The 57,714-nt window shown below is 58.9% G+C and overlaps 3 protein-coding genes across 11 annotated transcripts; 1 reads left to right on the forward strand and 2 right to left on the reverse strand.

The window, feature by feature from the left end:
• Nucleotides 1-320: 320 nt before the first annotated feature.
• Nucleotides 321-10,301, reverse strand: GRK1 (G protein-coupled receptor kinase 1). Its single transcript, XM_017665040.3, has 7 exons — nucleotides 9,424-10,301; nucleotides 7,983-8,110; nucleotides 6,985-7,142; nucleotides 6,251-6,334; nucleotides 3,797-3,921; nucleotides 2,972-3,173; nucleotides 321-2,675 (listed from the first exon to the last, which is right to left on the reverse strand). Exons 1-7 carry the CDS (start codon nucleotides 10,120-10,122, stop codon nucleotides 2,380-2,382), a joined length of 1,692 nt encoding a protein of 563 aa, XP_017520529.2. The 5' UTR covers nucleotides 10,123-10,301; the 3' UTR covers nucleotides 321-2,379.
• Nucleotides 10,302-17,160: 6,859 nt separating this feature from the next.
• On the forward strand, nucleotides 17,161-22,535 carry ATP4B (ATPase H+/K+ transporting subunit beta). Of its 4 annotated transcripts, none has more exons than XM_037024770.2 (7): nucleotides 17,161-17,367; nucleotides 17,751-17,879; nucleotides 19,534-19,647; nucleotides 19,763-19,962; nucleotides 20,691-20,814; nucleotides 21,611-21,709; nucleotides 22,063-22,535. In XM_037024770.2, exons 1-7 carry the CDS (start codon nucleotides 17,256-17,258, stop codon nucleotides 22,263-22,265), a joined length of 981 nt encoding a protein of 326 aa, XP_036880665.2. In that variant the 5' UTR covers nucleotides 17,161-17,255; the 3' UTR covers nucleotides 22,266-22,535. The 4 variants fall into 4 exon arrangements, with proteins under 4 accessions (XP_036880665.2, XP_036880666.2, XP_036880667.2 ...); XM_037024771.2 differs by having other exon boundaries at nucleotides 17,187-17,367; nucleotides 20,691-20,747; XM_037024772.2 differs by having other exon boundaries at nucleotides 17,189-17,367; nucleotides 22,141-22,535.
• A 2,769-nt stretch (nucleotides 22,536-25,304) lies between these two features.
• TFDP1 (transcription factor Dp-1) lies at nucleotides 25,305-56,478 on the reverse strand. Of its 6 annotated transcripts, none has more exons than XM_037024920.2 (12): nucleotides 56,427-56,478; nucleotides 55,818-55,892; nucleotides 43,048-43,114; nucleotides 37,139-37,245; nucleotides 34,272-34,393; nucleotides 33,093-33,258; nucleotides 32,608-32,751; nucleotides 32,085-32,153; nucleotides 30,367-30,518; nucleotides 29,981-30,147; nucleotides 29,155-29,233; nucleotides 25,305-26,516 (listed from the first exon to the last, which is right to left on the reverse strand). In XM_037024920.2, exons 2-12 carry the CDS (start codon nucleotides 55,827-55,829, stop codon nucleotides 26,369-26,371), a joined length of 1,233 nt encoding a protein of 410 aa, XP_036880815.1. In that variant the 5' UTR covers nucleotides 55,830-55,892; nucleotides 56,427-56,478; the 3' UTR covers nucleotides 25,305-26,368. The 6 variants fall into 6 exon arrangements, with proteins under 6 accessions (XP_036880815.1, XP_036880816.1, XP_073068397.1 ...); XM_037024921.2 differs by having other exon boundaries at nucleotides 56,327-56,460; XM_073212296.1 differs by lacking the exon at nucleotides 56,427-56,478 and adding an exon at nucleotides 56,188-56,235.
• Nucleotides 56,479-57,714: the final 1,236 nt, after the last annotated feature.

Below are 57,714 nucleotides of genomic sequence, written 5' to 3' on the forward strand. Positions count from 1 at the left end.
AGCCACAGCCCTCTTGAAAGACGACAACTACGCCCCTTGCAGCCGGGCGCCCACGCGGACACCAAACACTCATGTGCTGGAAGGCAGGGCCTTGGCACCCCCCAGGACCCCAGGAACAGGCGTGAGCACCCCGCCCTCAGCAAGCTCACAGACGCATCGGCGCCTGGGGACACACGCCCGCAGCCCATTCTCCTTGGAAGTGGGAAGTCTGAACGTGGAAAAACATTTTCCTGGCGTAACTGGGGAACTGAGGTCTGCTCTTTACAAAGTCTAATTAAGCCTTGTTACCTTCATTTTACACCAGGCAGTACTGACGGCGTGTCTCACATTTATTTTTAATTTCATGTTTTCCCACTGAAGCTTTCCTTTTGAACTGTGCTCTATTAGCTGTCACAAGGCCTGTTCTCTGTGCCATGTCCAGTTGAGGCCCAACTGCGAGGCTGCACGCTCACGGGATGGGGTAGCCCCAACATGGGGTACAGGTGGGGAGCCCAGCTTCCCGAGACTGACCCAGGCCGGGCTGCTGCTGGGTCCTTAATCACACACTCAGCGACCTGTGCAGACTGCAGACAAGGACCTGCCAGCTGCTGCGGGAGCCAGAAAGGGACCCCGTGAAGGAGCGAGGGAGCGCCTCACGCATGCACCCCATGTCCCAGGGTCAGATGGACCCCAGCTCTCCGTGGGCTTTCCCCAGGCCTCCCAGGGCCACCCGAGGAGGGGACAGTGCAGATCTAGGGGAGACTGCATGTGACTGCCGCAGGGCCTCTGCCATGCATGGGGTAGTTTTGGGTCACAGAGCAAAACACACTGGATGCTTCTCCAGGTCCCTCCAGAACATTCCGTGGCTCAGGATCCCACGCACTGGAGGGAAGGCCCCCGCTGGCTCCCTTCACCACCCAGGCACTGGGGGCAAAGCCTTCAAAGAACTCCTAAGGGTACCCAGAAACCAGCCAGATCTGTACCCAAGCTTCCACCCCACACAACAGGGGCCACGACACACCCACTAGGCTCTCCTGCAGCAGGGTCACTCGGGGCCGAGGTCCACACATGTCCTGAGGGTGGAGGGGCAGCAGGTGGCAGGGGACCTCTGAGGGAGGGGCTCCCTCACACGGGGCCTTACAGTCTGAGGGAGGAGGCATGTGGTGCTCACACTCCAAGAGCATGGGCACCCCCACTTGGTAAATAGTGTGAGGGTGCGGAGGTCCACACCCTCAGTGCTGACTCCCACGGGCACATCTCTGCCACGGCTGGGGAGCAGGCAGAGACCTCTCCCCTGAAAGTGAGTCCTGGGTCCTGAGCTACAATTCCTTGGGTGCTGGCCTCACGGGAGCCCCGCACGGTGGCCTGATGCCCAGTCGGCACCATGAACCCCAGCTTAAGAGAGTGCACGTTTGTGGAGCAGCTGCTATGGAAACAGTCCTTCCAGTTAAAATGCCTAAAGCACTTAGAGGAGAAAGCGTCAGTCGGAAACACCAGACATGCGAAGGAGGTGCCCTGGGGCTGGGAGGGACAGAGCGATGGGCTGCAAGCCCCTAGGACGATAGCTGCTGGGGACATGGAGAGGGGACCTGCTGGGCCTGGCCATCAGTCAGCAAGCCCCACGTAGCAAGACCAGCCTGGCCAAAGCTACCACAAGAGGCAAGAGCCAGAAAGGGCCAGAGGGGACCCAGCTGGCTTTGTGGGGTGGCGGGCAGGACTCAGACTGGAGAGAGAATGCCCAGTCCCTTGTCTGTCTGTGGGGCTGGGCAGCTCCTGGCCGCCATCAGCTGGAGATGGTCTCAGGAGCAAGAGCTGCCAAAGGGCAGGCTGCTGTTGTCTCACCCAGACCCCACGCATTCCGTCACCCCGGACACCTGGGCCCCAGCCTAGGCCAAGGGGCCCTGCCGAGGCTGCACTGCTCAGCACCTGGCAGATGCCAGCACCCCCAAATGCGGCGGTGAGGAGCTCAGGCCCTGGCGCTGGCAGGCACGCCAGGAGCTGGGCACAAAGGGGAACTGCGCCAGGGCCACAGTCAGTCCTCTCTGGCAGCCCGTGAGCTGCGGACGCGGTTCCCCAGCCCCTGAGCCCCCACCATGGCCCCCTACCAAGGATGCTCCAGGAATCGCAGTTAAGGTGCCAGGAGACCCACACAGAGCACCTCCAGAACCACAGCCATTTGCCCGGCCCCCACATCGCCTCCAGCTCGCACGTCCACACGGGGGCTGGACAGTCACCAGTGGATCCCATCCGGGAGTCACTGTGCTGTCTTTCTTGAGTGAGATGGGGTGAAAGCAGTGACCTGTTTGCAGGAGGGGGCCTTGCTCCTGACCAAGCTGGGGTGGCCTGGCTGACACAAAGGCCTCCTGGCCTGTGGGCTGCGGGGGGCCCTTTCCGCGTCACCTAGGAAACCACACACATTCCTGACTTCGACATGGACGCTGCCTCCACGCTGACCCCCTTCATGTCATCGGGCATTTGCCCATCAGAGCGCCACACATTCAGCTCCCCAAAGACGCCTGACTCGATCATTTCCTCCTGCCAGGGAATGGGGCAGCTGCCAGTGGCAAATTCCTGGAAGAATTCGGTGTCTGCCTTGTCAAAGACCACGCCTCTCACCGTGGAAAAGGCTCCTACATCCTGAATGTTCTTGGCGTAGACGGTCCTGGGGTCTGGGATGAACGGGGGCATCAGCATTCCTGCCAGAAAGCCTGGGGTGAGAGGGCGCAAGGGCAGAGGGCAGCCCTCCTGGGGGCCCCATTAGCTGGAGGCTCTGTGCTCCTGGGCTTGGAGCCGGTGGGATGGGAGGCTAGGAAATGCATCTGCTCTAGGTTGTGAAAGAGGCCAGCCTCCCACCTGTGCTTCCTGCCCTGCAGGAGCCCGCTGTGGGGTCTCTGCCCCTCACCCACCCCGCACCTCCCTGCCCCACAGGAGCCCACCATGGGGTCACAGGCTCTGCCCCGCACTCCCCCGGCCTGCAGGCCCCTGGCACTACCAGCCTCCAGCTGTCTCCAGTTGATGTCCCTGAAGAGGGGGCTGGCGCGGAGCCCATCACAGGTCCCGCCTCGGAATCCCAGGCGCTTCTCGGGGTCCTTCTCCAACAGCGCCTCGCAGAAGGCCTTGCTGGCCGGGCTGAACTTGTCCGGGTACTTGACCGCCTCTGAGAGGACCCGCTGCTTGAGCTCCTTGTTCTCCACCTGCAAGCAGGTGGCTCCTGTTATGCCCAACCGGCCCCCAGTTCCAGAGGTGCCCCTAGGGAGCCCGCCGGTCCACCCGTGCCCCCGCTCAATGCTCGGTGCATCCTCCCCTGCAGATGGGCATCACAGGAGGAAACCCTAGCGGCGCATTTCAGTGAGGCCTGGCAGGCACCCTGGCACATCTACATGCCCTTTGCTCACCCTTGGAAGACAACAAGAAATAAAGTGACACAGGAGTGGACACCTGGTAACTGGACGGAAGCTAGGCTGTGCCTGAAGCCACTGATGGAGTGTGACTCACACCCACAAACCCCACTGGTAGGGCCTTGGGGGAAGAGCTTGGGGACCCACCACAGTCACCCAAAAGTGCCGTGTCCTTTGCAGCCCCCTCACCACAGGGTGGGCAGCGCTGGCCGGCCCTCACCGAGCGGATGCATCTTCCTAGGGGCTCTGCCTCCAACCTGCCCCTCCTCCCTTCTGGTGGGGCCCCTGCATGCAGGGCGTGTGCAGGGCGCGTCCGAGCCACGCCCTCCCTGTCGCTGCTGCAGGACACCCGCTCCTGTGACCCCAGCTCAGCGGTGGTCGCCAGGTCACTGGGGGATGCCTGCAAGGTGACCTCCTACCTTCTCTCCCCGGGCTCGGAAGGGTCCTCTGGCAGCAATCATTTCATAGAGCGTAACTCCCAGGGCAAAGTAATCCACAGAAAAGCCATACTCCTCACCCCGCAGGAGCTCAGGGGCCATGAAGCCTGCAGGCAAGAGCACAAGGCCTCAGAGCCAGGCCTGGACCCGCGGGATCGTGCCCGGCCCAGGGAGGAGCTGAGGCTCTACCCCAGGAAACCTTGGCAGCGACGGTGGTGGCGGCTGGCCCTGTGCCCTGGCATCGCTGAGGGCCCCTCTGGCGAGCACCACAGAACGACATCCTTGCCTGCCTCTTGGGGGAGCGACCTGTGGGGCCATGGTATGTGCCGCCCGGGCACCACCAGGCGCTTCTTAGAAGGGCACAGAAGGGCAGATTCAAGCCAGGATCCAAAGAGAGCCCCGGCAGCCGCTGTGACGCAGCCCCTTCCGTGCCGGGCCTGCGCTGCACCTGGGGAGGGGGGGCCACGTGTGCGGCTCATCCTGAAAGTCAGTGCCAGCCCTGTGTGTGGAATGGGCAGCCGGGCCTGTCCCTGGGGTGAGCACATGGGCATGGGGGTGGCCTCTGTGCCACATGACTTCAGACATCCGGAGACGAGCTGAGAACTGCCCGTCTGCTCCGGGTCACCCAGCGTGCCATGTCTCCCCAGGGATGGGGACGTGCTCAGGAACATGCCAGGCTGATGTGACCACAGAATGGATGCCCTCCAAAGGGGTTCCAGGAGCCGCCTGGCCGGGTAAGTCTGCCCTCCAGAGAACTACCTCACTGTCCAGACCACTCAGGGTCTGTGGGAAGCACGACTTCTAGGCTGAAATGGAGCCCGAAGGACACAGGGACGCGGCTGATGCTGAGATGCACTGCCAGGGCACCCAGGCGCCCTGCCCAGCGCCATCCCAGCCACCCAAAATGGTGGGCCCTTCATGGCGTGGGTCAAAGTGAGATAAATACTTGTCAGACGAATGAATGAAAGAGGGCACGCCATCTCTGTCCCCCACCAGCCCCCTCACCTGCTGGCTCACGCCCCCACCCCCCAATCCCAGGGCAGGTACAGTGCCAGCCCGGCCCTGCTTATGGGGCTTGCTGGCCGGTCCAGGCTCCGGCCTAGGCCCAGCACTGGAGGGGCCAGGGGGCCAGGAGGCAGGACCTGGGGGCCCTGCAGCTTCGCCAGGGTCCCCGCTTCCCACTTTCCCTGGAACTCCCCTGCACCTGACCCCCAGGGCACAAGAGAGCCCCGGCTCCTGGAAAGCTTGGAGGCAGCGGACACAGCCAGGCCCGTGGGCCCTCACAGCCTCAGGTGCAAGTGCCTCCAGCCCTGGCTTTGGTGCGAGTTGTCTGGGGCCTCCCCCCAGGGTCTGCATGGCCTGGAAATACACGAGGGGTGTTTCCACGCACGCTCAGGACAGAAGTGGTTGAGCCCAGACCCAGCCAAGATTTTGGTTTAGGATCCGGCAAACTCAAGATGGGACCTTTCCCTAAACAAACCACAGATGAGGACAGACCCACCATCACACGGGCACAAACCCAAAAGGAGCCCAGAGCCCAGGACTAGGAGGACCCAGGACACAAAACAAAGGCGGCACCGTCTCCCAAAGCCAGCCAGCAGGGGAGGAGGGGATTTGTTGAAAAGTCCTGCAGAAGAACGCCTGGGAGCATGGACCACCAAGAACGTGGAGGCGCAGTAGGTGTGACCCGCGTGGGGTGCTGCGGCGGGCATGGGACAGCACCGTGTCACCGAGCCCTGCCCGCCATGCCCAGGCACGTGGGCACATGGACACCTAGGAGCACAGGTGTTTGGGCGCGGCAGGTGCGTGGGCGGGCCACCTGGCTATGAGCCACCCCCTGTTCTCTGTGCCTGCCGCTTCCCGCCTGCCTGGGACTAAGGGCAAATGTGAGGTGGGTGGGGAGGCAGAGAATGTTCTGCACACACATGCACACCCAGACACACGCGTGTGCACGCCCACGCACACACGGGCTCTGGACAAAGGCGGCGCTTCCCCTCCAAAACCCCCGACCTTCCCTGCTTCTCCATCATGAGCCTCCCCAGGCAGCGCTGGCCTCGGTGCCCGTGTGCCTCTGCTGGCCTGCCTGCCCACTCACCCCCTTCCTGTCGATCTGCTCAGCAGACCCTCAGCCCCCGACTGATGCCTCCTGCGAGTGCCCAGGAAGCTAGAGGGTGGGTGCCGCCATCCCAGGGGGCTCCTCATGTCAAAGCCAGTCGTGACTGCCGAGGCTGGGAGGGGTGGCCCCTGCAGGGGCAGCAAGCTGACAGGGCCGAGGCCAAGTGCACTGGCCAGTCACTCTGCTTTCCCTGCTTGCTCCGAGGGATGAGGGGGCTGTGTCCTGACAAGCCCCCCACCCTCACTGTGAGGTCCTCCCCAGGCCACGGGGACCCCGGGGCCCCAGCCCCCCCAGCCCCGCCCCTGCCCTCAGGAACTTGCCTGGGGTCCCTGCATAACCCTTGGTGTTCATCTGCCCATCCTTCAGCTCCACGGCCAGCCCAAGGTCAGAAATTCGGACATTGCCTGAAAAGCAAACACGGGCTGGGGTCACACGTGGCTCACAGAGCAAAGGCACCCGGTGTTCCCAGAGCCCGTGGGGGCCAAGGACCAGCCACACACGCGCGCACCCCCGCCCAGCACCCAGGGGCCTCTGCTCCTGGCCACACTGCAGGGGGACCGAGCTGCCCAGCAGCACCGGCAACTGGGATCGGGGGCGCAGTCCACCCACACTCAGCTTCCCCATCTGCCGTCTCTGCCCAGGCCTGGCCCCAGCTGGAGTGGCCCTGCATTTGTTCAGGCTGGTGACAGGAAGGGGACCCTGAAGGGCATAAAGGAGGCCTGAATCCCTGTGCACTTCCTAGTGAGAACCCCAGTGCACCTTCCCACAGAAGAAAGAGCACTAGAGTGACCAGTGGCCACAAAGTAGCAGCCATTCTCCAGGAGTTCCACACACACAGACACCCGGACTTGCCCCAGAGCCCCAGGCGCCTGACCACCAAAGGTCACCAAAGATCTCCGTTGGGAGATAATGCCGTTCCATCACCCAGCGGCTGAATGGGCCACCTAAGATGTTTTTGGTGCCACTTAACGCTGTGACGAGCCTTCACCCCCCTGCCAATGACAGTCGGGTCACAGAGGCGAGCCGGGCATGGGGCCAGGCGGGGGCCGCTCACCGTCGTCATCCAGGAGCACATTCTCGGGCTTGAGGTCCCGGTAGACGATGCCTCGCTGGTGCAGGTGCTCCAGGCCGCTGACGATCTGGGCCGTGTAGAAGACGGCCCGGGGCTCCTGGAAGCCAGGGCTCTCTTCGTTCACGTTGTAGATGTGGTACCTGGAGGCAGACCACACGGAGGCCTGTGCTTTTCTGCCACGACTATGGGCAGGTGCCATGGTCCTGATGGGGGGCGGGGGGTGGACGGGTTGTAAAACAGTGAGGCCCCCAGGACCCTGTACCGTGTCTGGTCATTGCAGGGCTTCAGAGTTCAGCCGGGAGAGCCTGTGGTGGTGCCTGTGCCCTCAGAGGCCCCTCCCCACAGCCGTTACGGGGAGAAATGGAGCAGTGAGGGTCACCTTCTCCCGCCCCGACCTGCGGAGGCCAGGCAGTGAGCTCCAGAGCCACTTCACCATCGCTATGCAAATAGGGCAGAGGGCATGAGGGACGTGAGCAGCTCACATCGCCGCGAATGTAAGCAGTCAGCACATCGGCCTCTTCACCCAAGCTGGACAGACAAACTCTTCGATGGACCCGCAGCCTCCCACCTCCCCCACAGTGGTTCTTTTTCGTGCCTTCCACTGTCACATTCGAAGAGAAGCAAATGAGTAAAAGGAAACAGATGATTTATACAGAGACCAGGGGGTGGGGAGGTGGACTGGGAATCCTGAAAGAGACGAGAAGGACAGGGAGAGGGAGACAGGCCCTCAGATTGGGCCCAGTACAAGGCAGCTGGGCTGACAGCAGCCGGCCTTTATGTTGTATTGCGCTGAGAACGGTGAGGCGGGGGTGAGGCGGGGGTGTGGCACGTGCAGTGCGCGGCGTGCTGTAGTGTAACGGGGCACAGAGCGCCGCAGTGCGAGTCCGCCACGTGCAGCTCCCGCCTGCATTGCTGTCCAAGCCTGGGGACTGCAGCACCCACCGGCCTGACCCCCACGTTGGAGAGAGGAGCCCCCTTACCTTATGTCGCCTCCATTCATGATGGTCATCACCAGGCAGAGGTCAGTTTTGGTTTCGAACGCGTAGGCCAGAGAGACTATGAATCTGCTGTGGACTTTGGCTAGAATCTTCTTCTCCACCATGGCGCCCTGATCATCAAGGAACAAGAGCCCAGGTTCAGGCAGGAAAGTGCGGCCTTAAGACCAAGCGCCACAGAGGAGAAAACATCACAGCAGGTCAGACCAGAGCTGCAAACAGACTTTAAAAGTGGTTTGCACAGAGCGATCGCTGTGTTTCTCAGAGAACTTCTGGTTTCCTGGGGCCTCCAGCCTGACTTGCCCCGTGAGGCCCCGGTGCCCTCCTGGATGCCTGCTCAGTGCCCATCTCCCCCCAGTCCTTCCCTGCGGCTGGCAGCTCGTCCTGCCACCATCCCGGCCCCTTTCCCCCAGTGAGGCCCCTAGCGGTGCCGGCCAAGCCACCCCACAGCTGTACTCATTTTCCGTCTTTATTTTAAAACCTTGTGGTGTCCATTTAACATGTTCTTAAAAGCTGGGTTTGGGTAAGGAAAACAGAACCCCTTTTGGAGGAGGATACGTAGATATGGGCCCCCCTCTATCCTGCTGTGGTGGAAGGTTTCGGGTTGATTTTACTTGGCATCAGCGAGGACAGTGAACGCGGAGAGCGACGGCAGTGCCCTAGGCCTTGGATTAGAATCACAGATGGAGCCCCCAAGGGGTAGCTCCCTCCCCCACGTCCCACGGGGAGCACTGCCCACGGGGAGCACCACCCAGGACCCCCGGACAGGAGAACTCTCTGGAGGCTGCTGTGACCCCGATGCAGGGACCGGAGGGCAGAGACAGAACCTGCAGCTGGGAGTTGATTTCCTAAGACGTGAGCAGCTTCCTGCCGCTGATCCTGCCTGAAAGGAGCCGACACCAGTTAGGGGCACCTCACCCGCTGCCATCCCTGGGAGCAGCTGCACTCGGGGACGGCTTGCACCCCACCTTGCAGCCTCGCCTCCCAGGAAACGGGCAGCTCTAGCTCGGCTCCCTCCTTCATGGCACATGCAGCCCTTGGCAGCTCCAGAAGTGGCGTGAAGAGCGGAGAGCCTGCAACGCCCTTCCCACAGCACTGGCTCCTGCACTTCGTGGTGTTGGTGAAACCCAGAGGGCACCAGTCGGCCACCCACACCTACAATGCCGAGTGGCTCCCAGGGCCGTGGGCAGCCAGGCAAGAGGCGCCACAGGCCGGAGGCCGCCTCCTCCCGCTGCCATGCTCTGGGCCACACGGGCTGGCTTGGGAAGAGGAGCTGTGGACAGACTAGAACCGGCCAGTGGCTGCACGGCAGAGGGGCTTGGAGTCCACAGGGCAGGGTGGGCCTGTGGAGGGGCACGGAGGCCGGTCAGCCCATCAGTCTGGGGGTGATTCCTCCGTGCCCGCCGTGCACGGCTGCACTGCCCACCTGGTACCCCTTCCTCTTCTTCAGCCTCTTCTTGTTCAGCTTTTTACACGCATACATTTTGCCTGTTGCCCTCATCTGGCAGGCCGACACCTCCCCGAAGCCACCTTTCCCCAGGACCCTGAAGTCCAGGAACCAGTCCTCGCCCGTGGGCTGGGCCTCCAGCCACTTCCACTGCAGAAACCTCTGGAAGTACAGGCTGCCCAGGTACTCCTGGAAGGGCGCCTGGCCCAGGTGTGCCAGGGTGGCCTGCAGGAGTGGCTGGGAGAGCCAGTCCCCACTTGTCATGGGTGCCCCCTGGGCCTGCGCCACAGTCCCAGTGTCTAGGAAGCTGCAGAAGCGTTTAGCCTGGGGGTCGAGGTACTCAGCCAGGATGGCCTGGGCCTTCTGTGGTCGGAGGTCGTCACCAGCCGTGTGGTAGTCCTCCACGTCCTTCCAGAGCTCCAGGGCCGGCACGTGCTTCTCGTGGGCCCCCAGGAACTGCCGGAAGAGCCGCTTTCCGATGGGCTGCTCCACGCACACGCTATGGAACGCCAGGTCCAGGCTCTGCTGCAGGGCCTCGCACTTGGAGAGCGGGGGCAGCCTGAGCTTGGCCAGGTACTTCCTGTCCCGGGCGAGGGGCGCACTGCTGTCATCGAAGCTGCCCCGGGCGGCGATGAAGGCGGAGTTGGCCACCACTGTCTCCAAGGACCCAAAATCCATCCTGTGTCAGCACCCCACTGCGTCAGGCACGACGGGCCATGGGCTAGCGCCCCAAGTCCGGAGCGGGCCTGACCTGCTGCCCTGGCCTGTGCCTGCTCCTGACCTCAGGACGGCAAGCGTCCCCTGTGGTGGAGGGGTGACTGGAGGCTGTGCCGGAGCCCAGGGGGCCCGGTGGCACAGCCCAGGCTAATCCCAGCAGGGTTGTGAAGGACGTACCTGGGTGGCCAGCAGGTGCCAGAAAAGACAATCCCTTAAGCGGCTCCCAGACGGATTAGATGGCCCGCCCTGCCGGCTCCTTCCTCCTGACGGCCGGGAAGGACAAACCCCAGGCCTGCACTATTCTGCACTGCCCACTCGGCTTCTGGCCTATGCAGGCGACCCCTGTGCCTCCTGTGGGGACGGGGGCCCAGCCCAAGGGAGGGGCCCCAGGGAAGCCCTGACTCACGAAGACTGCTGGTGGTTTTCCCTTCGGTATTGCACTTCTGCCTTAAAAAAAAGCAAGTGAGAAGAAAAGCAGCTGATAATAGAAATTTAGGAGAAAAACCCCAAGGTGAACAGCCTGGGAAGTGGTCGGTCTGTGAGGGCCACACTCGTCCTGCCCAGGCACGCAGGGCGGCTGTGCCCCCAGGTCACGCTGAGGGCTCTGATGACCGCAGGTAACCCCGGCACTGCTGAGGGATCAGCCTCGGGGTGTGCAGGCAAAGCAGAAACGTCAAGAGAAGCAGGCAGGTGAGACTGGGCCAGGGAAGCAGAGCCCCAAACTGCACCCAGGGCTGAGGCCCCAGGCGGAGAGGCAGGGCGAGGGATGCGGAACCAAGAGGCCAGGGGCACATCCAAGACACGGGTGGGCACAGCTGGGGCACACGTGACACACAGCTGGACACACCCGAAGCACTCCTGGGGACGCCAGGACCAACAGGCCTTACCTGTTGTCCTAGCACACAGTAGGTGCTCAGTAGTGTATGGGAATGATGGCGAGGTGGCAGGGCTTGGTCATAGTTCAAAGTGCGGAGGACATGAAAGGTTGCAGAAACTAAAGCGGATGAGCCAGGAGAGGCCGGGGACCGACCAGCCCACCCGCCTGCCCCTCATGGAGAAGAGGGGTGTCTGGGAGGCAGGGAGATTCTGCCAGTGGGTGTGGGGAGATAGGCGGTTCGTCTGCAGCAGCTGGGGAGGTGGCAACGAGAACTTGCCAGCTGAGCAGTCATGGCTGCTGCCTCCTAACCAGGGCATGGAGTCCAGCCCGGCCACTTAGTAACAGGCGGCCTTGGGCCTGTCCATGTACCCACTCCTGCCCTCCCCATTGAACTCCCGTGCTGGGCTGTGGGATGGGGCACCGGGGCCATGGGTTCCCAACACTACCAGACAGACGGTCACCTGAGATCTCGTCTCAGGGTGCCCAGGGTGGGCTGAGCCTGGCATTGCTCTGGAGCTTGAGTGAGATCATGTGAGCTCTCCGGGTCTCCCGCTCTGCCCACTGGTCCTGTGTCTGCCCCTCCGCCAACCCCTCTGCCTTGACCACTGAAGCTACGTGATAAGCCTTGATATTCAGTAACCTGAATCCTCCTACTTTATTTTGCTTTTTCAAGAGTATTTTTGAAAAAACATGTTTCTTGGGATTCTTGCTTGGATCTTGAAGAAATTATGTTAAACCTGTATATCAGTCTGGGGAGGCTTGACACCTGGATTGTGTTGAGTCTCCCCACCTATGAACATAATACATCTCCATTTATTTAGATCTTCCATTTCCCTCATCACAAGTGTGCAGTTTTCAGCATACGAGTCCTGCATGGGCTTTGTTAGACGAAAGTCTAAATATTCCTTTAGTTCTGAGCAGTGGTGGATGGTGGTACATGTCTGGTTTGGGCGCCCACACACTCGCTGCTGGAATGCAGAAATGCAGTGGATACTCAGACATTTGTCTTATTTCCTTTGCCCTCTGAACTCACGCTGGGAGATTTGTTTTGTAGAGTCCTTGGTATTTTCTACATATACAGGGACAGGTTTATTTCTTACTCTCTGGTCTGTGTGGCTTTGTTCTCTGGCTCACTCCACTGGCCTGAATGTTCAGAAACCCACACCTTGATCTTGATCCGGGGCAAATGGTCTTCCGCCATTAGATACAGTGTTAGCTGCAGAGTTTTGTCCACGCTTTTAATCAAGTGGAGTAAATATCCCTCTATTCCTAGTTTACTAAGACTTTTAAAAATGGATGTTAATTTTGTCCGTCTTCTTTAGCCCGTTAATGTGGGGTACAGACTGACTTTTGAATATTGAACCAGCCTCACACCTCTAGAGTATATCCCACTTGGCGTATGGTATATGATGCTTTTTATACATTGCTAGAGTAATTTGACAATATTTGGTTAAGGGTTTTTAGATCTCTGTCTGTGAAGGATATTGGTCTGTAGTTTTCTTTTTTTTCACTATCTTTGTCTGGTTTTGTATCAGAATATGCTGGCCTAATACAACCAGTTGGGAAATAATTCCCTTCTCTCCTACTTTCTAGGAGACGGAGTGTAAAATCTGTGTTAATTCTTCCTTAAATTCTCCAGAAACCATCAGGGCCTGGAGGTTTCTTGGTCAGATTTAAATTACGAACTGTTTCCTTAATGGTCAGAGGGCTACTTGGGTGACCTGTTTCCAACCGGGCAGGCTGAGGTGCACTTCAGGTCGGGGGCCAAGTCCGCGTGCGCAGGGGTGCGGGGAGCTCTACCCGCTCCTGCTGCCTGCGGGCTCTGGGCGAACTCTCACTATCTGCGTCTTCTCTCCTGTCGCAGGTTTATCCATTCTACTGAGCTTTTGAAAGAAGCAGCTCTTTGTTTCACTGATTTTCCCTTTTATTTCGTTTTAGACGTCACAGGTTTCTGCTCTTATCTTTTATTCCTTCCTTCTGCTTTTTATTTTCTTCTTCTTTTTCTAGGTTTTTGAAGTGGGAACTTAGATTATTAAAACTTCCTTTCCCTCTAAGAGTTACATTTAGTGCTATAAATTTTCCTGTTAACAATGCTTTGTCTGTATCCCACAAATTTTGATGTTATATTTCTGTCTTCATTCAATGCCATGTATTTTTTTTTCTTGCAATTTCCTCATGAATTATTTAGAAGTATGTTGTTTAGTTTTCATGTGTTTGGAGATTTTCCTTTTATCTTTCTGTTGTTAATTTCTTGTTTGACTCTATTTTGGTTGGAGAACACACGTTAACAGATTTCAATTCTTTTAAATTCATCAAGCTTTATTTTATGGCGCAAGATATGGTCTTTCTCGGATATGTCCCAGGGACAGTAAAGAAGATGTATTCTGCTGTGGTTAGGTGGAGTCTAATGTCAGTGACATCCTGTTGGCTGACGATGGTAAGTTCTGAATCCATGGTGATTTTCTACTCGGTTGTTTATCAGTTGAGACAGGAGGGCTGCAGTCTCCTAAAATTGTGGATTTGTCTATTTCTCCTTTCAGTCTTTCAGTCTGCATCACAAATCCACGGCTCTGCTGTGTGACGCACACACGCTGAGGACTGCTGTTTCTTCCTGGCAGACCGGCCTTCATCATTACATTTGTGTGTCTCTACTCTGAAGTCTACTTTTTAATGGTATTAATAGAGCCACTCCTACTTCATTTGATTAATATTTGTATATCTTTTTCCATCCTTTCCCATTCAACCTGCCTATATCATTATATTTGAGGTGAGTTTCTTATAGACAGTATATAGTTAGGTGATGTTTTTCTCCATTCCGTCAGTCTGTTTTTAATTGGTGCATTTATACCATTTACCTTTACTGTAATTATTGATACATTAGAGTTCATCTGCCATTTTCTGTCTTCCCTGTCTTCTTTTCCCCTTATTCCTGTGGGTTATTTGAACATTTCTTAGAACTCAATTTTGATTATCTATAGTGTTTGAGTGTATCTTTTTATACAGATCTTATTGTTTGCTTTAGGCATCTAATTATATATACATAACTTACCACATTTCATGGCCACTGTTTTATCAGTTCAAGCATGGAAAACCTCCTTTTCTCCTTCCCCATTTATAGCTGCCTTAATTATTTCATCTACATACATGTAGGACAATGTCAGGTGATGTTATTTTTGTCTCAAGCATCAAATATATCTCAGAAAACAAGGAAAGACTGTAGTATTTACTCATATTTTGCTTTACTGTGTTATTTCTTCCTTCCAGATATTCCAACGCTGCTGTTAGCTCACGCTGTCTCCGTTTCCAGAACCTCCTTTTGGGTGAGTCTGCTAAGGACAAATGATCTTTCCCTTCATCTGAGAATGTCTGGACCCCCTTTCATCCCTGAAGGGGGTTCTGCTGGGTTCAAGGCTCAGGGCCGACGGTCGCGCCTCTCAGCACTTTGCATGTTCTGTGCAGCTTCCTTCTGGTTTCTGATGAGACGTCTTCTTTCCTTCAAATAATTTTTCTCTGGCTGTGTTTTAGATTTTGGAGTGTGTATGTCTTTAATTTCCAGAAGTTTAATTATAATGCACCTTAGATGCATTTTAGGAGGGTTGTTCTGTTTAGGATCCACCCAGCTTCTTGGTCTAGGCTTGTCTTTTGCCGCATTTGGGGACCTCATGTCCCTCCTCGCGCCTGGGCTCATCCCGCCTCCCTCTCCCCGCGGCCTCCAACGACACAGGCGTGCGGGCTCCCCTGCAGAACCCCCCGCACCGAGCCCGTGTTCTGTCCAGAGCACCATCTCCGCCGTCCGTGCTGCTGTATCAGTGGCTCCTCCTGCCTGTTCTCCAGCCACTGACCCACTCTTTGAGCTTCTGTTTTGGTTATTGCATTTTGTTAATCTAAAATTTCCGTTCGGTTCTTACTGCATCTTCTGTTTTTCTGTTTCAGGCGTGCTCAGTGAAGCCGCGGTGCCTTTTAAGTCTGTCAGTCCCGACGTCCGTGCCTCGGCGTCGCCACCTACTGACTGTCCTGGTTTGTTTCCTCTTGAAATCTTTCCTGGTTCAGTTGAAACCTGACGTCTTTTGTCATTTAGCCCTGCGGTTTCAGGGCTGAGTCAGTCCAGCAGTGGGAGGGGGTGCCCCACCTTGCTGCTGCAGGGGAGGGAGAAGGCTAGGCCCCCCACCTGCGAAGCTGGGGTATGCTCCCCACCTCGTCCGGGCCTACCCTCATGGGATATCTATCTGCACCCCCTTCTCGGAGCCTGCTGGGCAGGAGGCTGCCCTCAGGCCTCTCCTCCAGTGCGCACGCTTCAGTTTGATAACGTGTACACAGCTCAGCACATACTTTCACACCTCCGGGAATTCAGAGACCACCTGTGCAGGATTCAGCTCAAAGACCTCCAGAAAAAATTCCTGTTTTGCTCATCTCAAGAGCCCCTCTGAAATTCACAGTCAAGGGTGGCATCATTTCACGGACAGCAATTACTGGTCTGCAACTTCAGGCCAGGGCGCTGGAGGCCCAGGCCACACTCTGTCGACAATTCAACCCCAGCCTCATGCCTCACGGCGCTTTCATTACTGAAAGATTCCAAAGTTAAGAGTGGGAAGACTTATTAAAAATGCATAGGATGCATCCACCAAGAAACAGTGAGTCCAAGCTAAATGGTGCTATTCCGTCTCGGTTGTAGAGGGCTCGTTTTGCTGACAAACCCTAAATCATCCCACAGAAAATAAGGTAGAATTAATGGCTAGAGGCTTTTATTCTTCTCCCTGAAGAACCTTCCAGTTTGGCTACATGGGTCCCTCCAAGGGAAAACTACACGTGATAATGAACTTAACTCTAGATCCTTGTGTGTGATACTCTGGGTAAAATTGTAATATTCCAGGATCTATCGCCTGGCTTTAGTGCATGTCCATGTGAATAGGCGTCCCTCAGGGGTGGAGAGAGGTAGTTCCTCTCCATATCAGTGGGTAATTACCAGGGTGACCAACAGAGGGCTTATTGGAACCTGAGGGGCTGGGGGGACACCTGACTTCCTCCCGCGACAGCAGGAGAAACGGTCCCAGGACTGCAGCTGGTAAGCAATAAACGGATTTTAAACTTTATTTCTCCCTTTGATTTCTGTTTTAGAGGTATTTTGCCCCAGGATTTCCTCTCCCCGAAGTTACAGATACCCATTACTTTATTTTGACTATTTGCAAATAGGCCCCTGCGGCATGTGGTATTTGCCTGGCATTGTCCCTCTAGCCTAACTGCAGAGACAGATGCCCTGGTGAACAGCTGGCATGGCTCCAGATGCGTGAACTGCCAAGGCCCCCGGTTCTGGCCACACATCCCGGTGGGTTGGGGGCTTGCAGCAGTCCGGACGCTCAGGCCATGGTCTCTCGAAATGTGAGGGTGGGACCAGAAGTTCTCCAGGCACCCAGGCGGCTTGGTGTGCTGCCAGGCCATCCCTCACCCGGATGTGGCTGCAGCCCTGCGGCCATGAGCACGGCCCACTGGGAGCTCCCGGGCCCACAGGGCGCCGGTCAGAATCTGCAGTTCGGTCCGAGCCCTGGGGACCAGTGTGCACTCAGTTCTGAAAAACACCTCTGGGTTATACGGCTGTGAGCTCCTGCCGCCACATCCCCACAGAGATCTGGGAAGGGTCACCCTCATCACTGGAGCTGCATCAAGAGCGATGGGGGAGGAGGCGGGACCCTCTGAACCCTCTCATCCGGAACAGGGCTTCTGGCCCACTGAGCACGGTCAGATGTGCTCTGCCAGCCCGAGTACAAAGTAGGCATTGCAGCGGCAGGAGCCGGGCAACCGCACCCTCGTGGCCTCACCCACCCCCATCATCTCAGCACGAGGGGCAGGTCCGGGATGTCCCTGCTCTGGCCTGTGCACCTCACATCCCTCTTCCTGCAGGAAGTGAGAGGAGGCAGAGCCTGTTACTGCTGCCCTGAGCTATCAGAGCAGATTAAGGACCGGCCAAGGGCATCCCCAGAGGACGGGGCGTAAGAGTGGCGCCACCTGCCTCGCCCGGAGGTGGAGAGGCAGCTGATAGCAGAGCCGTCTCAGCTGCACGCCGGTATTTGGAAAGCTGAGGGTGACCGCCACGGCAGGGCTCTGCCCGGGGCCCGTCTCTGCGGCTGTGACCTCCGATGGAGGAGACTATAAAACCCCGAGGGCACTTCCTCCCCTCAGCTGTGTGCGGGGAGCAGCAGAAAGGGCTCCAGAAGCAGGGACGATGGCAGCGCTACAGGAGAAAAAGTCATGTAGCCAGCGGATGGAGGAATTCCAGCGTTACTGCTGGAACCCAGACACGGGCCAGATGCTGGGCAGGACGCTGTCCCGCTGGGGTGCGTGCGTGGGGAAGGGGACGGAGGGGCCGCTCCGAGAGAGGCCGAGGACTGCCAGCGGCTGGGCCGGCCCGACTCCCGGCCAGGCCTCACCTCCCTTGCCAGAAGGCCCCAAGGGGGCCCATTTCGGCTTCAATGCCCCCTGATGCCAGGTGCCTAAAAGGTGGGAACATAGACAGATTGGCCCCAAAGGTTCAGCCTTAAATTTGGAAGGTATTTTTAAAGCTATGCTCCTGAAACTTAAAAAGACTTTTAAGGTGAGGGGCACAGGGTTCTTCTGTATGGTCGGGACACGCTGGCTCTAGGTAGAGGGGATGGGTGTGCAACGTGGCTCGAGTGGCTGGACCACGTGTCGGCTGCATCTTCCCTGCCCCTCCCCGCAGTGTGGATCAGCCTCTACTACGTGGGCTTCTACGTGGTGATGACGGGACTCTTCGCCCTCTGCATCTACGTGCTCATGAGCACGCTCGACCCGTACACGCCCGACTACCAGGACCAGCTGAAGTCTCCAGGTAGCGAGGCGACAACCTGGGCATGAGGGGCCACGCCAGGCCCCAGGGCTGTGGCCGGAGCAGAGAGCCTCTGGGAAAAGCCCTGAGGCGCCTGAGGCCCAGGGGGCACGGCAGGGCATGGATGGCCCCCCAGCTTCTCTGGTGAACACCCCAGACTATGAATGTGACATTGGCTTTGGTTCTAATTATTAAAACAGAGGGCAGAGGCAGGCTTCCTGTCACCTCACACACATGGACACACCCGCAGACCGTTCTGGGAGGGCTGGTGGGGAAGAGCTCTGTTTCCCGCGGAGCGTCCCCAGTGCTGAGGCCGCATGTGACTTACAAGACAGCAGGCCGTGCTCGGACAGGAGTTTGCTCCGGGTGCACCTTGTCCTCTGTCCTGCCAGATAACGGAGGCTTGGAGGGGGATCAGTGTCCACCCTGCCCTCCTGAGCCGGACCCGAGGGAGAGAAAGTCACCCTGACGAGACATCAGCACCAGAGCCGGGGCACCTCTGGTTCTGGGGAGCTGGTCCAGGCCACAACTTGCACTCCCAGCAAAAGCGAGAGCAAGCCAGGTGGGGGGGTCGGTGGAGGAAGAAGGGGGGACCTGGGGCGGCCAGCATCCCGGCCCGGGGCAGGACGCTGGCTGCCCACACCCTCAGTGGGCCTGCAGCAGCGTGTCCAGCCAGAAGTGGGGAGGAGGATTGGAGGCGCCCAGGGGAGCCATGGCCTGAGTTTCCTGCGAGAACCATGATGAGCCACCACGGAGCCTGTGGGGAGCCAGTTTCAGAATCAGCCAAGGGATGAAACATGGAGGCCTCGTTGTGATTCTAGAACAGAATACAATGTATACAAACTTGGGAACCTAACTAAATATAATTTGCCCCAGACCCAGGGGACAGAAGCAGGAGGTGTCACCTGGTCATGGGGAGGAGGCGGGGGCTTGAGGCCAGGCAGCACTGGGACTGGTGGCTGTGTGGAGGGACGGAGGCCTTCTGCCCTTCCTTCTCTGAAAGCTTTTGTTTTAAGCCATGTTCAGCTGTTATTGTCACAATATCCACAAAAGCAAAGCCCAGCTCACTCGTGTAAGAAGCCACCATGTCAGTAGGGACAGAAGACACACGTGGGACATTCCCAGGAGGAGATGATGTGGCACGCATGGGCAGAAGAGGCGCGGGTGCCAGGTGGCAGGTGGAGGGCTGAGGCGGCCGACCATGGGCAGCAGCCCGCTGGTGTCAACGTGTGACATACACACCCCCATGTCTGTAGTTAACAGAAACAAGGATGCGCTTGGCTGGTCGTGGACCCAGGGCTGCCACGTCAACACACACAAGTTTTGGCTTTTCTCTTTTTGCAGTTAGCATGTTGGTAGACTGCTTTTTAAAGCAGACCAGTGAGGGCTGCCCAGATGTGCACTCACATGCAACCTCACTTAGAAACCCAGTCCACACTTGGGACAAGGCGTCACTCGGAACAGCACGCGTGGCTGCTGGTGGTGCTGGCAGGGGTGCAGCCAGGGCTGGCAGGCGGGGTTCTCCCCAGCAGCTGCGGCAGAGGAGGCCAGGCGCTGCCCCACCGGCCAGACACTCTGTGTGCGACTCACCAGCTCTGCAGCCAACTACTTGGACGTGATGAACATCTGCGAAAACAAAGTGTCCTGCCCCTTCCAGGTGTGACCTTGCGGCCAGACGTCTATGGGGAGAAAGGCCTGGACATTTCCTACAATATCTCCGACAACAGGACCTGGGTGGGCCTGGCACTTGCCCTCCACAACTTCCTGGCAGGTAAAGTTGCAAATGCTGCTGGTTTCCTTTCCTCTAAGGACATGTCACAGAGGGTGGGCCCTTCCAGCGCGGCTGACACTGGAGCCGGGCACCCACAGGTGCATCTGCCCGGCAGGCTACTCGCCAGCATCCCAGGAGGCCAACGTGAACTGCACCTCCGAGAGGTACTTCTTCCAGGAGGGCTTCTGGGCCCCGAACCACACCAAGTTCTCCTGCAAGTTCACGGCGGACATGCTGCAGAACTGCTCGGGCCTGGCAGATCCCAGCTTTGGCTTTGCGGAAGGAAAGCCGTGTTTTATCATCAAAATGAACCGGGTAAGTTCAGAGGGCTGCAGACAAGATCCGGGGCGAGGCTCCTTGGAGGTCGGCTGGTGTTTGCTCTGACCAGGGTTCCAAGAGCAGGGGGCGGAGTCTTGCTTGGCCGCCTGTCCACCCTGCCTGACCTCCAATCAGCACGTACCTGCTGCTGTTGGCGAGAGAGCTACAGTCACCGAGGAAACCCGCCTGTTGACATGGCACTGCGTGGTGTTCTGCAGCACCTGGACGCTGAGCAGCAGAGCTTGGGGTTCGGGGGCCAGGGCAGCAAGCGTGCACAATAGCTAGAGGCCATGCATGGCACTGGCAGGGCCCCCGGGAACCGCCCAGAGGTTTCCAATCTGATGAGCCAGGGAACCACAGTGGCCCAGGGCCAGGAGCTGAGGAGGGCAAGCAGGGCCAGGTGGGCAGCCGCAGGAGGATGGAGTCCATAGCCCCCTCGGTGCCAGCAGCTAGTGACAGCTTGGCAGAGACCTAAGAACAGCCGGGAGCTCGCTGGGTGAGTGGGCAAGATAACACCGCTCTGTGCCACGGCAGGGGCTCCTGGGGCCAGGGCCCCAGTCTTTGCATGGCCCTGTTCATCTTTCCTAAGAGGCCCAGGGGAAGCTTGCACGGCGTGGGGCTTCTGGCTGTGAAGGCCGAGTAGAAGCCCGCGCCCTCATCAGGGGCCGGGTGCCCCCTGCTGGGGCAGGCCCTCCACTCACCCGCTGGCGCCCCTTCCGTTCCAGATCGTCAACTTCCTCCCGAGCAACAGCACAGCCCCCCGGGCGGACTGCGCCTTCCGGGTGAGTGCCCTGGCCCAGGCCTGTCTGCACCCACTGGCCTTCCTGCGCACAGCTCGGTGTCAGCCCGGTAAGGCAGACGCAGGAACCGCTGCCTGAGATAGCTTTCCAACAGAGGACAAAGCCTAGTAAGAAAAAAAAATGGTTTTCTGCTGTTACTTGGCTTCAAAAAGCACATAGTATCAACAGTATATCAATAACGCCCTTCAAGTGTTTAGTGGCAATTTGTGGAAACGTTTTGTTCTTGAAATTTGCTTATTTACAAAAATGTGCCCGATTACCAACAGCTATAGCTGTTTAATAGTGGGTATGGGGGCTGCTGAGACTTGGCATTAATTTACTCCAGTTATTCTCGAATAAGTTTCTAAGTACATCATGAAAAAAAACTAAGTTTGTCTTCACAGAAGATTTTCTAAAGTCTGTTTTCACCATACGCCCCGCTAAAGGCCCCATGCTACGAGCAGGGGGCCCTCTCCCGAGCACCCTGTGGAGCATGCATGACTCTCCATGGGGCACGGTGCCTTTTTAGTTATCTCGACCTGCAATCTGCAGGGCGACTTGAGATTTAATAGCCCAAAAGCATCCTTTGCCTGTTCTTTGACAAGCTCAGCAACCTGTCGGGCCATGTGCTGCGTCAGAAGGAAGGAAACAAATCCCGCCACACAAGGGCAGAGTCAGCAAGGCCGCCCACGTGCAGGCTCTTGGGCTCGACGGCACAAGTTCATGTGACCGGTCACCAGGGGCCACGCCCCGCGGGACCTCCGCACTGATGCCCAGGCTCAGAGCTAGGTCGGGCCGACGGCACGCCAGCGTCCCTGCGGGTCACTGAGCGCACAGCACACTCAGGCCCCGCCTCCCGACCCCAGGACCAGCTCCCAGACAAGCGGCCCCTGCAAGTGGACTACTACCCACCGATGGGCACCTTCAGTCTGCACTACTTTCCCTACTACGGGAGGAAGGCACAGGTAGGTCCGGGCCACAGGCGGCCCCCGGTACCCCGAGTAGGGCTGAGGCTTTGCCGAGGCTCCCAGGCCCACACGTCCGGGCTGGCTGAGGCGAAGCCCCGCACGGGCCCCCCCACTTCACGCCGGGCCTCCCGGATGCCTCCAGGGCCACTTCATTACTGCCTTTCACCAGACTCGCTGTGCTATTATATTATTTCTCATCAACTACAGCCTCAAGCCAAGCTTGTTGTGGGTGGTCTGTGCCATCCATGCCGATTTTCCTTACTTGTAAGCAAGAGGTGTTTCCACCCCGTGGGTTCAGGTTGAGCACAGTGCCCATGTGAGCTGGCGAGGGTCCCATGTCACCCACACAGCACCCCCACCTCGGCACCTTCCCAGCCACCCCGACCCCACTGCCACCGCCACCGCCTCCTCCTGCGTCTCCCTTCCAGCCCCACTACAGCAACCCCCTGGTGGCCGCGAAGCTCCTCAACGTGCCCAGGGACATGGAGGTCGTCATCATGTGCAAGATTCTGGCGGACTACGTGGCCTTCGACAACCCCCACGACCCCTATGAGGGCAGAGTGGAGTTCAAGCTCCGGATTCAGAAGTGAGGGCGCCCTGGGGAAGCTCCGAGCCTAGAGCACTTGGGCCTCTTCAGGACCCCGCTGCTGCTGTGGGGACGCTCAGGCAGCAGCTGTCCGGCCACCAGGGAAACATCTCGCGACTTACCTGTGCTGCAGGCCTGGGAGCCACAAGCCGTGGTTAGGGGCTGCCAATAAATGTTTTGAGTGTTTGCTTTTTAAAGCGTGCAGGTCCTAAACCAAAAAATAAAACTTCAAAGTCGCCCATGCTCTGTGTCAGTCACTCCCCCAGATAGGGAGGAATTTAAACGAGCCGCCAAGCAGCCCCTTCCTTGGGAATCCGAATCCCCACCGCCATGCTGGGGACTCACAGAGGACGCCAAAGCAGGGCTGTGCCGGAAGGTGCTGTAGGTGAGGCGGGGACATCCCCACCATGGGGAGTCCAACCGGGGGGCCACTGGCAAGCCCCCTTCTACAAGCAGGGGGCCCCCCGCTCACATCCAGGAACACGGAGCCTGCCACCGGCCTCCCAGACTCCACGTGTCTGTCTGGCACAGCAGCCTGCTCAACCCCCGGTACCCCCCCTGCCAGCCACCAGGGCCCAAAGCCACAGTACAGGGCCTAGTGTCCCTCCCATGCGAGCACCGGACTCAAGGTCCTGCCGGAGATGGAGCGCTGTGCGCCCAGGGGAGACCTGATCTGCTGGGGCAGAGCAGTGGGCACCACCCTGGGCTTGCGGAGGCCTCCCGGCCGTGGGACCTTCCCCACCAACACAGGCAGCCACGTTCTCCACTACCCATCCATCAGTAAACGCTTCCTGAGCCACCTCAGAAAGGCCGTGCCGCCAGCTCCGTAGTCCGGTCACCACAGAAAGGATGCCAAGGCCTCGAAGGGGTGGGTGGGCCAGCCAGCTGGGGCCGGGCCCTTCCCCAGTCGCCACTGGCACCCCAGGTGACCTGGGCCGATAGGCCTGAGCGGGGTGGCGGGAAGGAGCCCGCTGGGCAGGGCAGCCCTGACTCCTGGCCCACCGCACACACATCACAAACCCCCAGAGGGAAGTCCTGGGAGGCCCCACGGGAGGGCCGCTCAGGCCCGGGACCCGAAGCCAAGGCTCCGGCTGCAGTCGGCACTTCTTCCCGGCTGACCAGGCCTCTGTGCTTCTCGGCGATGTCGCCAGGGCCCCCTGGGGGCACGCTGGTGCCCACCAACATTGCCCCAATGGGTGTGCCAACACCCACAGAGCCAAAACTTGGTCCACTGGTGTTTTAATCCTTATGACACGATAATCCTGATCCTAATCCTTACGATTAACCCTTGTAAGCACACATTCCCTGAGGTCAAAGAGGTCACCCCGGGGGTCATCGCAGGGAAGCCAGGGTGCAAGGACACAGGCGTGGACACCCTCACAGCAGGGCTCCAAGACCCAGGACAAGACAGCCAGCGTAGCCAAGCACCGAGCAGGGCAGCTGGAGAGACGCTGGTGCCAGGACCTACCCAACACCCATGGCATCCCTAGAGCAGTGTGCACCCGGCAGCCCAGGGCCACACGCCCCCACCCCCACCCGTCCCTGCTAGCCCAGCCTCGTGTCCCCAGAGCCCTTTGCTGACGCTTTGGCTCTTTGGAACCGTATCTTGGAGGGTTCCAGCCAGAGACCTGGGGTGGAAGGGGAGGCCCTTGGGGAGAGAGGCTGGGTGGGGAGGGGTGAGAGGCCCTGGGGCAGAGGGGCCCTTGGGGAAGAGGCCCTGGGGGGGAGAAGCACAGGGTGGGGGGAGGGCAGAGGCCTGGTGGGGAGAGGTCCTGGGGAGGAGAGGTCATGGCGGGGGAGAGGCCCTGGGGAGGAGAGGCCCTGGGGAGGAGAGGCCCTGGGGAGGGAGAGGCCCTGGGGAGGAGAGGCCCTGGTGGGGGAGAGGCCCTGGGGAGGAGAGGCCCTGGGGAGGGAGAGGCCCTGGGGAGGAGAGGCCCTGGCGGGGGAGAGGTCCTGGGGAGGGAGAGGCCCTGGGGAGGAGAGGCCCGGGGGGGGGAGAGGCCCTGGGGAGGAGAGGCCCTGGGGAGGGAGAGGCCCTGGGGAGGAGAGGCCCTGGGGAGGAGAGGTCCTGGGGAGGGAGAGGCCCTGGGGCAGAGAGGCCCTTGGGGAAGAGGCCCTGGGGGGGAGAAGCACAGGGTGGGGGGAGGGCAGAGGCCTGGTGGGGGAGAGGCCCTGTGGGTAGAGGTCCTGGGGAGGGAGAGGCCCTGGGGGTAGAGGCCCTGGGGAGGAGAGGCCCTGGGGAGGAGAGGTCCTGGCGGGGGAGAGGCCCTGGGGGTAGAGGCCCTGGGGAGGAGAGGTCCTGGGGAGGAGAGGCCCTGGGGAGGAGAGGTCCTGGCGGGGGAGAGGCCCTGGGGGTAGAGGCCCTGGGGAGGAGAGGTCCTGGCGGGGGAGAGGCCCTGGGGGTAGAGGCCCTGGGGAGGAGAGGTCCTGGCGGGGGAGAGGCCCTGGGGAGGAGAGGTCCTGGCGGGGGAGAGGCCCTGGGGAGGAGAGGTCCTGGCGGGGGAGAGGCCCTGGGGGTAGAGGTCCTGGGGAGGAGAAGCACAGGGTCGGGGGAGGGCAGAGGCCCTGGGGAGGAGAGGCCCTGGGGAGGAGAGGTCCTGGGGGTTCTGGGCAGGGACTGAGCCCTCTGCCCCCACTGCCCCTTAGCCCTCAGAACAGGGGGAAGCCCCCCGTAGGGCCCTGGCTCACTTCTGGGGTCCGCAGGCTGTACTCCCACCAACGTGTCCACCAACCCTAGCACGCTGCTGCGCCCGCCTTTCTGACCAACAACCTCACTCTTCTCCTGACAGTCTGACCCGCATTCTGCCTCAACATTTAGGATTTTAGCACTGGACACAGGAGAGCAGGCTCGGCTTTGGCCCACGCCTCCCAGGAACGGTCCCGGGCCTCTTGCCTCAGCAGCTGCAGGCCCGCGGGCCCACGTCTGGCCCCCATGCCTGGTACCCGCCCTCCTCCAGGGAAAAGCAAACTCCTGGACGGTAATCCTTAATCAGAGAAACACAGAAGTTGTTTAAAATGCCCATGCGCGTTTTATTAAAAACTACCAGTGCCAAGTTAAACAGGTCAGACAATTAAAGTCTTTATGTTCCATAAAATATTACAGAAAAGTTTATTTGTGTTTCAATAAAAACGCTATTGTTTTAGAATAGGCAGCTAACAGCAACTGCAGTTAATGGTTCTTTGTGAATAAGTTTTAAGAGACCACTGCTTGTCCTGAAATTCCTTTTCCTCTTTATAAAAAAAGAACTATTAAAAATGATTGACAAATTTTGAGTTAAAAAACTGTTAAAACATTCTCTATATTTAATTTCAACTTTATAATAGATTACAGGAAGATGCTTATGAAACAAATACAACATTTGTTTCAGTACATGTCCTTAAATGATAGACTTAAGTATGTAAACAACTAGATAGTAAGTCTCCAAATGCTGCCTGTGAGAAATCAGGCAAATTTTACCATAAGCGATAAACCACTCCAAGCCTTCAAAACAGTCTGACAGCTGTGCCAGCGTGGCGGTAAACTTTTACCAGAACAAAAAGAAAGAACTATGAGATTTGTTTGTTGCAACAGAAGAAAGAGAAATATAAGCTTGATGGACTCACAGTCAATATAATTTAAGGGAGAATAAAGTCATCCTAAGCTTGGGGCGCCCCCTGCTGGAGTGGAACTGCCAGGGCACCGCAGAGCCTCCGTGCAGCCCAGCCCTCCACGCGGCAGATGCTTGCCAGGGGTGCCTGCCGCGGCTGGCGGCCCATCTCCCCGCACACAGACGGAGCACAGGTTCTTCAGCAAGAGCCGTTCAAGGGCAAACTGAACTCCGGACTCAAGAGCAGAAAAAGGAAACACACAATGCTAGCGTAAGGGAAGGCCCCGCACGGCACGCCGGTGTCCGGTCGCCCCACGGCTCGTGGCAGGCAGCCCATGGAAGATGCTCCGCCTGCTTACTGGGGACGCACACCCACCTCGACAGCTTTCCAACATCTTCTCGGGAGGAGGCCAAAGAGAAACAGAAAACCCACGTGAAGCGCTTCTCCCCCCTGCACGTGTCCCAGAGCCGGCCGCGCGGGCCTCAGGCCTCCTCGTCGTCGTCATTGAAGTCGTCGTCCTCCTCGTCGTCCTCGCCGACGTAGGACACGGGGGTCTCCACCCGGGACCCGCTGTACTGGGACCCGCTGGAGCTCGTGGCCAGCGTGCCATCCGCACCGTTGGTCAGGTCACTGCAGAGCAGAGGGCCGGGGTCAGCGCCTGCAGAAGGCTCAGGAGGCCCGCCGGGCGGTGCAGGGGAGCTGCCACGGGGCCGCGGCACCAGGTCCCTCCCTGGGCTCGCTCCCACGCCCTTCCAGCCTGTCCTCTGAGCCCACGGCGGCCGGGACACGGGGCACGCTGGCAGGCCACAGGACTTCCCCATTTGCTGCAGAAACAAAACCCCTACGTGCACAAACTGGAAAACCACTAGATCCTTCCTTCTAGGCCTTTCATTTAAACTTCCCTAATCTCCAAGAAGGAGGTAGAAACACATTGAGGAAAAGGGCCCTCCCCAAAAAAGAGACAAGACCTTTCAAGGTTCCCTGGACAGCAGAGTGGTCAGGCACTCAGCGAGCCATGTGCCTGTGTGCCACATGTTTGTGCATATGTGTGTCATCCCAGGCCCCACGCTCAGCTGAGCTGGGACAGGCAAGTTTCAGCAGATGCTCCATAGCCTGCACTCCAAGCATGGCCCCAGTGACCCCGGCTTCCAGTCTGTGGATGGCACTGGCTGCAAGTCAGCGGGGCCCTGGGCAGCGGCCAGGCCCAGGGGTGAGGGACCGGGCGGGGTGCTGGTGGGAGGCAGGGCAGCTCGGCCCTGTACACTGGGGCCCAGGGAGGTCTGGAACCACACCTGTGTTACGCTCCTCACCCAGGGCATGTGACAATGGCTCGAGGTACTCTGGCATCTGAGGCCAAGGGTCCCCGAACACTCCAGAAGGCACAGGGCAGCACCCCCAGCAAGGAGCTCTCTGGCCCCAAGTGCCAACAGTGCCCCGGATGAGACCCTGGTCTAGAAGGGAGAGATACTGTAAGAGCTGGGGTCCTGGTGAAAGACCCCCAGGTTCAGCCATGATGCGGTATGCCAGCACAGAGCGAAGCAGACACAAAGGGTCTAGGGTGTTGCAGGTGACAGCCTGGGCCAACCGCGGGGGACAGATGGCACGCCTCCAGCGTGAATCGTAACTCACTTCGGTCACTGTCATGGGAATTTCAATTTCTTAGTAATGGCAGAAAAGGTCCTAAGAACCATCTCATACTGAAGGTGCCGACCTAGGATCTGTGCTGTGACGGGCTTCCTCCCAGCTCCAGACCCAGGGCGCCAGCCACACAGGGGCCCGTGGGGCCGAGATCCGATTCGAAGGCCGGCCTTCAGCAAAGCGAAGGAGGTTCCTTCTTAAAAGGCGAATCCGCCTGAGATGACGGCACAGGGCAGGGTCTGAACCTTGTGCTCATGTGGCCATTACACACTTGACGAGGAGGGACTCAGGGGGCGAAATGATCAGGCGGCCAGCGGTGCTCCGGCCCGGCCCGTGCATCAGGCCCTCAGAGGTCTGTGGCTCCACACCCACCTCAGGCCAGAGCTGCAGCTACTCTGCCACCAAGAAGCACTACCCACTTAACAGAACCACGTGCACGTGTTTTGACACCTTCACTGGCATTAAACTGCACAACAAGAGCTATCAAGTGTTACTTTCTTGATTTCACATCTGGGAAACCCAACCCAGCAAAGCAAGTCCGAACGGGTGAAAACAGAGCTCCCAGCAGCCCTTGCTGACGGGCAAACACCCTTGTGCCTAAGCCGGGGGCACTTCAGGAAATCACTGTATCCTCAGAAAATACCAATGCCCCCGTTAACGCTGGCTTTTCTCCTGAGATGGTAATGGCTTTATTTCCCTTGTTACAAAAACTGACAGGAGTCTGAAAACTTAATCTAACCAAAGATTGTCATAAAGATGGAAGTTTAGAAGTACCCAAATTCTACCTCGAGGAACAGCCACGTCAGTGTTTCAGACTGACCCCTGCACACGCAGTGGGAAATTCAGACTTACACACCGAGCTGGCTAATGTGCAAGCCGACAGCGGCCAAGTCCCTCTCCCTGTAGCAGGCCGGCAGCTGGGCCTGGACGCTTACCCAGAGCGACCCCGGCGGCTGCGCCTCCCCGACCTGCAGGGCTCCCTCGGGGCTGCGCTGGGGCCCCATCTGTGTCACACACAAACCCACTGATGCTGTGTCCACCACGATTAGATAGGCCCATGTTTTTGGACCTGTGGACTGCTAATTTATCTTATATCTTAAGAAATCAGATATTTAGTAACATTTAGGATTAATGTAACATAATATGTGCAATGTAAAACATTAAGCCATTGTTTCGCCAATACCTGATGCTGAAATCATAAAGACCGAGATGGACACCAGATGACACTGCCCTGCCCTGCGGGGTTGTCAGGTCAAAGGGTAAACATGCCCTGGTTTAAATAATAAACTCCTTCATATAACATAGAAAAAATACGCACAATAAAAGGTAAAGTGAGAATAAGTGGGACGCAAAAATCACACGTGCCTATGACCTCAGCGTGTTAGAACCGGGAAAGAAAGCTGCCCTGGGGCTGCTGGCGGTGGGCTGGGGGTTTCCGCCCCCCTTCCCTGTGCACTGCTCCTCAAACAGTAAGAACCGGACATCCCTGTGCCCCGGGCATGGTTTCAGGTCAGGGTGGCTGCCTGCTCGCGGCCCCCACCCTGAGCAGCGCAGGCCCGCGGGCTGTGGAAGCAGGGCCCCCAGCTGCAGGGGACGAGGCGCCCTCCCGCCGGCCCAGGCCCGTGGTCACCTGGCAGAAAGCCTCGTGCCGTTGGACGTCGAGACCGACGACGTGACGAACACCCCGCCGACCGACCCCTGAGCCATCTCTGAGGAGGAGAAGAGCACAGGTCAGTCACGCAGGCCGTGCAGAACGGGCGTCACACTGATAAGGGGGCTGCGAACGGAGGTGCTGCTCTGTCTGCACTGTGCCGCCTGCCAGGAGGCCGCCCTGCTCGTCCAGGGCACAGCCAACGGGCCAGGCTTCCCAGGAAGGCAGAGAAGTCCCCAGCTGACGTGTCACCCCTGGGGAGAACACAGCTGTCATGAAGCAGAGAATGAGCAGGGCAGCTGCTGGGGCCGGGCAGGGGCCTGACTTCAAGGCCAGACGTCCCCGGGCCCAGACGCCGCAGCTCCGGAGAACACAGCCACACACACGGCCCCCTCTCTGTGGCCAGGACACTGCCAGCTCAGCAAAGGAGCCCAAGGAGCCGTCTGCCAAGCAAATGCCCCTCCTGTCACTGGGCCTCCTTCCTCTGCTGCAGGGAACACCCACCGCCGAGAGGCACGCCAGCCCCTCACCATCTGTCCTGGGCAGCTGCAGGCCTCCTACCCGGGCCCACCCAGCTTGACACCTGGCCACATAAACCTCAGCAAACCCACAAAATGTAGGCCCCACTCATGTCCTGGCAGGCAACGGCCCTGCCAGACAGCCACGCCCCACAGTCCCCAAGACCCTCAGGCTCCTGTGCCCTGTCTGTGCCGCACACAGAGCAGACCTCAGCAGGGAGGCCAACGTCCATGGCTGGGGGCTCTCACCCAGGACTGGGGCCGTCCCCGCGCTGGCCGCCCCTGACCTGTCACGTAGGGCTCCAGGGCCTTGGGGACCAGGCTCCTCGCGGTCTTCAGGTCCTCGGCAGAGCAGCTCCCGGACTCCAGGCCACAGGCCATGCCCATGCGCTTCAGCACCTCCATGTCGTCATGGATCTCAAACGTGTTGTCGAAGTTGAACAGGTACTCGAACCTGCAGGAGGGAGCCGCTGTCGGAGCGCAGCGGGACAGCGGACAGCGCGGCCCTGAGGCCCCGGCCCCCACCTGGGGGCCACCCGGACGCACGGCCCGGCCCCCCCGCAGCTGCCCTGACCACCGTGGCTTTTCGATCAGAAGAGCAGCCCGGCGAGAGGACAGTGGGCGCGGGCAGCTGAGCCGAGGCCACGACCGACGGTACGGTGCCCGCACGTACTTGTCGTTGGAAATGCTGCAGTCGATGACGGTCCTCTTGCTGGTGTTCACGATGATGAAGGGCAGGCGGATGACGGAGTTCGGGGGCGGGGGCCTGCCGGCCTGCTGCTCCGCCCGCCGGTTCCTGCGCACCAGGTTCTTGAAGGCGATTTGCTAGAAGGTGAGGGATGGATGTGCCATTCCAGCCAGTGCCCTTGCTGACCCTCCCCAAGCCCCCATCAGAGAAGACAGCGGACAGCTGGGGGCTGCAGGCCAGCGAGCCCGGCAGAGAACCTGCACCCCAAAACCCCAGCACCCTGGAGGGGCTATGACCGTAGTGACCAACATCCTCGCCACACAGACAGGAAGCCACAGGAAGGGCGAAGAGAGACATATGGGCCTGGAGGTGGTGCTCCCTGCCCACGGGTCCCAGCACGCCTCACAGCCTTAGGCTCAGACATGGGGTGGGCGCAGACCTGGTGGGGAGCGGTTCTTGCTGGGCCTAGCTGCAGGCCTCAGCCTGGAACAACTCTATCTCCAAGGAAACTTCCTGCTGTCAACTTAAGCCAGAAAAGAGGCCCTCCCTCCCTACCAGTCCCCCACTTGCCCCCCACACTGCCCAGCAGTGGGATCCAGGGCCTTGAGCTGGGGGGTCAGGAGGTGACCTGAATTTGCTTAGTAGCCACAATGTGCTATAGGCACAGGGCAGGCGCGACTCCTACCCAAGGGGCTCGGTGGGAGAACTGGGGGGTGAGGGGCTGGCCTGCACCCCTTTTCTCTTCTGCCTCCTGAGTGCCTCTGCCCCCTCAACCCAGTAACCACCTCCCCACTGGCCAGATCACCCTGTCCCTGGCACTGGTCCCGACACCCCTTCTGGGGGCGATGGAATGACCATGGCTAGGTAATGTGCCCATGCTGAGCCCACCTGGCCTGGCAAGTCCATCCCTCTGCATGGCCATGGGCACCCCAAGCCCACAGTGACCCCTCTGGCCTCTCCCAAGTTGCAGACTCCCACCCTCAGCAGTAGGCCTGTCCTCAGACCCCACATTCCTTCCAAGGGTTCCACTCGCTGCCACAGCCTTGGCACACCTGGCCCTCTGGGTCTTGGGCACGCACCCCCCCCCCCCAGGGTCCCTGGGCTTCCTGGCGCCCTCACCGGCCTCGGGGTCTGTAAGCATCTGGATATACCACTGCGAGCCACCCTTCCCTCCCCTGCCTAGCTCCCACTCCTGCTGACGGCTGGCCCGCGGACCCCAGCACCAGGCTGCTTCAGTCCAGCCGGCCACGCCTCCAGCTGGCCCCTCGCCAACTCAGAGGTGCAGCCCCAGGACCCTGCAGGGGGAGGCCCCAGAACCTCAGCACACACTCCCGGACCAGAAGAGCTACCCCTCCTGCACACGCACACCCGGAATGAGTTCACCACGAACCAGGCACAGGCCGAGATTGACGACGGCCGATGACAAACAGAATGACGCGACAGTGGCCGTGATGGAAGTCACGCGGGTGTGGGCGCCCCTCTCCCAGCCCGACTGGGCTGCAGCCGCCCTGCCCCGGGAGGAGGCAGAGGGCAGGAACGCGGGCGTGTGCGCAGAGTGAGCCTGCAGCGGCCTCCCGGCTGTGCGCACGGGACCGTGAGCTTGCCGACCCAGCTGCAGTCCCGAGGCAGAGGGCAGGGCCAGGGCCAGGGCACGCAGTGAACCCCGAGGGGCTGAGCGGGCAGGCGGGGCTGCGGCACCTCACCTGGAGGATGAGCTCCTGGAGCTGAGACTGCTTCTGCTTGATCCTCTCCAGCCTCCGCTGCCTCTCCACCTGCGGAACCAGCCACGACAGCCAGTCACACGGCGGCCAGCACAGGAATCCTGGGCCCCGTCCGCTCGCCCCTAAGGGATCCCCGCCCTGAGTGTGACGCGGGCCCAGAGCCGGCACGAGCCGCTCACACCGACGAGCCTCCCAACCTCAAGGCCGCACAGCCTCCGGTCTTCTCTCTGTCTGGATGCAGCTCTCACGTAAAGAGCCTCCCCAGCCTCCGAATCTACCCCCACGGGCTCACCATCCCCAACTGGGCCACTGCGCCCCCCACAGGGGTGTCTGTGGAACCAGACTAGGCAGCACGGGCAGCGCCAGCACCCGCCCGATGGAAGAGCTCAGGCCTGGCCAGACCCGGACCCAGGATCGCCAGGTGCACGAGCCCAAGGCCCGGAGCAGGTGCTGGGAGCGCAGGCACGGAGCTGGCCGGCCGTGGGCAGCCGCAGGCCGGGCGCACCTCTAGACTCTGGCACTCCTGCGCTGAGTTGGTGGGCAGCCCGATCCACTTGATCTCCTTCTTCTCCTTGGAGATGATGTTCATGGCCATCAGCACGTTCAGGGCGTCATACACCCTCCGTCTTATGTTCTTCTGGTCATAAGCCTGGGAAGACAGGGTGGAGCTTTGCAAACTGCCCAGCAGCTCACAGATGGTGCTAGAGCTCCAGACCCTGGGCACCAAAGACCCGCGTGGCCACCTCACCCGTGGGCATGAGTTGTCTAGCAGCTGCCAGAGACCAGGGGGCCGGCAGTGTGGGGGATGCAGGCCAGGCCAAGACAGGGCGCCTGCAGGGGCAGCTGCCCAACACACAGAGCCAGAACCTGGGACAAAGGGGCGCTGCGCCCACAGGCAGGGGGAAATCCCTGTGCACCGTCCCGGAAACGCCCGGGTGTCCGCGGTGATGGTGGCACCAGTCGCCCTGGTCCCCAAGCGGCACCACGTACCGACTCGTTTGGCAAGATGTGGTTGTCGGCCGCGCTGAACTCAGCAACCAGCTCGTCGGCCACCTCGTTGTAGGACGTGGTCCCCTTCCGCTGCACCTTCTCGCACACCTTCATGGAGAAGTGCCTCAGACCCTTGCCATTCTTCTCTCCTTTCCGGTTGCGTTTCCTTCAAAATACAAGGAAAAGAGATTCCCTTAGATCCTGAGGCCAGCCTCGGACTGGGGCCCACACCACCCGCAGGGCCAGCACACCGGGCTGAGGCGCTAGAGCTCCCAGGAGCCAGCCTGTGCCACCTCCACGGGACGCCCGCACTTCCCTCCTGCTGCAAGTGGCTGACCTCACATCTACCTTCCTCTCCCAGGAGAAGCAGGGCCGTCCCCAAGGACGGACCTGACCTATACGTGTGTGCACATCACACACCAGACACTGCTTCTTAAAGATGTCAACCGACATCAGCAACTACGAGGCTTTACTGCAAATTCAGGAATTTTCAGGGCAAATTTGAGCAGACTACTAGACAAGGTGGTGCAAAGATCGTGGCGCCCACGTGGCAGCGGGCACCCCACACTGACGTCCCAGTGCTCTTCCGGTCGGGAGGTAAGACCAAAGTCTGAATGTCTCAAGTCACATCAAGGAAAAGGTCAGTTTTTAGCTGGATGAATTTCAGGGTCTCATGACTTTTGCTTTTGAACAAATACAATTTCATGAAACTTTTTTTGTTGGTTTGCTTTAGTGGAGGAAAGGTGAAAGTGACTTTGCGGTGGGACCACCCAGTAGGTCCGCCACGTCACGTGGGAGCCCCCACATCACGTGGGAGCCCCCACACCGCTTCCTGGTGCAGACAGGGGAAGGCGCTGTGTGGAGAAGCCAGCTTCCGCCACCCACCAGTAGCTGGTCACTGCCCATGGTGTAGCCACAACCCCAAATCCACAGGGGGCTGCTCTTCCCCTTCATGGTGTAGCCACTACCCCAAAACTATATGGAACCACTCTCCACCCTTTACAGTGTAGCTACCACCCCAAAACTCCAAGGGGGCCCCTGAAGCACGGCTTCCCAGTACGAGGAAGGGCGTGCCTTCCCTACACATCTACTCAGGGCATGACTGGGCTTTCCAGTCCTCCAGCATGGCAGTCAGCCCCGGCCACAGACAGCGGGTACCCTTCTAGGCGATGTGCTCACCCGGCAGACCAAGGTGAGGGATCTGAAGGCTGGTTCTGTGAGACAAAGTGAGTGTGGGGGGTGTGAGGGCTTCCTACCACGATAGTGTTTGGCGCTGCTGGTCGCTGAGGCGTACCAATTACCTACAGTCAGAAAAGACAATTCAGAACACGTCAGAAATCTCCCACACAGGATGCCTCCATTGTATCATTTCCCATTGTCTACAGCCTCTGCTGAGCTTCCGCCATGGAGGGCAGAGAGGGCAGATGGTACACGTGCCCACCAGCGGTGCCCCGGACTAGGACGTCCTGTCCCAAGCGTGCGTGCAGGACACCCTCCAAGGAAAAGCAGGAACGCCAGCCCACGAGGCTGGAGGGGGGCACACGTGGGCCGTGGCGAGGCCCTGGACGCAGCGTCCGTGTGGACTCGGCACGTCCCTACTATTTCCTCCCCTCAGAGACCAGATGAGATGTGAACATGAGGCCAAGAACCACAGGAGAAGGGAGAAGGCCCCCGGAGGACCCCAACCCCCCAAGAGACCAGCCTGATGGCAGCTTTGTTGGGGGCCCCGCAGCAGCACAGGGCTGGGGAAGCGAGCCGGGCGCAAGGGGTTCCGCTGCCCAGCAGACACCGCAGACCAGCAGCTGCCCCGGAGCCAGAAGGAGGGGAGCTTTGGTCTGCCCTTGGGCGACAAGGACTTTAGAGCTTGGGGCTGCCAACTGACACGCCAGCACCATCATGGGGACACAGACACGGCCTTCTGCTACCAAGCAGAACTCCAGCCTCACAGAGACCTCGCTGAGTGACTCCACCTGAACCCGTGAACCGACGCAGGAAATGATTCGGCTTCATGATTTCCACACGCAAGAGCCTCAGTGACGTGACGGGGCACAGCGGATGTCCCTGTGGCTCCGCGTCCAGGGCAGCACGCGGAGGGCAGGCTGCAGCCTCGGAGTCTCGCTACAGCCACTGGCCCTCTCCGTGGGGCTCCCTCTAGTCCCTGCCTAGTGGGATAATGTGTTCCCTGCCGTGGCCCCGGGCAGCTGGCCCGGCACTTTGTAAGTCACCTGTCAGCGTTAATGACCCACAAACTGCAGAAAGAAATGTGTTCGACTGAATGCACTCTTTCAGGCCACATTCCCAGCGATCAAAGCCTCACCAGGGTTCTCAGACTGCAGCTCACCCTCCCTCAGAAGCCGTGATCTCCAACAGCGAACCTCGGACAAAGGAAACGGTCCAGAGAAGAGGGCGACTCTCCCGGGGTGAGGCCCTAGGAGGCTGACTTCCGAGGTCAGTGGGTGGGTTACGGGGCCCCGGCGTGCAGTGCAAAACACGCCCCAGCCGAGGCCTGTGGGACACGCGCTCACGGCACTTACTCAGACACTTCACCTGCCCTCGGCTGCCGGTTCTCAAGACAGATGTGGGGCAGCAGCTCACTCCACACGGGCAGGTGGAGGCTGGTGTGCCCACCTCACGTGCCACGCTCTCCCGAGGGCTGCCCGACCCCAGGCACTGCGTGGGGGTCTAACCGCGATGCCTTTGGCCCTGCCCTCTCCCCACACGGCGCCTCCCCATTCACCGTTCTGCTTGAGGATGGAAAGAGCAGGTGCTCAGTGACTGTCTGCTCTGCGAGGGGCCTCCGCAGATGACAGGGAAGCCCTCAGAGGGCTCAAAGCGCCTGACACCTGCAGGCTTCTCTTTCCTCCATCCCACCTGCTTTGCAAGAACCTGGCGTGGGGATTACCCAGCCCTAAGCACGGATCACACCGTCCTCACGCCAGGCCTGGGCTCCCAGGTCAGAGTCGTTCCGTTCCTATCCCCTCTGTACGTCAATGTAAGAGACCCCTGCAATGTGTGAGAGGTGGTCACCGCCAGAGCCTGGAAAGCTCCACCCCAACACCGCTGGACTCGAGCCAGCGAGTCGTCTTCCAGACCGATGGGTTTAAGGTGGGCCACAGAAAACGCTCATGCTGAGTTTCCTCACAACTATTTACCCTGGCAATAAACAGAACTGCTCCCGTAACTCACGGCCTAGTCCCAAGCCCATCTGCTGCAAGACACAGTTCCGACGACATGAAAAAGTGTGAGTTATAAAGTAAAAGACAAAACAGAGTAAGTTATATCGAAAAAATACTTTTAGAAAAGCTGTGTTGTGCTAAACATGGTCTACGTCTTCCCACATGCCAAGAGGGGCTGGGTGACGGGGAGCAATTAGACGCTGCCTGGGTGGCCACCTGGGAAGGGCAGAAGGGGTCACGACCAGCTCTGGTGTCGGGAATGGTGTCCCTGCCCACAGCCGCCCAAGAGTAGGGGTGGCTGCAACATAACCGGAGCCCGGAAGGAGGGGTCCTGCTAAATCCCCCAGTGGGGAGCTGATCAGGTGGGGAGACATGGCAGGGGCCAGATGCTCCTGACCTTGTGCGGGATGGCCCTCGGAGCCCAGGAACGGACAGGGGTGGGACGCTCCTGACCTCGTGCAGGACGGGCCACAGCATTAGAGCGCCCCTGTGAGGTCTGCACAGAAACCATCCTTGCTTCCCCGGCAGGCAAGGGAGGTCCACACTGAGGAGGATCCAGACCGAGATTCCAGCTGCTCTAGCCAAGTTCTCTGTCACACCCAAGAAACCCGTCAGGCAGATTCAGGACCGGCATGTGTAGCAGCAGGTGGGGAGGCTGCCCTGGCCTGTCTAGGCCCCACTATCCAGCAACTCGGGCGGGAAGGCCAGAGCCGGGGAGCAGACATGAGCACTCGGAACCCTGAGCATTCAGCCTCCCTGCACGGCACCCTCGATGGCAGGCTGCAAAGGGCTCCGCCCCACTGTGGCCTGGCACCACAGCCCACCCTGCAGGCCCACCCAGGCCCACCCAGGCCCGCCCAGGCCCCTTACCACTTGTTGTGCGATGTTGACATTGGACTGTCCAAACGTTTTTGGCAGGAGCTGCTTCCCGAGCGTGTTTACTGAGGATGGGTGCACAGCCAGCAAGGACACCACGCCTGCAACACAGGGAACAAGGGGTCAGAGCGGCAGTGTCGGGGGGACGTGCGTCTGGCTGGAGACCCTCGCTCTCCCTGTTCCCACTATTTAGGTCCTGGTCATGCGCCAACACCCTACTGAGTGGGAGACGGTGCCGCTCTGCCACACAGCCGGCCCCTCTGGGCACCTACTGCCCGGGGCGGGGGCTCAGGTGCCCCGGTGCCTCAGCAGCCCTGCTGCAGCTGCCTGCCCTTGGGCAGAGCGTTCTGGACGGGCTACGGGACCTGGAGGCAGTGGCTCTGATATGCTCAACCCTATGACCATTCTACAACAGGACTCTGAAAGAATTCCCTTATATTCCAACATTTCTCTGGTTTAGACATCTAACAATCCCTGTTCCCTCAAGAAGTAGCATCTCATTTGTTTCCAGGAAGAACCCTTTGTGGAGAAGCCGCCACCCTCATTAAATACCCAGAAACCTTAACACACAGCAAAGGGGAACTAGAAACATGGCTCCTAAGAGCACCTGTGTGCCCCAACTGTCAATAAAAATCATGAAGTATCTTACTTTACACAATAAATAAAATTAAGCAGAAATGTTAAAAATTCAAAGTATAAAAATAAACCCCTTGTCCTGATGGCATTAGAGTGCACAGAGAAAATAAGCAGAGGAATAAAGCAAGTGGTGCGCCTGGAAACCGAGGCGGGACAGGGACAGCCAGGAGGCCCCAAGGGCAGAATGGGGGCGAGGGGGGCACAGCTGGTCCACACTTTTTCCAGGAAAGCCTGGATGCCCTCCGGAGAGGAACTGGTCAATTTTCCGGTCACTGTCGCATGAGGAGAGGGAACCACCTCTGGTCACCCTCTGCGCCCCTAAAGCAGCCGGCCTCCTCCAGCTCACCAGGTGGGCAAGGCACCAGGGGCCGGAGGTGGCAGCTCCGTGGACGGGCCCGGCACAGGCCTGACCCCGCGGCGGGTTTGGCCAGCCCACCAGTGCAGCATCCGATGCGTTGCAGGGACCCATGACGCACCGTCTTCCGGAACCTGGCACTGGAACTCCTCTCTGAGCCCTTCCCAGTCTGTGCACTTTAAAGAACAGACTTCAACACCCAATAGAAAATTAATTTTGCTGCTACATATGATCACTGAATAATTTCACTTAATAACCTAAGTTCACCAAGGCAGACATTCACCCTTAATTCAACTGTCTAAATATTAATATTTTTACCAACAGATATTTAAATTATTTTCTGTAAACAAAATAAGGTTATCTGCTCTGAGTTTATTTTCCTCTAAAAATAGAGATGTGTATCTTCACAAAAGCAAATTTGTGTTACATATATGAAAAATATTTTAAAACATAAAAATTAAGCTATCCCATTTTGCACTGAGATGTAAAATCCACATAACTAAATGCACTCTTCAGATCCACAGGTGGATTGGTGACTAGAGCCACAAGGGTACTGAACTGATTCATAAAAAAGATAAAATGGGGTTTTCAACAAATGATTCCCTTTCAATGAATCGAAAGGAAGAAAACAGGGCTTGAGGCAGAGGCTTGAGAGGCACTGCCACACTGCAGCCCAGGCGGTTCCCACAGCACAGATTTTAAAGCTTATTTTGTGTGTCAAATACGTGCACATCAAACTCATCGATGGCAGGACCAGGCGATCACAACATGGGACTCAGTTCCACTGGACCCCGCGTGTGTCCAGAGAGTGTGTCTGCACAGAGCATGCTCAGAACCCAGACCCATGCCGCCAGCAGAGCAGCCGATGTCCCTGGGCCGCGCCCATCCCGGCGGGCGGACACCAATGGCCCCTGCCTGTCCTGTGCGCTACTCTGGAAGCACCGTGGTGGAGCCAGCAGGCCCTGCGCTGTGGCACTCACGCCCTCACAGGCCACCCAGAGAGGCCGCCGGGTCACCGACCCTCACAGCACTTCCAGGTGGCCACCACATGTCATGCACACACCTCCACGTGCCTACACACGGGTCACAGCACACAGCCCCCACCCCGCACCCCAGCTGCACTCTTCTCCCAGGTCTCTGTAGCTGCTGACTCAGGAAGACGAGGGCCAGGTGGCACTTCCTTTTGGTTAATCTGGCCACAGACACTACAGTGTTTAACACATCTCTCTGAGGAAGACTGCCACACACTCTCCTCTTTGGGGAGCAGGGCTGAGGGTCCAGTTGCAGGACGGGTTCAGTTGTAACAGCCCAGGGTCTCCAACCACGGGGAACGGCGCTCTTTCAACTAGAATGCATGCAAACGCTTTGCAAAGAACTGCCTTTTCCAGCACACTTATCAAATGGACAGCTCCTTGCAAGGCAAGAAAACGAGTTAGGAATCTAAGTGGTCTGAATTTTTCTAAGCATTAACAGAAAAGGATTCTAAGAACAGTTCAGCATATTTTTATGACTAATAACACATTCCATTAATATCTACAGGTCTTCAGATATCAAACTATGAAAGCTTAAGTGTAATGCTCTCTTGAAAGCAACTTTAACCAAGCATTTAAAAACTTTCAGAACCTAATGTTTTCAGAGTTACTATTTTGCCTACCAGGCCACAATATTCTGTTTGCTAATATGGCCAAAAGGGCCCCAGACGTGGCTCCTATGCATACTGTGTCTTCATGGTTCTGCCCCAGATGAGAGCAGGTGCTGCCCTCCAGGGCGCCCATGGGCACTAGGCGAGCCCACCGCTGTCTTCTGTGCTCAGGGCCTGGGGGGAGGTTCCCTCCTGGGCCACTGCAGCAGCCGCGCACGCCCACAGGAGCCTTCCACCCAGGAGCTGAGCCACATGGACTCTGAGAGAAGAGGGACCATGTGATCCTCCGGGTCTTTGGTGCGCGCAGCCCAGGGCTCCGCCCTCAGCCACGACCTGGCCGAGGCCCGCAGGGCAGGATGCCACCACCATATCCCAACATCCTCTGGGTCAGAATGGACAGATGGGGGAGAGGCCGATGGCTCTGCCCCACTGGGCAGCAGCTGCAGGGCTCACCAGAGCCCTGCTTCCTCCCAGCCGCCGACCAGCATGCCTGCACCCCACCATGTGTGCGCACGTGAGCATGTGGGAAGACCGTGGCTACCGCATGTCAAGGATTCTAAAGCAGAACAAGCTTCCAGCACACATCACTGCTAAGTCTCTCTCCTGCCTAGAAGCCTACAGAGCACAACTCCAGGACAGGGGCACACGTGTCACAGGGACACCCCCACTGACCTGCAGGAGACACTTGTGTTGGGAGACGCGCGTACGATGGGGCCCACCGGCACCAGCATGCAGGGTACTCCACAGGAAGCAGGGTCGCATCAAGCCAAGGGTCAGGTCCTAGAGTTCTCCCAGAAGTTGCCCGGAAACAAAGGCCAGCACTGGAGGCTGCCAGGGGCAGCCCAGCTCGCAGCACGCAGCACAGAGCAGCTGGGACACGGCTGCTGCATGCCGAGCACTGCGTGCTGCACACTGGGTGGAGGCGTAGTCCCAGGACACAGGTCCCGGCACCAGCGGCGCAGTGTGCCCAGGCACTGCCGGGGTGTCCTCCAGGGAGCACAAGCCATTCACACGGTAGACAGAAACTTGCCGATCTGAAAGGCAGCATGCAGACTCGGATCGGAGGAAGGACACACGGTGGCGGGGGCCCAGCCGGCCAGCGCGACTCTACGAGGCAGAAGGCAGTCTGAGCCCAGGCAGCAGCTCCCACCACAGCAGGAAGCCAAAGCCCAGGCAGCGCCCACTCAGGACAGGGCGGGGAGTACAGGGCCTCCAGCACGGCACCCCGGATAGGCCGCCCCAGCAGCGCAGGCCACAGGAGGCCGACGCGACACGGGATGCTCAGTGCCGGACGCTGGTGGGGGCATGGAGCTCCTGGGCCTCACACAGCTGGTGGGGACGTAATACTTCAGCACGTGGCCTGCCTCTGCTCACTGCCAGGAGCCGCCCAGAAATGGAAACATGTGTGCAAAGGTCACAGAGCAATGCGGCCACAAGCACAACCTGAAGCAAGCAGGGGGTTGCACAGGTGAAACACACGTGGAAGACGGCACTGTCTGAAGCCCGGCATCAGGGACTCTTCAGCCCTGTGGGCGCAAAGGCTGCGAGTCAGTGCACTGCTCTTGGGGAAACAGCTTTTTGAGCCTCAACCGAGTGATGTCACCTTCACGTGTCGGTCTGCTGGGGTGCGAGTCCGATCCAAGAGGAGCCTGGGGCTGCCCCTGAGGTCCCGGGAAGTGGCGGGCACCCTCGGTGGTCCCTGCCTCTCCCATGAGCGCTGAAGGCCCGGAGGGAGACCCGAGGTTCCCCAGGAACTCCGCCTGAGGGTGCACCCCGCTCGCCTGCCCTGCCGCCACACAGGCAGCAACCCAGTCCCACTCCCTCCACATCCAGGCCCCAGCGACCAGAGCAGCACCAGGCTGCACATCCGCGTGGATGAACGGCTCCATTTGCTCACAGTGAGTTCCCTGGAAGGAGCAAGAACCTCGGCAGCGCTAGCCCGCGTGCACAGAGAAAGTGTGGCAGGCGGGGCCACCCCGACCCCCCTCACACACTCCACAGCGAGGGCCGGCAGCTGTGGGGAGGCAAGGCCCGGGGCACCCGGGGCCACTCGGGTCCTGACAGCAGCGCTGGCGGGAGGGAGGCGCCAGAGCAGCCGAGAGGGCGGCTCCACTCGGCCAGGAGCCAGGGGAGGTCGGGACTCGCAACGTCCAGACGAGGCAGCTGCAGGCCAGACCACACGGGGACAAGGCGGCACAGGCCCTCAGGCCAGGGTGTCTGCGGGCACGAGGCCGCTTTCCCCAGTCCTGCAGCTCAGCTCCTTGGCTCCCGGTGACACTCAGTGGGAGTCAAGCCCAGGTTTGCGCATCAGGCAGGGACGGGCAGCCCGCCGGCAACAGCAGTTAACTCCGCGGGAGCGTCCAAACAATGGCAAGGTCGGATAAACATCAGAGGGAAAGACTTGCGTCATTTCCAGGGAGCAAAGTCTGCGGGCTTTTCACTATTTCTGCTTCATCATTTCAGCAGAAAATGTCATACCTGAAATTTCTGAAAATTTTAAATGCTAATTAGTCACACCGAAATATTTCACTCAAGCCATCCGTGAATGCTAGACATCATAAGAAAGCCGGCGACACAAACACAGCGGCTAAGGCTCCGGGCAGCAGCAGGCCTCCACAGGCCCACCCTCGGCCTGTCTCGGGGGCTCCAGGGCGGCTCTGCACAAACTCGGTATGGAGGCGCCACACCCAGGCAGCTTTAGGGTCACCCAGGAGACGCCCGTCGACGCTCTGCGCCCAGCAACCCCAAGGCGGCGGCTCACCCGGGGAAGTACCGGAGCCCTACACGTTGGCCGGGGTTCGTCCCGCATCACCTTCAGGAGGGAAGCCACCCACTGTGGGGCCCAACCCACATCCACGTCCTAGCCAGTTCCCAAAGATGCGGAGACGCCCGTCCACCAGCAGCTGCTACAGTCACAAGGCCATGCAGGAGCTCTGGGACCCAGGCCCGGGGATGGGCGTGAGCATGGGGGCCACAGGGCGAACACCTGGACAGCCCGTGAGGAGGAAGGGACGCGAGCGTCTCCTTTACACCCCTCTACCTCTTCTGAATCGTTGCAAACAGTATGTGACTTACAGTCCAAAATGAACTCAGCCACTGGCTGCGCGCACAGGTGCATGGCGGCCGAGCTCTGAGCGCACAGTGCTGGGCAGAAGCGCTCCCAAGGCAGGGTCTCCACAGGGGCCCAGGGGCTCTCCCGCTAGAGAAACTCACAAACACACCAAACGGACACACTGGCCAACAGACCGTTTCCAAAACAGGCCCCCTTACCTTTTCCAGGACTGAGGTTCTGGTCTATGAAGACCCTTAGTTCCCCGTTGGCTTCAATCAGACCGGCCTGCGGAAGGAACAACAAGGGTCAGGAATACGGCGAAGGGTCCTGGCCCAGGGGCTCCGAGGACCCTCCGAACACCACACGTCCCCGGGACGCAAACAGCGGCAGGAGCCACATGGCAAACACGCGGCCTGGCTGGGAGCCGGCATGAAAGAGTCCATCTCCAGACACGATGAAATGCTCTTACGTACAGGTCACCACATGTGCCTGCAGTGGAAAAGTCTGAGGTGGGCAGAGGTGTATTGTGGGTGGACATGAAAATACCTCTGACCGTCTGGAAGGCAGACTGGGGGCTGGGCTGAGCACAGAGCCCCAGATGGGGAGCAGACGACCTCTGTGCGCAAGGGGAGTTGGGCCTGGGCTCGTCTGTCCTGCCCCCTCGCGCCCACACCATGTGCCCGACACCCCTGACGCCCCAGCTGGTAACAGCACCAGTCCGGTGCTGCCCACAGATGCCCAGGCAGGTCTGTGCAAACGCAGGCCTGGAACATCGCATGTGACTGCCTCTGGGTCCAGAAGTGCCCAGCGACTTGCTTCCTCCGTCTGCCTAGGTCTTCCATCAGCAAAGTTCAGACCGTCATGATTGGTCATGAGCACCAGGCACCATAAGCATCTACCAGGGTGACACCTGCGCCTGCTGCCCTGTCTGAAGACCCCCAGCTTTCCTCTCCCACACCAGGGACATAGGCGGCCCTGCTCAAGGCGGCAGAGGGAGAGCTGGGAAAGCAAGCCTCCTGACCCGACCTGGTCGCCAGGCAGGAAACGCGGATGTGTGCGCTGCACCCATCACTCACACAGGTGCACACACACCCAGACACATGTGCACACATGCGGCAGTCCACACACGCCAGCATGCGCATGAACACACAGACTGGTGAGTGCATCTCTGCAGGTAAGCCCCCTCCCCCACACCCAGGCCTCTGACCAGGGACTAGGGCGCAGGACCTCAAGAACCACCTCCTGGCCTGGCCAGAGCACTCCGAGAACTTCCAGACTCACACTGGCACCAAGCAGATGGGTTTTCACACCCACGTCCACACACAAGCATCGCCACAGCTCCCAGGTCCCAGGAAAGCCTGAAGGAGATCCCGCTAACTCGTGCTCATCAAAATCCCGTTTCTGTCCCTTGCACCCCAAAAGGCCCTAATGTAAAAAGGGGGGCTGGAATTTAAATCCCGCAGCCGCAGCGGTCCACCTGGTGACTTGTCCCAGGGGCTGGCATGGCCTGCACAAGGCCCAGAGAGGCAGGGCTTCCGGAGACCTGCCTGAAGAGGCCACCTCTCCCGAGCTGTCTGATGGGCAGACACCCCTGCCGAGTTCCCCCTCGAGGAGCTCCACCTCGAGGGAGGCACCACTGGCAGGTGGCTGCTGGCCACACCTGCCTCATCTCCACACAAGAAAGCGACCAGCCCACCTCAGTGGGTCTAACAGGCACATAGTCACCTCTGTTCATAACAATGCATGTCAAAATCATACAGGGAACACAAGCTCGCTTTCCACTGAGGAAAGTACAAAACAATATAGGCCTTCTGCTCATCACCTGAAGAACGCCACAGAGTGTCCGCAAACTGCCTCAGGAGGCCACGACCATCTTCCCAGGACAGAACCCGGAGGCACAACCCCAAGGCCACGAGGCCGGGCCACCCCAGGGGCTCTAGCCCTCTGTGGGCTCGCCCTGAGCCCCGAGTGACCGGAGCTGGACCATCTGCCTGCTCGGCTCCTCACTTGGGACCACTGGTGGCTGTGCTGAGGACACTCAAGGGCCCCAGAGAGGTGGGTGCGTGGGGCACGGAGGCCTCTGCCCAGAGCCAGAAGACAGAGCCCACGGGCCCCCACACTGTCCACACGCGGCCACCCATGAGCCCAGAACAAGACTGCACGTTCCCAACCCACAAAGCTGTTTGGGAGGATAAACATTCATTGTACTCAAGCCGCTGAACTGGGTGTCATTTCTTTCACAGCAACAGGCAGAGTGGTTAAGACTTGTCCACACAAAGGAGGCAGGTCGCCGTGCCGGCCCCCATGACTGGCAAAATGAAGCCGCAGCCTTCCCAGAGTGGGGCTTTTCTCAAAGACGCCTCCTGGGAAGACTGAGGTAAGATCTCAGCAGAACCAGCGATAGAGGAAATTCCTGCCTCCTTTCCTGGAAAAAACTATCACTGGCTTGATTAGTGTTGGGTCAGCTGCGAGACACCCAGTGCGCCCGACACCTGGCTGTCTGCACAGGGGAATCAGCCCCACCCCCAGAGCCTGAACAACAGCGACAGCATGACGACCACACGCAGGCCACAAGGTCACACACAGGGCGGCCCACCGTCCTCCCAGCCCAGGCCACGGGGCTTCTGAGGGGCCCCTGCGGCCCAGGACCGCCCTGCTCAGGGCAGGGAGATTCCCGGCCGGCTGTGAGGGGGCCCCCATAAGCAGTCATCGGGGGCACTGCCACCCGTGCCCTCTGACAACAGTGCCAGCATGAACAAGATCAGGAAGGCTCTCTGGGCATGGCCAGCCCGCTGGGGCCGCACGCCAGGCCAAAAGCCAACCCTGAGAGCTCTAGGGCGCTGCCCTGTTCATCGCCACTGGTGCTCCGGCCAGCAGGGCAGTCCGGCGCTACACACCACCCCACAGCACGGGGAGCACGACTGGACCCTACGATGGCCTCCTTGGCGCTTTCCGGCAGGACGTTGTCCGGCAAGTGCTGCAATTTCAACTCCACGACCACCAAGAGGAGGGAACCGCATCCCGGCTACTCTGCCCAGGGGCTACAACCCGCAGGCACCCGGTGACAGGCGTCAGGGTGCAGCCTCAGCTCCCGAGAGCCGTCACGGAGACCGTGGTTAACTTTAACACGAGTGCCCAAACTTACTCTCCTGAGAGATCTTTATGCTTAAGATGCAAGCCTAGCTTCCTGTAAGGAAACATCGAATTGCTGATACGCTGACATATAAACCAACAGTAACGGCATTCATTTGCCACAATTAACCTTAATCTTTCTCAGAAAAAGTATACTTAGCCTTTTGTGTTCATATTCACTAGAGAAAAGTTAACAGTCCTCTTCCATTAGATGAGACGATCCCATTAATAGCAGCAATAACAGTAAAACAAAATGCTACTGGAGGAAGGTAAGCCGGTTAACGGCAGGAACCAAAATATCACACCTGGTTACGTCCCGTAACCTAACAAACCTGTGTTCACGGGGTTCCAGGTACCGGTCACCCAGCCCTGCTATTTGGCACCAAAGCAGCCACGTGTGGCAGCTGGCGATCGGCACGCCTTTACCTGCAAACACAGGCAGTGGGCGCCGAGTTGCAGACTGAAAGGCAGGTGCTTCTCAGTGAGAGCAGGAAGAAAACACCAAAAACAGAGGAAGAGTAAGGTTTTAAAAAGCTTAACAACGTGAAAACCTGAAAAGCTTACCACAGAAAAAGAAAACCACACCAGCTTCCTGACACTCACAAGGAGACCCCCAGCGCGTCCGGGCAGAGCCGCGTGCAGGCACCGGGAGCCCGGGCCGGCTTTCAGTCACGCAGTGAGGCCCGGTCGGCCTGGGCCGCCCGCCTCGGCCATGCCCTCTGGCGTGGGTTGTACGGCACCCACGGATGGCACACAGGAGGGCTGTGTGCATGGTGCTCATCCACCAGACGAGGGGCAGAGGAAAGATTCACCACACTCGCCCTCCTGAAAACCTTAGATCAACAGGTATTAGACCAGCAGCTTCCCTCGTGGCCATGGCAGCCCAGGGTGATAGGTGGGTTTAAGTTCCTCAACAACTGTGACGGGAGCTACACCGCCTGGGCTCACACAGGCGATCGCAGGTGACACGCCTGCAGCACCAGGAGGAGGATCCTCACTCGAGGGGCACACCTGGCCACCACGCAGCGGGTGCTGCCACTGCAAATAAGCCACCTGACCAAGGCAGCTTCCATCAACACCATAGTTTGAGGGAGGGTGCAACACACTGAGAACCGAGGCGCAAGCCGGCTCTGCCGGCACAAGGCCCAGCTGAGAGCCCTCGCCCATGCCACCCCAGCCAGTCGGAGCGGCCCTCCTGACTCCACGGTCCCCCACTGCCGCCCCCGCGGGGACCCACGTGCCTCAGGGGCTCGCTCTGGGGGCGGGCACCCTGCAGGCCCAGAAGCGCCCAGCACCGGGAAGTGAGACGTCCCTGCTCCCCCTGGGCTCTCAGGGTCTGTGGGCGTGGAAAGAGCACCCAGGCGGCACTGCAGAGCAACGAGAGACGGAGCATCAGGCAGGAAGTCTAAGTTGGAGAGCAGGCTCGCCACTTAACAACCCCAAGGGGACGAAAGAAGAAAGCGGAAATAAAGACAGGGACGCTCCACCTGGCCACAGAAGACAAGGAGCTTCGATCAAACATCCTGCTGAAAAACGACACAAAATAAGCGAGCGCCCACCTCCGCTTCATCTGGGCCGAGCCAGCTGTGCTTCAAAGGCCCACGTCGCAGGCCTGCTTCCCCTGCAGGTGAGGCCAGGAGCACCCCAGACCGTGTCCCAGAAAGGGACAGGGCACATCCGTGCAGAGCGCCGTGCCGGAGCCCCTCACGTGTCCCGCACCAGCACGTGACAACGCTCTTGAAGAGCTCTCATCTTTGAGAACCATGCAGCAGAGGATGCACAGGGGCGTAGCGGCTGGCCGGCTCGGGGGGTAGATGGGCAAGCCGCCCATGCATCGGAGGTTCTCAGAGGTCATCACATACTCTATTCGTGGATGTCCGAAGGCTCACAGCGTCTTTTTAATCATCTGTGTTTGCATTTACCAATGTGAAAAACTCTAAGACACATTGAGGAGTGAAACGCAGGGAGGGAAGGCAAGATCACCTAAGTAAAGCTGTGCAGGTGTGCGTCCGTGCAAACACACCTAGGGGATCGCCCCCAAAACGTCACCAGGGCACCGTCCACAGAGCCACCTGTGCCATGACTTCAGGAAATTACTTTCATCCTGATGCGGTTTGTTTTTAGATAAACCCTGTACTTTTGTAACTGGATAAAGCAGGGCCAAAAAGGGCCACGTGGCCCCCCACCCTGTCTCTAGCAGCCTGCCTGCTTCATTCCCGAGCTCAGGCCCCACCAGGAGCCGATCCCCTGGCCGCACTAGGAGCAGAGGCCACCCCAGAGCTTGGATTAGACTGGCCGCTCCCAGCCAAGGAGCCTCTTAGGGGCCCGCCTGCGATGAGCCCTGAGCCTCCCAAAGTTTCGCGTCTGTGCTTCTAAAAATGCCTGCCTATTGCCCGGCAGGGCTGGGCCAGCGCGTGGCATGTGCAGTCTGTCTCCTTTGCTCCAGAGGGATGGAAATCGTGCCCAGGAAAACACGGATGGTCCTGTGGCCTCGCGTGCATGGCGCATCCCACCACTCCACAGAGGTGGTCTGGGCCTGAGGGCCTCTCCCAGACAGAACTGGAGGCCTCCTCTCCACAGCTGGGGATTTGTTGGCGGACTTCAGATAATACACTAACCTCCATACTGGAAGTTACTGCAGGAGACATCTTCCCCTTCAGAAAGAGCCAACTCTCCTTCCAACAACACCCAAGTCACCTGAGGCTGGGAGCCTGAACCAGGACTGGTGCCACCCACCACCTTCAGGGAAGGCCCCGAAGCTGTGGGCCCGAGGTGTGCGGGCCGAGGAGGGCCAGGCGAGGACACCCTGCTTGCCCTCTGCATGCACAACACTGCAACAAGCACGCATCATGGCCCCCTGCCGGCCCTACCCCCGTGGGATGGGGAGCTGTCCCCCACTAGCCATGCAGGACTACAGTCCACACAGTCTCAACACAGTCCCTCAGACAACCTGACCCGGGGTGGGTGTGTCACCATCACTACTGAGAGGTCAGGGCCTCCAGTTGTTAGAAAACTGACTTCCGCCCCCCAACTCCTTATCCTTTCCTCCCCAAAGTGAGATCTGGTCTTGCTGTGCCTGTGGGAGCCACTCTACAGTTTGCTAAAGAAGGGGAGACACCCCCAGGGGGAGGCCCCATGGCCCCACTTCCCGGCCTGCAAGCGCTCTGCCGGCACCTGTGTCAACAGGCCCGGGTTTCAGAGCCCCGGAGTTGCAAAACCCCGGGAACTTGTTTAACTGTGTGACTTCCCTCCTACGCAAGCTGCATGCGTGCGCTCAGGGAGGGGCCTCGGGGTGCCGCAGAACGAGGGCAAACACCCTTAGTGGCCTGCGGCCACCATGATTCTCAGGCTGCACACTTGGACACCATCAAGGTCCTTATGCTGCACATTGTGTCAAATATGGTGCTGAAATTCACAGAAAGACCTAAAGTAGTAATAACCCCCAGGCATACATGACTTCTTTGTCTGGATTAACTTAAAGTTTCCCAGATCAAGGCCAGGCCTTACACGACTGACCCCCAAACTCAGCAGGAGACAAAGTCAGAGGCTGGACTCACGCCAGGCCTCCCCCCACCTCCTTCTCCTTCCCCGCAGAGCAGGGTTCAGGGCCTGCCAACCAAGGTGGCCAGGACATTTTCACTCAAACTCTTACTTCTCTGAAAAGCAAATAGAACAACAGAAAAATAAGATGCACATTAGGTCCTCCGGTCACTACTCCCAAGCAGAGGAACTGAGAAGGCAGGCAAGAGCCGAAGAGGCCGACGTTCTCCCTGGGGCAGGGCTGGGATCACTGGCCCAAGAAGTGGCGGAACATGGTCACACCCGCACTGAGCTCCAGAGTCCTGCCAGTCACGCCAAGTGAGACGGACGTGGGAGAAACACTGGAACCACCTAAAAGCCATCTGTATTTGATGTTAAAATTCAAGGCATGGTCTCCACAGGTTTACACTGAAATGACTGGGTGCTTACAGCTCTTCTGAATGACAATTAACACTCTGCTGTGAAGGGACAGACAGAAGGTTAATATCCTTAATTTATACAGAGTGCGTTCAAATCAACAGAAAATAAAAGTGAGTCAAAAAAGGAACACAGGGTCCCTGTTCATCAACTCACAAGGAAACAATGTTTTAAAAGGAAAATATTCAACTTCTAAATCAAAATTTAAAATAAAACACAACTTAAAATTTCACCTATCAGGTGGATCAAATCTTGTGGGTCTTTTAATTGTTATTATCAAACTCAACCTTGAAAAGGATGTTGAAATGGGCTCTCTCCTATAATCTGATGGAAATTAAATATAAAGTGGTACAATCATTTTGGAAAGCAGTCAGATCACATCTCAAAGACTTAGCACATACATGTGCATGCACAGCCATGCATGTCCACACACTCCCACACCCATCCATGCAAAATTACAGTTCCAAGAACTCACTCACCCTAGGATATCATATGGATTTGCAAATCTGAGATTTAACTGGAAACCATCCGAATCCCAAATGCCAGGCACAGGTCCCCCGGCACGTGCACACAGTGGACACAGTGACCACAGCAGCCGACATTTCCCACACTCTCAGGCTGGCGGCTCTCGGGATTCTCGAGTCCCCAGCACGCCACCTGGCACTGCTTTGCTCGTTCCTGTTCACCTGTTCATGCAGTCGTGTTACCCAAAGCCTGGGGAAAATCGCAAACAATGAAGAAGGCCGCACCCAGCACCCTAAATGCCTTCTGTGCTCCCCTCCAGCCCACAGACATCACAGCTGGACATCACAGGGATGCTCGATGCAAAATAAGTGGACCCTTTCCCCAAGAAAGGGCCTTTGCTCTATAGTTAACACACTGGGGAATGAACGTACACTTGCGTCAGTTAAAATGACACACACAGCTCTGTGAACACGCCTGCGTTGTGCACAATTCAACAAGAACCACGGGACACACTACACTGCCCCACTGACTCCCCAGATACCTGCTAGCACAGGGTTTTATCTTCTTCCTTTTACTCTTCTGGAACCTTCTGGCTTTTATACAACTGACGTTACTTTTATAATAAGAAATACTACCTGAACTTCCTCAGTAATTCAAGCATTCTTCTTGTGGAGATTCTGCTAAATGGAGAATCCAATGATTGTGACAGAACCACCTGCTGGTGACAGGTGACTGAATGCAGACAGGGCTCACAGGCCACATGGACAACAGACTTTGGTCACAAAGGACCTGTCACCTGGGCAGGGGCTCTGCATACCTCGGGTCTGGGCGCACCGGGCCGGCTCCCTGACACACAGGCACGATGGCATTCCTGGCTGCCCCCCAGCAGCGGGATGTTCCTCGGCTGGACACCAGGGTGCCAGTGTGGGCACAAGTGTGAGAGGCACTGCACACAGAACCTGAGGGGGGCACAGCAGTTTCATTCCACTGACCCACAACGCCCTTTAAAACTGAATCATGTGAAGCAGCACTTTGATCAACAGCCCTAAGCTGAAATAACAGACTGACAGGCAAGGCAGACACGGCTCTCTGCTCTGGAGTCCCAACCCACCAGGAGCTCCGAGCAGAGCCATGCATCACACACCTGCAAGGCCTCTCCACACACGGGGCCTGGGCACAGCGGTCTGCAGGGTCACAGCGGCTCAGCAAGCACTCACTGGTGTCGATGCACACAGACTTGGCACCCTACCATCTACAGCCAATGCCAAACGGCAATAATCACGAGTTAGAAGGTGCCCGGGTTGAGTGCCACCTCCAACTCAGCAGGCCCCCTGCCTCAGCCAGGACCACAGGGCCAGTCGTGGCCCCTCCACCCACGCCTGCTTCTGCTTCCCTGGAAATCCCATTGCTCCAAAGGAAGGACACGTACAACTCTGCCCGTGAGTGACCAGCATAAATTCCTAATGAGAATTTTCCAACTGACCTACACTGAAAAATAATGTTCATTTTTTAAATACCAAAAGAGAAGAGCTTTTTGGGAAGGTCCTCACGTAAGGAAAAGCATTCGTCTGGAAGTCACACTTTTAAGCCGGAATGCACGTCCACACCACCGGCGGAGCGGATTTCCCAACTGTTTCTCAACCAACCCTGGAGATAACTTTTTTACACACCATGAGCACAGGGCTAAAAAGAGCTAATCAAATGAGGAAAAGGTCCCCCATCATTTAAATTGTGCAGCAAGTGTTTGTATAATACCTCTTCTAAAGGAAGACATTTCAGGGCAACACTTTTAATTAAGCTGTAATTTTCTGCTTTTTAATACCATCTCAATTTCTCCAATTTTATCCCACGTAGAGAAAAACTAATTCTGAAACATAAAGAGCCTGTTGCAAAGCACAACACACCGTCACAGATCCTGAGCTATTTAAACCCAGCTGGCCCAAGCTTACCACCCCAAATCTCAAACGTGAAGCCGTTTCTTTACAAGGGCAGCTGAAGGGAGGCGGGCTGGGCGGGCCGGCGGGCTTGCGGCCACAGCATTATTGCCCCACCAGGCCTGTTTCTTCAGCTCTGAATTTCGTCACTGAGGTCCAGTCTGAGAACCAATGCCCAGCTGCGTGTTCTTACTTAGGTCATCAGTCTCCCGTCAGTATTGAACCGGCCTCATTACCTCGTCCCTCCAAAGCTGAGAGGTGATGATGCCTTTTTCTCTGGGCTCCAGCTCTGGGATCTCCCCATAAACTCGGAGCACCGGGGGATCACAGTGCTGCTTCCAACACTGAGGCCGTGGCTGCAGGTGCCCGACACGGCACGTCTCCACGGTCTGAAGTGCAGCACAGAGGCCGTGCCTGTGCTCTCACACCAGGCACACCCAGAGCACCCCCGGCCACACGCTGCCATTTCACCAACTGAACCCGCACAGCACTGGACGAGGGCAAGAACGCTGGCGCCCTTGGGGACATGCTCCAACTGTGACCCTGAGCAGCTGCCAACCTCTGCGGCACGCCCCTCGTGGGGCCTCCCAGGCTCCAGTCCCTGCGCCACGGCTGCAGCCGGCCCCTCAGCTTCCAGCTTCCAGATGCCGACACACCAAGGGGCTGGGGGTAGGGAGGGAGGGCCAGGGGTGCCCAATCACGCGTGTCCTGGCCCTCGTGCTTCCTCCCAGCTCGGGCTCCCCAGCTCCGGGCGGTGGGCCGCCCCTCAGCCACACCTTCCCAAGCACCATGGGACCCGCGGGACCCACGGCAGGAACAAAATACAACGCAGACACCCAGGTTCCTAAGTCAACAGACAATACACTGCCTTTGTCACCTACCAGGTGAGAAGACCAAACCAAGGTGGGCACCAGCCCACGGCTGTGGGAGCGCAGAGCCCACATTCCAGGACAGCAACTAAAACATACGCCACCAGGCCCTCCACCCTCCTCCAACCTGTTCACGGCAACTGTGGGAAAACACCCCAACACACACCTAAGGCTGCCCCATGCTCCAGGTGTGAGGGCCAAGGGCCAGCCTGCCACAGCGGCCCCCGGGGTGTCACCCATGTGGGTGGCTCTCCTCCAGGCCGGCCCCCACCGGCCGGCTGCCGGCCACGCCGCGCGGAAAAGGTGCACCTCCAGAATGAAGTGCCGACTCCTCATCACCGAGGCACCAGGCCTACTGTCATGTATCGCTGGAAAATGCAGGATTTTCTTAAATAAAGGAATTACAGTGTTTTGTCTAGCTACCTTTTTAAAAAACACAAACATTTGTGTCCTAGAAACAAAAACATAAAGTGCACAATTAGCGCCAAAACAAGCAGGGTCCCCACGATTTCAAGGTCCCCACCTTGTCCCCACACAGGGGCCGGCCCCTGCCTATGTTGAGCCAAGATGCACCCACAACGGGGTGGATGAAGTGCCAAGCCTCAGACCGAAGACACAGTTCCGGGCCGGCCCACGGCAGCACCCACGCCCAGGTGCTGCCCACGGCCCTGCTGGGGTCCAGCCCTGCCAACAGGTCTGCGGTCACCGCCCCTCCCCGGGGCCTCTCCGGCCCGGCCCACCTCTCTCCTCCCCTCCAAGGTGCACTTATTGCCCTTTAAAGCCCCACCTCCACTGCGCCCCGCAGCCTGCCGGTCCCTCTGCTGGAGCTCAGCCCTGCCACCCTGGCTTCCCTCCTCACCAAGTCTGCCCTCCTCGGGCCCTAGGTCTGTTCCCCTCCACTGTGACCCCCAGAACCTGGGCTCTACAACCCTCCACCGCGCCTCCAGAGCTCTGCCTGTCTTCAACCCAAGGGGCTCGGCTCCCAGCGCTGCTCTCAAGCTTTGCTCAAACTGAGGTGCAACGGCTCCCCTCCAAAGCTGCCTACCACTCATGGGCCAAACTCACACGCCACACCCCCACTTTAGAGAGGCAACTGGTGGAAAGGCCAGTGCTTTTATGTGAACACCTCCATTCCCAGCCTGACCGGCAGCCCTGGTGGAACCTAGCTCCGGCCATGCCTGCCCCAGCTCTCAGGATGCACAGCAGCCCCTCTGCTCCCCTCACACCACTTCTATCACGGCACTCAACCTTCCCAAGCCGCCCATTCACACTGCACTGGACGACCCCACACGGCTCCAGGGGAGCCCCTGACCAGGGCGACCGCAGCTGCCTGCACACTGCAGAGGCTGCTTCTCTGGGAGCGATGGGCAGAGGAGGTGCTCCGCGCCGTCTCCCTGCAACCAGGTGGCAGCACTGAACTGCCTGTCTCCCCATCCCCGGAGGCAACCGGGGAACCCAAGAGGGCCTCCCAAACAAGGTGTCACTCCCTCCCGTGGCCAGTTATAAAAAAGGCAAACAAACTCAGTTCCCCGGAACATGCAACCCGAGACCCGTGCTGACAGAGGTGTGCTCAAGACCCGTGTGTTACTGAGCACATGCTGTCATACCGCATCTGGGGCGTACACAGCAGATGACAGGGCGTGGCATCGACAAACCCAGGTGGAGGTGATGAGATGACAGAGCATCATGTGCAGATCATTGCTTTGCCTTAAGACACACGAGGGTGCAATTGTGTGATCACACGCTCTCTGCCAGGTTAGCCGGGAGCCAAGGACAGGAGCCAGCCGGTGGGGGTGGAGGGTGCTCTGCTCAGGCTTTGTGAGAACTGGTGGAACCATGTGGCTCCACACGCAGGAGCACATTTTCACTAGCTCTGCTTGTGTTTCAGCAGATGCAGCTGCTCTGAGCTGTATTCCCAACTCTGTGCAATCAATGGGTACAGAGCCTCTTTCCACTAATGTCTACAGAGCGATGCACTGGGAAACGCTGAATAGACCTGGGGTTTCAGTGAGTCTCACTGGACCACCGACTGCAGTAAAGAACTACATGGCCAATAAAACAGTGTATATTTTGGGGGCCAAAAAGCATTATTTCTTAGGACAAGTTAAAAAAATTATTTAGTATATACCATAGTCTCATGACAAATACAAAAATCATGACAATCAAGCTAAGCAGGATCTTTTACATTTCATTAATAACCAAGTATCATTTTTCTGAGAAGAAAAGTAGCCAAAATAAATGCTTAGCACTTTACTGATCGACCTATATTAACTTCCTACATCAAAACGAAACAGGTGCTCCCGGTCCTGCGCCGCCAGCCGCCCCTGCCCAGCCTCCACCTCATTTACCTAAGGCCGTCCTTCCACAAAGTTACGCAGAATCTGAGTGAGCACAGAGCCTGAGGAAAAGCCTGCCACCCTTTAAGCCTCCCGGCCTTTGTCATCGATGTTCAAGGCTGAAAAGCCAGGTGTGGAAGCAGGTCCCACGACTCCATAAAAACAATCGGACTGCTCATTTTGTCCACCTTTACCCCGTTTCTTTTGCTTAAAAAGCCTGAGAATTAGCAGAACTCTACCACCGCTGTCACCGTGAAATGCTGTGCCAGGCCAGTCCCGGAGCAAACGTACTTACATCTTTGGCCATGTTACCAGATCCGGGAAGTCGATGCTATAAATGTTCACCCTCCACAGAAGAAAAGTGATTTTTCTGGAAAGAGGGAAAAACAAGAAATGAGTAAGGACGAAAACCTGCGTTAATAGAACACCCACATTTCCCAGCCTCCACCCCAACTGCCCGCGGGTGCTCTGGTCCTGCGATGGGGGCTGCGGGCCGGTCATTGACAGGTGGGCCCCGAAAGGGCACGGGGCGGCCAAGCGGGTCAGCGTCCGTGCGACCCCGGCCCCGACCCTGTGCGCTCGGGCTGCGCCGCCGCAGCCCACGACCCCGACCCCGGGCGCCGCTCCGCCGGGAGGCCCGCCCGCAGGCCCAGCGGCAGGGTCACCTGGGCGCCCCGACGGCGGCGCGGGGCCGGGGCCGGGGCGGCGCGCACGCGGCGGGGTCGGAGCGCGGGACGCGGCGGGACGCGGCGGGGACGGTGGGCGCCCGGGGTCGGCACCCTCGCGGGACCCCGGCCGCCGCACCTGGCTCCTCGGGCGGGCACGCGGGCGGGCGCGGGCGCGGGCGCGGCGGCGCGCTCCGGCCCGGGGTCCCTGCGCTGCGGGCGCGGGGCGCGGGGCTCACCCTGCGAGCGGCGGCGGCGGGGTGACGTGCGCGGCGCGGCGACGTGACGTGAGCGGCGGGCCGGCTCCCGCAGCGCGCCTGCGCGCCTTTTCGCGCCTTCGGCTCCCTCCTCCTCCTCCTCCCCGGGGCGGCCCGCGCGCTCGAGGGGATGGGGTGCGCGTGCGCGTGCGCGTGCACGAGCCCGCCGTAGGGGTGGGGGCGCAGGGCCCGTGGGGGCCGCGGCGGCTCACGCTTGGAAAGTGCGGGGTACGCCTGGGAGAATGGCCTACGGGTGCACGGGTGCGTTTGGAGAGGAGCCCGGGGCGCATGTGTGCACTTGGAGAGGGCCGGGGGGTGCACGTGTGCGCTTGGAAAGGGCCCAGGGGGCGCACACTCGGAGGGGGCTGGAGGTGCACACGTGCGCTTGGAGAGGGGTCGAGGGCGCGCGCGTGCACTTGGAGAAGGCCTGGGACTACAGGAAGGGAGGAGAGGGGCCGGGTGGCCGTGTGCATGTGGAGCGGGTACCCATGTGCACTCGGAAGGTCCAAGGCTGTGAGTGTGCACTTAGAGGAGTGCACACGGAGAGGGGGCCGGGGTGTGCGTGTGCATATAGCTGTTTATGTGGACCTGAGCAGGAAAGGAGGCTGGGCGTGTGCGCGTGTGTGCTCTCGTGCAGGAGAAAGGCTGGGTCTGCACATGGGGGTGTTTGCAGGCGCTTCTGTGTTCGCCTGCAGCCGCCAGGCCCATCCATGCCCGGCCTCCTCCTGGTCGCGCCCTCGTACAGAGAGCTCATCACTGGGTGGGCCTGGTGCACCCTGAGTCCTGGAGCCTTGTCCCCGGCTGGAGCCTGCAGGGCTAGGGTGGCAGTGGACTGAGGGCCAGAGACCCAGCGGAGGGCAGGCTGGCCTGGAGCCCAAAGTTGAGGGCTGTATCAGGTGAAGTGTGCAGGAAAGTGGGGGTGGCTGCTGACGTCTCAGAGGGGCACAGAATTTGCCAGCAGGGCAGGTCTTATATCAGGGTTCACAGTTTAACCCTCATTGCTGCTCACGCCCACTTCTGCATCTCGACTGATGGACCAGTTTAACTGTTTACACCGCAGTTAGCACTGGTTCCTCTCTGAAGACAGCAGAAATGTTCACCTTCTTTGTGCAGATTGCACACTGTGGGGGTGACAGAGGTGAACTAAAGGGTCTGGGAGGGAACACTAGGTCCTGCAGGCAGAGTGGCCTTACCTCTGTACTGGTGAAGTTGACACGGCATCCCACCCATGAGCAGCCCCATGTCCCTCCATGCTCCTCTCTGCTTCCTT

This window comes from Manis javanica, chromosome 9 (assembly GCF_040802235.1).
Source record: "Manis javanica isolate MJ-LG chromosome 9, MJ_LKY, whole genome shotgun sequence".
NCBI classification, from domain to species: domain Eukaryota; kingdom Metazoa; phylum Chordata; class Mammalia; order Pholidota; family Manidae; genus Manis; species Manis javanica.

What these genes read in the sequence shown, in the direction of transcription:
- GRK1 (XM_017665040.3), bottom strand. Translation starts at nt 10,122, where the DNA reads ATGGATTTTGGGTCCTTGGAGACAGTGGTGGCCAACTCCGCCTTCATC. An exon ending in AGAAGAGGAAGGGGTACCAG is followed by an intron (nt 8,111 to 9,423) that starts GTGGGCAGTGCA and finishes CTTGATGATCAG; the next exon opens with GGCGCCATGGTGGAGAAGAA. An exon ending in TCCGAGCCCGGGGAGAGAAG is followed by an intron (nt 3,174 to 3,796) that starts GTAGGAGGTCAC and finishes ACCTGCTTGCAG; the next exon opens with GTGGAGAACAAGGAGCTCAA.
- ATP4B (XM_037024770.2), top strand. Translation starts at nt 17,256, where the DNA reads ATGGCAGCGCTACAGGAGAAAAAGTCATGTAGCCAGCGGATGGAGGAA. An exon ending in CAGGACGCTGTCCCGCTGGG is followed by an intron (nt 17,368 to 17,750) that starts GTGCGTGCGTGG and finishes CCCTCCCCGCAG; the next exon opens with TGTGGATCAGCCTCTACTAC. An exon ending in CACAGCTCGGTGTCAGCCCG is followed by an intron (nt 20,815 to 21,610) that starts GTAAGGCAGACG and finishes TCCCGACCCCAG; the next exon opens with GACCAGCTCCCAGACAAGCG.
- TFDP1 (XM_037024920.2), bottom strand. An exon ending in GAACCTCAGTCCTGGAAAAG is followed by an intron (nt 37,246 to 43,047) that starts GTAAGGGGGCCT and finishes CCTGTGTTGCAG; the next exon opens with GCGTGGTGTCCTTGCTGGCT. An exon ending in CCCTCACCTTGGTCTGCCGG is followed by an intron (nt 33,259 to 34,271) that starts GTGAGCACATCG and finishes TGTATTTTGAAG; the next exon opens with GAAACGCAACCGGAAAGGAG.